This window comes from Vitis vinifera, chromosome 3 (genome assembly GCF_030704535.1).
Source record: "Vitis vinifera cultivar Pinot Noir 40024 chromosome 3, ASM3070453v1".
In the NCBI taxonomy this organism is placed as follows: Eukaryota; Viridiplantae; Streptophyta; class Magnoliopsida; order Vitales; family Vitaceae; genus Vitis; species Vitis vinifera.
Window position 1 is genome coordinate 20,379,599 of NC_081807.1, and position 60,948 is coordinate 20,440,546.

At 32.5% G+C, this 60,948-nt stretch overlaps 4 protein-coding genes across 6 annotated transcripts; all 4 read left to right on the forward strand.

Moving 5' to 3' along the window:
• The first annotated feature begins 2,213 nt into the window (after nucleotides 1–2,213).
• LOC100241515 (probable pectinesterase 8) lies at nucleotides 2,214–4,891 on the forward strand. The gene is made up of 5 exons (XM_002267806.4): nucleotides 2,214–2,644; nucleotides 2,729–2,900; nucleotides 3,132–3,338; nucleotides 3,912–4,171; nucleotides 4,626–4,891. The coding sequence occupies exons 1-5, from the start codon at nucleotides 2,244–2,246 to the stop codon at nucleotides 4,777–4,779; spliced, it is 1,194 nt and encodes a 397-aa protein (XP_002267842.1). The 5' UTR covers nucleotides 2,214–2,243; the 3' UTR covers nucleotides 4,780–4,891.
• Nucleotides 4,892–25,637: 20,746 nt separating this feature from the next.
• LOC100257121 (uncharacterized) lies at nucleotides 25,638–41,460 on the forward strand. 2 transcript variants are annotated; one of them, XM_019217916.2, is made up of 15 exons: nucleotides 25,638–25,796; nucleotides 26,783–26,907; nucleotides 29,665–29,738; nucleotides 29,809–29,935; nucleotides 30,096–30,184; nucleotides 30,272–30,425; nucleotides 30,505–30,707; nucleotides 33,128–33,342; nucleotides 33,450–33,539; nucleotides 36,757–36,878; nucleotides 39,200–39,301; nucleotides 39,641–39,750; nucleotides 39,867–39,954; nucleotides 40,607–40,803; nucleotides 41,047–41,460. In XM_019217916.2, exons 2-15 carry the CDS (start codon nucleotides 26,797–26,799, stop codon nucleotides 41,261–41,263), a joined length of 1,899 nt encoding a protein of 632 aa, XP_019073461.1. In that variant the 5' UTR covers nucleotides 25,638–25,796; nucleotides 26,783–26,796; the 3' UTR covers nucleotides 41,264–41,460. The 2 variants fall into 2 exon arrangements, with proteins under 2 accessions (XP_019073461.1, XP_010648208.1); XM_010649906.3 differs by having other exon boundaries at nucleotides 26,791–26,907.
• Nucleotides 41,461–47,365: 5,905 nt separating this feature from the next.
• On the forward strand, nucleotides 47,366–55,268 carry LOC100267395 (choline-phosphate cytidylyltransferase 2). 2 transcript variants are annotated; one of them, XM_059736070.1, is made up of 9 exons: nucleotides 47,366–47,773; nucleotides 48,777–48,890; nucleotides 49,103–49,198; nucleotides 49,468–49,510; nucleotides 49,646–49,801; nucleotides 49,972–50,052; nucleotides 54,209–54,313; nucleotides 54,453–54,563; nucleotides 54,702–55,268. In XM_059736070.1, the coding sequence occupies exons 1-9, from the start codon at nucleotides 47,598–47,600 to the stop codon at nucleotides 54,912–54,914; spliced, it is 1,095 nt and encodes a 364-aa protein (XP_059592053.1). In that variant the 5' UTR covers nucleotides 47,366–47,597; the 3' UTR covers nucleotides 54,915–55,268. The 2 variants fall into 2 exon arrangements, with proteins under 2 accessions (XP_059592053.1, XP_010648209.1); XM_010649907.3 differs by lacking the exon at nucleotides 54,209–54,313.
• A 3,478-nt stretch (nucleotides 55,269–58,746) lies between these two features.
• Nucleotides 58,747–60,456, forward strand: LOC104878931 (anthocyanidin 3-O-glucosyltransferase 6). Its single transcript, XM_010649908.3, has one exon. It carries the CDS (start codon nucleotides 58,865–58,867, stop codon nucleotides 60,320–60,322), a length of 1,458 nt encoding a protein of 485 aa, XP_010648210.1. The 5' UTR covers nucleotides 58,747–58,864; the 3' UTR covers nucleotides 60,323–60,456.
• Nucleotides 60,457–60,948: the final 492 nt, after the last annotated feature.

The window sequence follows — 60,948 nt, forward strand, 5'->3', positions numbered from 1 at the left end:
TAAGTTATAAATATTTTATTTAGATACACAAATTAATTCTCTTTTTGGATGAATATTTTCTAGAAGACGTATGACAGGAGTTACAATCGACTCAAATTGACACCTAATATCGAGACTCCTTTGAAAAGCACCACGGTTCAAAATTCCTTTCAAGAAATTAATGTGTATAAGAGAGCGGTTATCCAATTTAACACATAGTAAATGTAGAGTTAGGTTAAAAAAATTTGTATTTTTTCAACAAAACAATATATATACTATTAGTTTAAGATAGATAATTTAATTAAAATGAAGATGACTAGGAAGGATGGTGACAGATGAAAAGTAAATATAGTTTGTTGGACAATTCAACTTATTACCATCCTAAATATCATTACTCTAAATGATGGTCTACTTTATTGGTCCTAAGAAACCTCTAGCTAATTATTTTCAACTATATCATCATGTTCATTCTTAATATCGTCATTGTTGACGTCATAGTAGTGAATAGTATCCCCTTTGAAAGTTTATAATAAATCATAAAATCAATATTTTCTATCATGAATTTACAAATAATTTAATCAATGTTTTCTATCATGAATTTACAAACAATTTAAAAGTCTTTTTATGCTATGCCTTTATTGAAAAACTTAAAGATTAGATAGTCGATATTGATTACGATGTAGTTATCATAATAGACTATTGCTCCATATATATATATATATAAAATGATGAATATCTTTCAATCATGAATTTATAGAAATTTCAAAATTCTTATAATTTACATTTTTTTTAAAGTGAAGATTAGGTGTTTGATCATGTTTTCACCAAACTAGTCTTACCAAATTCAATCATTTGAACCAATTTTACAAATCTTTGGGGACCAAAAGCTTCCAATACCACATCAAAATTGCCAAATTATTTTTTGAATTTTTCAATATAATTTTGGGTTTTTTTTTTTTTGATCCAACTACAAACTTTTTATCCATTCTTATCACAATTCAATTGCTGTCTCAATTGGAATCTGAATGATTATGCAAAATGGAATCCAAATGATTATTTCTCATAATTTTGTAGCCAATAATGTTAAAAATGTACAAATTTCATTTCAAAATCCAAATAATTATATACCTCTCAACATCATCAAACACCCATGTGGATTTTCGTTGGTCTGGCGCCAACTCATACATTTACGGCACGCGTGGCACGTGGTACAATGACTCATAATCACAATTATATTTTTGTCAATATTGGATTGGAATGAGAAAAAAAAGAAAAAGAAAAAAGAAAAATCTCACCGTTTATGCATTTGGGCTTGAAACTTAATGGGCCTTTTCCAGACAACTGGGCCTCAACTCTTCCAACAAAGACCACCTCTCCAAGGCCCATTAAATACATGTGAGTTAGGAAGCAACAATAGTACTTCACGCTGAAGTTTGATCTCCTCTCATCAGACTTTGCAGCTAAACCCAATCCTAATTACCCATTAATGGGGGCAACTAATAGCGCAAAATCAAAGACTCTGGTTTGGCAAAGACCGAGTTTAAGCTTTAGTTTGAACACTCAACTTAATATACATTGTTTGTCTATTATCTAAATGGTCAAACTTTTAAGTCATAATTGATAGTTCAATATGATATCAAAGTGTCAGTTTAATATACATTAAATACGCAAATTTGTTGAAGTTTTTTGTTAACACGCATGAACAGTATAGAAAAGGACTAATTCCCAACGGAAGATTCCCTTCTCTCTTGAAGTATCACCCCATTTAAGTTTGGTAGGTTGGGGATTTTTTGGAAGGAAAATAAAGGGCTATGGAGATTTATCTAACGGTTTATGCTTCTAAGTCAATTGGTAGCTTATCACGATATCAAAATTTATGTGCATTTTTTGTATATAATTTGGAGGGACACAATGGTTTTATCATTGCAAGTATCGCCCATATTAAGGGTCGTGTTGATTTATCTAGTAGGTTAAGTTTTTGAGTCAATTGGTAGCTTAATAAGGTATCAAAGTTTTTAAGTAAATTTGAGTAATATTTTTTTTTTAATATAGAAAAGGACTTCCAAATGGTTGCCTTTTCATTGCAAGCATCACCATGATAAGGTTGGTAGGTTAGAGATTTTTCTCAAGAAATATAAAGGGACAGGGTGGTTTGCAAGGCATGCCAACAGACCCTTGCACTTCAAGTGCATTTCTCTCGTGTATCCTCCCAATTCAAATACCCCATCTCCTCTCAACTCTTCCCTCCACGACCATACTCAAAAATGAGTCTCAAAGCCATCTCTCTCCCCCTTCTCTTTGCCATATTTGCATCTTTGGCCATGTACACGCATCTCTCTCTTCCAAACAACCCTAAATTTGTTAAACACCTCATTGATCTTAGCCTCAAAACCTTCTCATCATCACCCTTTGTTTCAACTCCCATGGTGTACTCCGCCCTAGACTGCGGCCTCCACCGCCATAAACATCACCAGGACAGCACCACAGGATCCCTTTGCGACGATTTTCCGCCAGATTTCCCCCCTCCAGACACCAACACTACCTCAATTTTATGCGTCGATCGCAACGGTTGCTGCAACTTCACTATGGTGCAGTCTGCAGTCGATGCAGTCAGTGTTCTTAGCCAGAAAAGAACCATAATATGGATCAACTCTGGAGTTTACTAGTGAGTTTATGCTCTTTTCCACCATTTTTTTTCTCTTCGTTTTCAATAGTATAGCTGTATACATAAGCACCTTCATGACTGCAGTGAAAAGGTCATTATTCCAAAAAACAAGCCAAACATCACATTTCAAGGACAAGGGTTTGCTTCAACTGCAATTGTGTGGAATGACACAGCCAATTCTTCACATGGCACATTTTACAGTGGCTCAGTTCAAGTTTTTGCTGCCAACTTCATTGCTAAGAACATTAGCTTCATGGTGAGATACAGTCAAACAGTACCATGTATTCATCTGGTTATGTTAGAGTTTATTTGACAGTGATTTTAGGAAGCCTTTATAATCTTTCTAGGACTTCATCACAATTTTTTTCTTAAATATTTTTAATACTAGAAAGATTAGAACCACTTCCTAGTATTACTGTCACACGGATTCTTAAAAATGTTGATATCTACTAGGAAATATGTGTTGATTCTTGTGGGGATATGGTAGAATGTAGCTCCAATTCCGAAGCCAGGTGATGTTGGAGCACAGGCAGTGGCCATTAGGGTGGCAGGAGACCAGGCGGCGTTCTGGGGTTGTGGGTTCTTTGGATCCCAAGACACGCTTCATGACGACAGGGGTCGACATTACTTCAGGGACTGCTACATCCAGGGTTCCATTGATTTTATTTTCGGAGATGCAAGGTCATTCTACGAGGTAATTTTATGCTGTGTTTGATTCTAGAAAAGTTTAGAGGAAAGAAAAAAATTATGTTAAAGAAAATAATTTTTTTATATTTTATTTTATTATGAAAAATATAAAAAAATAAACATAATTAAAATTAATTAATAACTTACATATATTTTTAAATTATCTAATTTTTAATGTAATAGTTAAAATAAAATAAATAAGTTTAAATTAGAATAAAATATTAATTTATTGATTTTAAATCTATTTTTTTCTCCAATTTTTTTTTTCTATTTTCTTTTCTTAGTATTTTTCCTTAATTTTTTTGGAAATCAAATAAAGCATTAAGCTCACAAGCCACTTAATTTATACTTGTTAATGATCAAAATATGAAGGAGCATAGATAAAAATGAGTCAATTTTCATTGAAGAATCACTCAGACTCATAACAGCATTTAAAACCAATTAATAGAGTTAGTAATTAAATTATGCTTGTTAATGATCATACGTGATGCATGAAAAACAATTTAAACTTAGGTTTTTTTTAGCTTATTGTTATTGTTACAAGCCTATTGATCCTTTCAAGATTGATCTATTAATGCAGAACTGCCAGTTGATTTCCATGGCTAACCCAGTGCCAGTAGGATCAAAGGTGATAAATGGTGCAATCACAGCACACGGCAGAACTTCCATGGACGAGAACACCGGGTATGCATTTGTGGCCTGCACTGTGGGTGGGACTGGAAGAGTGTGGCTTGGTCGAGCATGGAGGCCCTTTTCTCGTGTTGTTTTTGCTTACACATCCTTGTCTGATATCATCGCCTCTGAGGGTTGGAATGACTTCAATGACCCGACCAGAGACCAGTAAGTTCTGATTTAATTTTCTTGACATTCCGTTTCAATTGCAATCTCCTTTTGGTTGCATACGAGTCTTTAAAACCATGCTAAATTAATAATTCTGTTTAGAAATCTTTCTTGAAAATATTTTTGTAACTTTTGACAACATGTTTGACAAACTTTTGATGGAATAATATTTTAATAATTTATTTTGAAAATGGATTATTTAAATTTTGGAACAAATTTAAGATGGTTTAGAACAAATCTATTCTTACTGATCGTGAGACTTTGATATAATGTTAAACTACTAATTTAATTGGAAAACCTAAACCCGCTATTTAAATACAAATATATATGTGACTTGTGTCGTTATTTTCTACTTTAATTTGCATGAGACAATGATACTAATTCACCAGAAAACTTAAACTCTATTTAGACAAAAAGAAAATGAGAACTGAGTGGTGTTGTTTGTGATGAACAGGAGTATTTTTTATGGGGAGTACATGTGCAAAGGTCCAGGAGCCAATACAAGTACGAGGGTGCCTTATGCTCAGAAACTCAATGACACACAAGCTTCTATCTTTCTTAATGTGTCTTTCATTGATGCAGACCAATGGTTACAACCTTATGCATAATGGCCTCCTTTATTTCTATGTAATATGACAAGTAATTCATTTCTTCATTCTTTGATCTTATGTTAACCATTTAATTTATTCAAATATTAATGCAAATTCAAAGTGGCAAATAGATACTGCATTCTTTTATCTGTATCACTTAATTTATTGTATTGTAATGATATTCTATTGGCTCTATGAAAAAGAAAAAATTAATTGATTGAAATGGTTGAAATGATCCCAAATTTGTAAATTTAATCCCTCTCATGTTTGAATTTAAAAATTAACTCATTTTTTATATATAAAAGTTATTCAACATTTTTGATTAATTACACAAAAGTTTTAAGATTTTTTTACAAGAAAAAAAGTGAAGACACTTTTGTAAAAAATGGACTTTTTTAGGTTGAAAAAATGTGGAGGGTTAGAGCCTATTTGATTATGTGATTAAAAATAATTTTAAAAATTCATAACACTATTTGATCATCATTCTCTGTTTTCAGTTTTTAAAAATAAAGTGAAATGGAGAATAATTTTTAAAAAACAAATAGAAATTGTTTTCATGAGTTTTAAAAAATGAAAGGAAAACATTGAGACCTTAGATTTGGCCGTAATATTCATAACAATTGTTTCAAATTTTGGTCCTAGTCCACTTTGAATATAAATAATTAAATCTTCATCTGGTATGGTTTCTTTGAGGTAGAGAGCATAATTGCTATACTTCTCATTTTTAACACATAGTTATTGATGCTCAGAGCACCTTTCTTTAATGACTGTAGCATGAAACGTAATTGAAGAGTTCTTACCTTTGAATTTGAGAATTTTTATTTTTCAAGAACACCACATACTTCGGTTGATGTTTGGCAAGGAACCACATGACCATACATAGCCTCAGATATTGAAGCAAAAATCCAACTTAGCAAGAATTGATTTGAAATTACTTGTTGATCATAATTTGGATTAGATGTAGGTTGTCGATTGAGATAATCTTGTGCGTTTTGGTGAGAATTTGATCTAGTCAGTGTGCTCTTGCCGCTAGTAATACTTGAGATTGCCATATTGTGTAATTGCTCATTTCTAGTTTCACCGAGATCAGATGAAGCGTAGAAGAAATTTGTCTTGTAAATATTAAGGAAATTGTTGATGAGTTTCTTGTCAGAGATTGGAGTCCTTGTAAGGATGTTTCTGATGCAGAAGGATTGTTGTGATGAGTCACCATTTTGGACATGAGTCAATGGAGCTTTGATACCATGTTTGAGAGATAATCTGTGACAAGTTTGAGAATTCTTTTAGAAACTTTCTCCGCACATATTAAATTGAGTTTGAAAGAGATCTAAGCTAGTTAGGGGTGAGTTTGAGAATTCTTTTTAAACTCAAGTCAAGTTTAGGATAGGTTCATGTATTACCCACCTTGCTCTAATTATATATAAGATTAAATAAAAAATAAAATTATTTATTTTTTTAATTTCATTTTTAAACATATTTAAAATAAAAATTTAACTTTAGTTCCTATAAAAATCAAATATAAAAATTTAGTACTCCATATACTTATGTTTTTTTTTTTAAAAAAAAATGATAAATTCTATATTAAATATAGTAACTTTTATATAACAAGAGTAGAGTTACTTAAAAATTACTTTTAAAATTTTGATATAACAATTTTTTTTTAATTCTTTAATTTTTTTTAATAGGTTTTAAATATCATTACATGAATTTGAAAATGTAAGTATAATTTATCTGAGAGTTACTTTTTGCGCTTTTTGAAAAATGGTAAACAAAAAGTGCATCCAAACGCACTTTATTTATTTATTTATTTATAAATTAAATTTATTCTAATGCAATTCAAATCCAGAAAAATAAAAATGTTTATTTATTTTTGTATATATTTTTTTAAATGATTGAAATGTTATTATCTTTTTGAATATATATATATATATATATATTTAGGCTTATTGGAAGGTCTTATTGGTATGCATCTAATAGGAATTAAACCTACAAATTTGCCAATTATAAGTTAGGTACTTCAACCATTCAACGATGTGGGCATCACAAGTATAAGTGGATCTATCTCACAACAACAATATCTACATTTTTTTTTTCTTTCAAAACATATTACATAAAAATTTTAGGAATAAACCACATGACAAAAAATCGAGAATCTAACTGTTAACTTTGAAATTGAACACCATAATAACATTCTTCACATAAAATAAAATACCCTCCTAGAATTTCACATGAAATAAACTACTTTTGGTTTGTCAATTGGCACTCTGAAGACCTAGATGTGGTGAACTAATGTGAAGTACCTCGGGTCACCGTCTTCCGCCAATGCAAAATTAGCGATCAACCTTTCTTGATGGGTGATTTTAGGAAATTATGTAAGACATTGAGACACAAAGGGGGATTTGAAAATGGCTGCAAGCTTGACAATCCTTTTCGCTATCCGTTTATATCTTTGCTTAGAGGTAGGAATAACAAGTTTGCTTCCATTGCCTTCTTCAGCGTCAATCCCACCTCTTCAAGTGAATCAAAGTCAGCACCATAATTGGAAGGTGTAGCAGAGTGTGGGCCAAGTAGTGGGGAAGCATCTACTACTGTAGTGGTGTCCTTTTCCATTGGAGAATGTGTCATGGGTGAACCGGTAGAGTGTTCCATAAATTGATCAGTAAAAGGATGAACGTCGGTGTTGTCCTCATCATTGTGTGCTTCAACATTTGCTAGTGGTTGTGGTGGAGGGACTGCACAACTAGTTTTCACTCCATTGGATCGAGAAAGCAAGGTGGCAATGTCTTGTGCCAATGACGAAGCGAGGGTCACAAGTTGTTCCGATTTTAGAATTACACGTGTTTCAAAACAACTAACAAGGTCGACACAAATAATCATGGTACTCATGCTTGTGTGTGCACTTAAAAAATTCTAAGGACATGGAGTACCTCAGTTGGTTCATCGGAATGTGAGCATGTTGCTTCGTGTGGAGGTGCAACCATATGCGTAATTGGATGTTTTTGTTCTAGAACTTGCCCATACATCAATGGTTTTCTAAGGACAGTTTAGGGGTTAAACTCAATTCAACCATTTTCTTCATATATGAAAAGTTCACATGTCCTAGTCTACCATGCCAAATATCACAAGAATCAACTATGTAAGCAAAAGAAGAAGATGTATTATTATTGATAATATCAGAAACATTCAACATAAATAAACCCTGATTACAATAGCCATTTCCCACAAATGCATCATTCTTGGTTAAAACTATTATATCAGAGTCAAACAAGATCCTCACTCCTGTTTTTCCAAGCAGAGATACTGACACCAAGTTCCAACGGATATCTGGCACATGAAGAACATCATAGAGGGCAAACACTTTTCCAGAGGTTAGCTTGAGGAGAACTTTCCATTTGCCAATCACCGGAGTAGATCTAGAATCACCCATGAACACTTGTTCCTCTCCTTCCTTTACAGTGGTATAGGAAATAAATGCACAAATTCCCACATATGTGACTAGTAGCCCCAGAGTCTACCACCCAGTCCTTCATATTGGTGACCATGCTCACCTCAGAGGAGATTACTATTGTGATCACCTCTGCCTCTGCCAAATTTGCCTTTGAATTGGTTTTCTCAGTTCTCTTCCTGTGGCGACATGGAGCCGCATGGTGTCCAGACTTGCCACAGACAAAGCAATTACCCCGTTTTTTAATAGTTGAGTTCTGGACCTTGTTTGATGCATTGGGCTTGGTCCTAAAGTTTTGTTTCCTGGACCTATTGTTTTTGGGTTTAGATTTTTCTTCTACTACATTAGCTTTAGAAGATAATTCCTTAGCTTTCTCAATATTGTCCCTATTTCGGTTTTGTTTCTCAATCCTAATATGGATTATGACATCCTCTAGGGACATTTGTTTCCTTTTATGTTTCATGTTGTTTTTATAGTCTTTCCAAGACTCTGGAAGAGTCTCTACTAAATAACCAGCCACAAAAGGTTCGGGTAATTTAATGTCTTTAATAGCTAAGTCATTAATCAACAAGTTGTAGTCATGGATTTGAGATGATACATCTCTATCCTCAATCATTTGGAAATTTCTAAAATTCCCTATGGCATATTTCTGAGTTTCCGCATCTTCTAAAATATATTTTTTATTCATTGCATCCCAAATTTCTTTTGCAATTTTAAATATATAATAAATATAAAAAAGTTCATTAGAAAGGTACTCAGAATAGCATGCCTAATTTGTTTATTTCCAGTTTCCCAGGTTGGTAACATATGAAAACCATCTTCTGGTTTTGGGTCAGTTAAAATATGTCCCAAGTTCACCACATCAATTGCAGATAAAACCCTTTCCTGCCATATCTTAAAGAATGTCCCATTGAAGGGATTAATTTTAGAGGTGTCAAGACGGGTGTGAACTAGGGAAGCTTCCATTTGGATATATTTCAAGATTGTTGGAATTTAAGGGTATGGAAACAAAAAAACTAGCCCAAAAGACACGAACAAATAACAGAATGAATAAAAACAAAAACTTATTGGCTAAGGTGTGACAAACACTGTCCTTGAAATAAATCCACCATCCTCGAAGATGAACTCGGTGCACTAGGGTACCAGTGGTCTACCTCCAAGATTCAACAACCAGATCTCGCCTTGGGTGCACTCTGAAAGCGAGATGTGTACAACTCGAGTTTTTGAATAAATTCCTCCAAATAGATGTATGAAAATATTCCCTGAAAAACTCTATGAAAAATTCTCTGGAAAATTGGTATATAAGTATAGAGAGGGGTGACCTGCTTTTATAGGCCACTAACATAGTCCCAATGGGAATCTACTTGTAATTAGAAGATGACACAAAGTGGAAGGTGATTCTACTTATAAAAGAAATGAGACTCCACTAGCACAATCCCAATAGGACTTTTCCCAAAAATATAACACTAATAGAATAAAATAAAATATAATAAAATAAAAAATAATTCTCAATAGGACACTTCCCAAAAAATATAACTCATAGAATAAAATAAAATAAAATAAAATTAATTTCCAAAAATAAAAATAGAAATTATTTACACTCTTCCTACACTACTATCTTAGCATTTGATGTCAAAGTGATCCCTGAGGCTCGAGAACTTGCAAATGATATGGGCATAAAGATATTTATTGCTGATAATCTATCACTTGTTTGATCAGTTTAAGGCTCATATCGATAATCTCAAGGAGGAAAAGAAGAGGGAAACAACTGATGAAGTAGTCTTTCCTTGTGTTCTTAAGATTCAACCCAAGGGCTCTTTCAACAATAAGGATCCAATTATCTTGGGAGTTGATGTTCTTGAAGGGATTGTGAAGGTAGATTTTTCCCTTTTATTTTTTGTTTTTGTTTTTGGGTTCTGGATTAAGTTTACTTCATCCTTTTTCACATGTCCAATTTATGAGAATTTATGTTCGAGCAATCTTTAGGTTCTAGATTTTGAATATAACCCAAATTTCAAGTTTTTTTTTGTTTGAATATGCATAAGGCACATTCATATATGTGCCTTATGCCAAAAAGGCCTCTGATGCCATCTGAACTGCATTTTACACAGGTGGGAACTCCAATTTGTATTCCTCATAGGGATTTTATTGATATTGGCCACATTGCGTCCATTCAGAAAAACCGGAGTCCAGTTGATATTGCCAGGAAAGGCCAAGAGGTGGCCATTATGGTACGAGATTTTTATCTAATGGAAGATAAAACGGTTTGTTGAATCCAGTTTTATTCTTAGAAGAGGCCTTACTGAATGAGATTTTGCAGATAGTTGGCACGAATCCGGAAGAGAAGCAAAAGATGCATGGCAGACATTTTGGGGATGAAGATGAGCTTGTCAACCGTATTAGCAGAAAGTCGATTGATGTGCATAAAGCTAATTACCAAGTAACTACGACTTATTGAATTTTGTAATCCTCATTTTTATGTTTGTTTACCAAAATATTAAAGAAAGAAAACATAAAAAGTTAAAATTAGTTAAAATATATATATATATATATATATATATATATATATATATATATATATATATATATATATATATATTTAAAATTATTTAATTTTTACACAGAAGAGTAAAAATAAGTTAAATAAGTATGAAGAAAAACATTAAAATAATTTATTGATTTTTAATTTATTTTTTATTTTTTTCTTAGTTTTCATTTTCTTTCATTTTTCTTTATTTTTTTTCTTAGATTTTTGTTCAAATTTTCTAAGAATCAAACACAACCCGATATGTTTGTGACGATTTCTTTTATGTTAAAGTGAAATAAGCATGGTGTATATAAGTGTTGTAGGCGTTTGAAGTTATTTCTAATTTAAGAATTAATATGGATAAAAGCAAGATCATTCTAGTGGAGATGATGGAGAATCTGGAGGTGCTAGCACTTGAGCTTGGGTGTAAGGTGGGAAAGCTCCAATCCTTATATTTAGGGTTGCCTTTGGGTGCACCTCACAAATCAGTGGCGGTGTGGGATGGGATGGAGGAGATTAGCATTATGGAAGAGACAATATATATCTAAAGGAGGGAGACTCATTCTCATTCGAAACACTTTGTTTAACATATCTATTTACCATATGTCAATTTTGTGTATGCCTAGATCAGTTAGATTGAGACTTAAGCAAATCCAAAGGGATTTCCTTTGGGGTGGGAGGGCTTTGGAGAGGAAGATTCATCTTGTTAAATGATCAGTTGTTTGCTTGGATAAAAGTAAAGGAGGTTTGGGTGTAAAATGCCTCTTTACTCTTAATAGAGCTCTTTTGGGTAAATGGGGTTAGCGCTTTATGGTAGAAAATGAGGCTCTTTGGAATCAAGTTATTAGTAGGAAGTATGGAGTGGAAGAAGGGGAGTGGTATACCCGGGAATGTAGAGAGGGTTTTGGTGTGGGGTTGTGGAAGGAGATTAGAAAGGAAGGTTCTTGGTTGAGCAACTACATTGTGTTTTCCGTGGATAATGGAAGAAGAAACAGATTTTGATTGGACTCTTGGTGTGGTGATGAGGCTTTGTGTAACTCTTTCCCCTCTTTGTTTGCTTTGGCGGTTTCTAAAGAGGGGGTGAGTGGCAGAGGTGTGGGACCTTTCGATTGAGGGGGGAGTTGGAGTCCTCGTTTTTTGAGGGCTTTCAATGATTGGGAGATAGTCTTGGTGGAGCAGTTGGTCATGACAATTCAAGGAAAGAGAGTTAGTGCAAAAATGGAGGATAGGATGATTTGGAAAAAGACAAAAAAATGGTTTTTCATTAAGTCTCTTTATAATGCTAAGGAGTCGGGAAATATAGTCTAGTTGTCAAGAAAAATAATTCGGAGCCCTTATGTTCCTCTAAGAGTGGTGTTTTTCTTGTTTTTTGGGAAGCCTCATGGGAGGAAATTTCAACTTTGGATCAACTCAAAAGGAAAGGATGGTCCCTTGCAAATAGATGTTTATTTTGTCTAGCCGAAGAGGAGTCTACTAATCACATTTTAATTCACTGCACAAAGACTAGAGTTTTGTGGGAGTTATTATTTCGCTCTCCTCGTGTTAACTTGGGTTCTCCCTTGTTTGTTAAATGAGACTTTTCTTGGTTGGGTTTGGTCATTTGTGGGCAAGAAGCATAAAAAAGCTTGGAAGCTAACTCCTTTATCCTTTTTTTGGGTGGTGTGGAAAGAAAGAAATAAGATAGTATTTGACAATGAAGAGTTTTCAGTACAAAGGTTGAAGTATTCTTTTGTGTGTAGTTTATGATCTTAGACAAAGTTGTATATAGATGTTGACCCTTTATCTTTAATCGACTTTTTTGATTGGTTGGGCTCTTAGTGAGGGCAAGTGAGGTTTTTGTTTTCCTTATTATTTTGCTCTTTTTTGTCTTTTAGCATCTACCGTATACTTCTTATATATCTTGGGTTGCCTGCCAGGCTTCTTTTGTCTAATTAATATATCTCTTATGTGTTTACCCATAAAAAAATAATAATATTAAGTGTTGTTGGTGTAAAATAGGATGATCTATCTCTTGAAGAGTGGAAGTTGGTTGTGAAACTAAAGAGCCTCTTCAAGATACAATGAGTGTCGAGTCGACGAAGTGGATGAAGGAATTGTTCGAGGATCTGAGCTGGTGGGGGTGCAGGTCCCAGTCTTTCTTACATGAGAGGGCATTTGTCTAGGGAAAATAGTTGTAGATTGTTTTGCTTTATGCTTCTTAAACGATGCCACAGAGTAATATTCGAAGGTGTACTAAATCATATCGTAAATTTTGGGATCTGAATTGCATGCATGACATCGACATCATGTATTTGATAGTATTCTTTTTCAAGGGAGAATTGGTTTAAGATGTAGCAGAATAAAAGCATTTGAAAAAATATGACTAATTTTTTAGTTAAGATGAATATTTTTTCACACAAAAAGATCGAGTAACCAATATTTTCAAGTTGATCACCATAGTATTGACTCCGACCATGAATTTGAAGTTGATAAAATATTTTGTTCAAATTTATCTCCTTTGTTTTTGTGTTCCCATATCAAAAGTTATTGTCCCTTGTACTATTTTAGAAGAATAATTGCTATCAACTAATTTCTTAATACTATCATCAATATAAATAAAAAGATAAAAAATCACTATCTAAAAAGCCAATTCAAAACAATTTTTTTTAAAGAATATATTGATTAAAGTAAAATAAAATAGCAAATTGAAGTGATTTTAGTATAAAATAGTAAATGAAAACAAAAAAAAAAAATTATAACAAAAATAAAATGTAGTTTAGAGGTGAATGCTACATTAATTCTCATTATTGATATTGAAGATTGATAACAACCGTTGATTAATTACTTAGGACTTGGGAAGCTATTCGACAAATTCAGGCATAAAACATGAATATAACGTTGAGTTCCACATTCATTTATTATAAAAAAAAAAACACTTTCATTAAAAATATTTTAAGTAAAAACACTGTCAAATGCAATGTTAGAGTGTAGTTGATAGTAATTAAATGCTTCTAGTCTTTCTAATTCTTAAAAGAATGTTTTTTTTTAAAGCCTTACAAAAGTTATAAATACTTTCTAAAATTACTGTTAAATGCATTTTTATAATATGTGATTTTGCTAAAAATATGTTTAGAGGAAATACTTTTACTAAAAATAATTTGAAGTTTGGTAGTGTTATTTGAAAGTTTTTCACTACAAGGAAAAAGATATATGGTGACATTTATAACTAGTCACCATAAACATAGGGTGTCACTACAACATAGCGTCACCTTCTCCACTGAAACCATAGAGGGTACCAATTGGTGATGTATTTGGAAGTGATACCAAAGTAGATAAATGGTGACCCATTTGGAAGTGACACCATATATTTCTAGTGATGATAGGGTGTCGCATTAAATGCATCATCTTTGAGTTATGATGTCATATTAAATGCATCACCTTTGAGTAATGGTGTCACATCATTGTAAATTATTGTGGAAGATATGATTGCTTTTAGTTATAGATTTTTGTAATGCTTATGAATTAATAAGTAAGATTAACTTGTTTATATTTTGTCCATAAATATAACAATCATATTATATTTAACTCATTTTTCTGTAATGTTTTTGGAATAACTCATAATACATTGATCATTTAATAATATTTGTATATCAAATGTTCACAAAAAGATAGTACATCCAACATATCAAACCCATCAAAACTAAAAAAAGAAGAGTGAATACATACCAAAACATGATTTAGAAATGTTAAAGATCCCAAGATTCATGTATACCTCCATTTCATAAGCATAAAACCGGCTAACTATAAAATGACATAAAAGTCCCATCTAAAAATCTAAATTTCTCAATACTAATTAAAGTAACATTTATGTCCTACAACGTATGACATAAGAGTTGCATTTAAAAACCCAAAATGTTGTTGCCTTCTTCTTTCTTTTTATTCTCCATTCCACCATCCCAAAAGTGTATACCTGCATTTCATAGTTTAATGAGTTTTATAGATTTTTATTGAAGAAAATAAACATGGATCGATGTTATCATAAATGAAAAAATCTAAGAACTATTTTTTTTTCATTTTTTTTTCAAATAGAAACATTATTCAAAGAACCTATGGAAAAATTCATGTAGTAGCTAAAGGACTCACCATGCATGGTGATCATGATGCATCAACATGATTCATGATTAGTTGTAGCACAAAAATAGCCCATTCTCCTCTAATTTCATCGAATTCTACTTGAGAATATGTTTTTTTATCACCAAATTGAAATCAAATAAGAAAATAACATTAAAATGCATAACATTTGGAAGCCTAAAACTATGTACAATTCATTAAATTTGTAATACCTTTGAAGCAATAATTGTAGGATAAAAAATTATATTTTTTATGAATCTCATAACAAAGTAGCCACATTCGAACCTTCCTTCTTGTCTTGGACACTAATCGATCAATTATAAAATAACATAAGTACTCATATATATAAATGGTGCAAATGCATAAGCTAATGTGTAAAGAAAATTTTTTGGATGTCACATGCACTAGTTGCCAAGATGGCTCCCTTTTAGATGTTTTCTTTGTAGATATTCGAAGAGCCCTATGTAAATAAGTTCAATGGGTACATTTTTAAAATAGGTAAATGTTATATGTTTTAACATATATATAAATAATAATAAAAATGTGTTTGAGATGAATGTATTTTTTTTTAAAAAAAATAATACTATGAAAAATAATAGGAAGAACTTACATGTTTACGATATCCTTTAAGTCCTCACATGGTTTGTGATGCATAGGGTCAAGATAGTGGACTATCATTTTCCTTGGCTCAATCACTACTAAGACCCAATGAAAGCTAAAACATTAAAAACAAAAGTAGCATCTAATTAGAAATATAAATCAATCATAAAACCTCAAATTAAAGTATAATATTTGTCACTTACTCGGGGTTGTAAGGTATGAAAACATATTTAGCATCTTGGCACTCCATTAAGCGTTTTGACAACAATGGTGCTTTTTTCTCTGTTTGAGGAGTACTAAGGCCTGCTCGTGATATTGTAAAAGGATTAACAAATATAAATTGTGATTCCTTTTTGGCAAGATTTAGTTTCTTATCCCCATTAGGAGTCTTTTCATGTCAAGAGTCCCTTTTTCTTCCTGCATCAGGTCTCAATCTCCCACTTTGACTAGAAGTCTCATGTGATAGGAGTATGTCTCATGCAATAGGAGTCTTGCTCATATGATGCATCAGTTCACCATGCTTCCTATTGTAAGAGACTACACCTTGCTCAAGCCATCCTAATGCCAAGATGTGTCTACTCAAATCTACCTGCACATGACTCATACTGTTGCATCTGTTCATGTTGGGCTCACACATCAAGGCACAAGAACAACAATGAATTCCATTAACTCTGATGGATGACCTTTGGACCCATTCCTTAGGGTCTGATTGGAACCCACCCAGACAAACAATTGACTCCGATATTAATAGTAACAGCTTTCCGTCACTAACAGTAACAAATTTCCGTCACTAACAGTAACAGATTTCTGTCACTAACAGTAACAGATTTCCTCAAAATCCTCATGCAGATTAATCCAAAGAATGGATTTGAAGATTTTGTGACAACCCCAAACGGCCTCTTAAATCTAATGGAACAAAAGTAGCCCCCCCAAAACAGTGTGGCTGTCGTTAAGGGCTGATTTGGTCTAGCATGGCAGTATGAGATAAAATTAATGCGTCTGCATAAGAAGGTGTCGTCTTTGTTTCGCTACTGCGCAAGTGATGACACCTTGGATATTGTCTTCCCAGATTGGTCCTTTTGGGGTTGGATACTCTCAACGAAATTCTATATCTCATTCTCACTTAGATATAAACAGAAAAATCATTTTTTTTTTCTCTTTCTCATTTTTGAGAAGGGATGAAGATTATGTGGCAGTATATCTAAAAAAAAATCTATACCTATCGTTCTCACACAAATACATATTAAAAATCATTCCTTTTTTCTTGTTTTCCACTTGTTTTTATGGAGTCGATTGTGTGTTTGGTTCAGATTAAAAAATCAATTAATCTATAGGTTTTTTCTTCTATGCTAGAACTTTAAACCTAAGTTTTTCTTCCTTACAACTCAAAAGAACGCAGTTCATAAAAACCATAATACAAAAATGTTGAAACAATCAATATAATGACATTAATAAAAGAAAAAAGATGATAGATCTAAGAGATTTTGGCTTACATGGGAGTCCACAAAGAGAAGAATGTCGGTTGTGAGCGTGTTGACTATGGGTGAGAGAAAAAGTAGAAGAAGATTATGATTTTTATTATATATAGGGTTTGTATACTGAGATTTTTTGGATTGTGGGTGTCATGTGGAAACAATGGGCTTTTTATATATTGGCCCTCATTATTAATTTTAAAAGTGGGCTCAAGTAGGCTCATTAAGTTATAATACTTAAAAAAATTATTTTATATGATGTCACTTCCCGAAAAATGACACTATTAATATAAAACTAACAGCATCTAACTACCTCAATTGAAGATTTTTAATATGATGTGTCACCTTTATTAATTATAAACCTTATGGTGTCATTATTTTAAAAGTGACACCATAAATTATTTTTGTAGTAGTGTTTGTGCTTTTGGAAGTGTTTTTCTACAAAACATTATAAATGATTTTTTCAAAATTTTAAAAGTACTAGGCTAGTTGCATGTACTAGCTACTGATGTATTTTTAAAATTTAAATTTAATTATTTAATTAATTTTTAAAAAAAATTAATGTTAATCTATTTTATGGTTGTATTTGAATATATTTTATTTTAAAATATTTATATTTATTAAATGATTATATTAATAGGTTAGATTATATCTATGAGAGAAGATAAGATTGAATTTTACCTATGATTTAAAAAAAAAATAATATTTCAAAATGTAATTCAACTATATACCATCTATATTAAAATTGGAAATAAATTTTATAATATATAAAATCTTTATTTATTTTCTATATTTTATATTGTTTTTTAATAGAAAATTTCAATATTAAATAAAAAATAATTAATTATTTTTTAATTAAATTGATTAATTAGAATGAATAAATTATAATTAATTTAATTTATTTAATAAACAAACATATTTTATTATTTATTGAATTTTAAAAACTAAAATAATAATTGAATAACATTTATAACTCTTATAAAACTAAAAAAATATATATATGCTTTTCTCTTGTGCATTTCTTTGTTAATAGTTTGATATTGGTATGAAAATGGGGACATTTACAAATATTGAAAAAAAAATGTATTAATGTCATGACACCTATTATAATTAGAAAATAAATATGTTTTAAATTAAAAAGTTAAATTTTAAATTTGATAAATCTCAATTTTACCATCATTATTATTTGTCTATGATCAATATTTTTTTTATTTTAATTAAAAATAAAAATGAAAAAAAAAGTATGTTATTGATATTTTTTTTTAAAATATATGTATTATTTTATTCGAATAAGTGTTATTATTTTATATTATAATTCTTTATTTTCCATTTTTCCAATGTGAGAAAATTCTAATTTTGGGAAAAAAATTGAATTTTTATAAGCATTCACTTAAAAATTAATTCAAAAACGATCATCTAGGAGTGGTGTTTGGACAGAATGGATACAAATAAAGTTGTAAATCTCTACTCTACTCCATGCAGTGGGGAAGATAGACGGAGATACAGAAGGCGACAGTTCTCCCTCCTAGGTTTCCAGTTTCGCCATTCTTCTGCTTGTTCGTGCTCTCATTCATGTCCAGTTTGTGACGCATTCAACGGATCGACTCTAGATTGGTTCAAATTCCCTAGTTCCGTCATTTTCTCATTGTTGTTGTCGATCAAGTTTTTTTATAGGAATAAAATTGGTTCGACGAATTGTCTATGTCCATTGGAATAGGGAAGAAGACTTTCAGGGGATGTTTGGTACGTCGGAATAGGGAATGGAAATTAATATTTTGTTTCCATTCCTATTTCTTAGTGGATAGAAATGAATTTGATAATTCCATTTTTAGCATTTGGATGAACTTAGGAATGCAAGATTGGAATGATTATTTGTTTCCATTCCAATGTTTGATAATAATAGGAATGGAAATGAAAAATAAATAAATTTACAATAATATCCTTCCATATAATTTAAACTAATTTTTTATTTTTTATTTTTTATTTTTATTTAAAATAAATAAATTTTGAGAGTTTTTTTTGTTATTAAATAATAAGACTAAAAAAATACATATACTCAATGAATAAAAAATTAACCATAAAAAATCATATAACCCTAATGTACAAATATTCAATTATTATTTTTATTAAAAATTTGAATAATTTGTCATGCTTAAGTAGTTATAAAATTATATTTTACCAAAAAAAAAAAGAAAAAAAATATATTTATTATAATATTTAAATTCTCAAAGTTAGCAAATGTTTTTCCTATTTTCAAAAGAGGAAATAAAAGAATTCAAATTTCAGTCTAATTTTCAACAAGTATCATATCCGATAAAATCCATAACCTTGAAAAATTTTAAATATTCGGTTTTTCTTTTATCAAAATTTTAAATAATTTGTCATGCAAAAAAGCTATAGAATTATATTTTACAAAGAAAAAAAAAGAGAAAAAAAAATATAAGAACATATAAATTGTCAAAGCTACCAAATACTTATTTCTTATTTGCAAAAAAAGGAAATAAAAAAAAACACAAACTTCATTCTAGTTCTCAATATAAGTACCATATCTACTAAAATCCACAACTAGTGTATCCTCCAAAATTAAGCCAACAAATCAATAAAAAGTTCATAGGAAATTGATGAAACAAAATCCAATCTAAAATTTCTATCAATCCAACCTAAAGACAATAAATCAACAAGGATGCAACATGGAGATTCATGTGGTTTGAAGAAGTTGTTTCACCCATTCAACCTTGAGATCTTCATCTAAATTGAACAAAAGTTTGACTTTCATCAAGTCATTCATAATAATTTGACTTAACTTCAATATGTCTAACCTATTAAGATTAGGAAGTTTCTCCAATTCACCAACCACTCTATTTTCCCTTTCTGTCTGTTGGTTGAAGTTACCAACAAGGCTCTTTAATGCATTGCATGTTCTTGTCATCACATTAATTAAAGTTGTGTCATCATTCTTTGCTTTTTTCCTATGAGATTGTGATGAACATTCCATTCTACTTGGAGTGGATGCAACTATATTAGTACGAGAGGCATCGACTTTGGCTTCTAAGTCATCAACTCCAATGTCATTGCTTGCTTCACCTTGGTCTAACTCCTCCAAAATATCAACAACTGACATTGCTCCTTTTCCATTAGCACGATTTTTACCAAAAACAAGACTTAGATCATCAAAATGTGGAAGTGGTTTGAGTCTCAAACCATTAGCATCTTTATGCCCCTGTAAAATATACAAAAAATAATTAGCATCTTTAAAATAAAAGTTACTAACTTAAAGAAATATTAATATCATGCCGCATTGGTTTGAAGATAAGATAAATGATTAAGAATATATATCATTTCTTTCCTTTGATGAAATGAATTATAGAATAGGGTCTATTTGAATTTTTATAATCACTTCCAACTATAACTCCTGATTATTTTCCTAAAAGCATCAATGGTAGATACTAAAAAAGAAAGAATATATCATGCATTAAAATGTAATTCATATAAAATACATAATATATTGAAAGCAAAAGAATATACCAATGTATCAAATAAATTAACAAGATGTTGTGGAATAAAAATACAAAATAGGAAGTATTGTAAATATATTTACCTTGACCCAACCTTCAAATACATCTTGATCACATAAAACCATTTTCTTTGCATTGTCCCAAGACAACCCGCTACCATGGGTTAACATATCCATTATGGCATTGAATTGTTTTTTTAAAGTCTTCACACGCGATTCAATATGTGGACTTGCTTTAAGTTCGCTGTTTGGAAGCTTTTTCTCTAACATCTTCTCCACTTGTAAAAATGTTCCTGGTTTAAACCCATTATCACATTTTACCTTCCCTAAAACACACAACTCAACAAGACACTCAACCAATTTTACATCCTCACTGGGAGTCCACACTCGTTTGTTTCTTCCACGCCCCCTTGTTTGACCACTTGATGTAGAATCCATCCTATGTTTCAAAAATATCAAATTATATAACTATATTTTAAGAACAAATGTAATATGAAGACAATTATAATAAACACATGTCTAACTATATCTCAAATTTAACAACAGAAAAACATTATCAAATTCAATTCAAACTAGTTCATCATATAATAATTCGTACAAACCATTCAAAATTTGCAAATGATAAGTCTAAAACATCAAACATAATTTTTCTCCTAAAATAAACAACATACTATAATGTCCTCCATTCATTAAACATTTGAATTGCTAAATTTCTTCGCCAAGCGCTCCATTGATCCGATGGTTCAATTATAGTTATTGGTTCACCTACAACTTGGTGGTCTTGCACATCCAACTCTTGTTCCAATGGATCCACAGGCATCTTTTTTTTTTATGAGATTATGAAGAAGACAACAAGCAAGAATGATCTTGCATTGTGTCTTTATTGGATAGAAACAAGGGCTCCTAAGTATAGCCCAACGTAGTTTAAACAAACCAAAACATCTCTCGATAACATTTCTTGCTGTAGAATGCTTCATGTTGAAAAAATCTTCATGGGTTGTTGGCATGTGTCCCTCTCTCCAATCATTGAGATGATATCTTTGCCCTCTATATGGGGCAAGAAACCCTTTTCCATTTGTATAGCCAACATCAACAAGATAGTAATAACCTAAAATGAATATTCCAAAACATATTTTAAAAAATATATCATATATTAAAAATATATCAATTGTTTCTAAAAACCACATATTTACCATGTGGAACTATCAGTCCATTTCTCCTACTAACTGCATCTTGAAACACTCGAGAATCAGAGGTTGATCCCTCCCAACCTGGCAATACATAAATAAACTGCATGTCTTAAGAACAAACTCTTAAGACATTTGTTGCAATTTCATTTCTTCTTGTTCGATATCTAAACTTGTCTCCCTTAGGTACATTCACTCTAATGTAAGTTCCATATAAAGTTCCTAGACAATTCTATTTAAATAAAAGCATTAATATTGCTATAATATGAATTAATTAAACCTATAAAAACTTAATTTATAATTTATATACCTTAAACCATTTCTATCTCTCATCTGTGGAGTTCTCAAAGATTGGTTCTGGTTTTTTGAGTAATACTCCTTGTAGGCGAATGATTGTATTCAATACTGCATTAAAATGTCTACTAACAGTTTCTCCAAACCTTAAGAATCGAAATTTTATAACTTGATTCTTTACATGATGTGCAAGAATATGCAAGAATAATGCAACCATTTCTTCTACATCAACATATTTTGAATCCTTTAGTTTACCAATAGTACGAAGCATAGACCATAACATGGTGAAAGCATGTCTATCCATCCTAAGTTGCTCCATACATGCTATATCACTCCCATAAATAAATCGATTAAGATTTTCAACTCGTAAAAATTCTCTATTTGCAGGTCTTTCCATCAATGTTGGCCTCTAATAATGTTTCCTTGTAGTCATACAAAGTGTAGTAAGCATATTAAGTATGTTTACTATAATATATAGAATTAGGATAAGTTGTTCTCTTCTGTCCATCTCAATGAGGTCCATGGCTGTGCAAGAGTCCTAATCATAAAGGACGAAAAAAAAAAAAGCAAAGAAAGTTTTGGAATATTCTATGTTTTTAATAGGAACAACAAAAGATTAAATATTCTATGTTTGACCTCATTATTAATTTTCTATAAGCAAAGAAAAATTAATATATGCAAATTCATTTGTGCCAAACTAATACTAATTTTCATACCTTTTAGAAAGTTAGTAGCTTAATAGAATAAAAAAACTAATTTAAATATAAAAAGACACTAGGTTCAAGGTAAGGATGTGATGTTATAACAATATCCTTCTAGTGCAAGTGGGGCACATACAAATAAGCAAAATTTATCATTACAATACTCTTGCATGGGAAATCTAGCAAAAATTAAATTAATCTGCTGAACATAACCATCTGTTCTGTTGACATTTTTGTACATGGTCAGAATATGTTAAATAACTCTAAACACCCCTACACTCTAAATGGATCAAAACATCAAATACAAGATCCACACTACCACAAATTTTAACTGCCCTGAGTTGACAATTTTTAGGGTTATTCCAAATGGAATAATTCCATCAAGGATTAGAGCAGTGGAAATTAGTTTTGAATCGAATGATAAAAATTATATGTTCTGTTGTAATTTTTAAGAGATGTTTCTCAGGTGCAATCTGAAGGGCCAAACTAAATCTTAAGTTGAAAGGTTGAGATGTTGAGAATTCAAGCTAGATGTAATATAGTATGTTGAATTATAAGTACAAATATAACATTTTGATGTTCCTCTTTTTACAGAAAGCAAAGAAAATGTATTAATAAAAATAAATATGGGAATAGGTTGAGGAATGATAAGTTATCATTCAACCAATTAAAAAAGGAAAATGAGAGAAAAGGACAACCGTCTGTGTAGTAGAAATATATCCACAATACACCTAACATATAGCCCAAATGATGTTGCCAAACCTCAGGGAGGAAGGGAATTCCCAACAGAAGTGTGCAAAGAAAAGGCTTTTGCTAGGCCAACATGTCAGCTACTTGGTTTATGGAAGTAACCTTCCAATGGAAGGAGCATTACAAGTCTCTAGAAAAGTCAATACTCTTGTGAATCCAAAAATCCAGTTTCCAATCCAAACTGAGAGGAACACCTAAAGACTCTCCTAGCCATTGACTCACAATGAGAGAAAAGGCATTGAAAAAAATCCTATAACAGGTATAATAGGGATGAAGCCTAAAAAGTTTCACATGACAGACCCACAAAACTCCTGCATACCCAAATTCCCAAATCAAACACTTGTGATCCATTGGATCAAAGATGCTCTATGCTTTAAAGAACCTAAGAAAAGAATGAAACAAGAAAAATCAAAGAAAAGAAAAAACAAATATGATAGTTCAAGCAAACACGATTGAACCAAACACCCCTTAAGTCTGTAAAAAAAAAAAAAACCTCAAGATTCCAAACACAAATCAATAAAAAAAACAATCGATTTATAGAGAAGAAGAAAGAGAGAAGAAGGTAAACTTGATCGGAGATGTAGAAGGAGTTTTTATAACCTAGTTGTAGCAAACAATGACGAATCCTGAATCCAACAATCAAAATGAATATCTAAAACCCTAGAAATTAGAAATTGAATTTTTTTTTTCTAAATGTCGTGGAAGGTTTGATTGATTCAGTTTGGGAGAATCACTTGTTGCAGAGAAGTGGATGATGAATGGGTCTCTAGCTTTACAAAGAAGATAGAAGCATTGGGCTTGAAGAATGAGATAAGAGGATGAAATAGTAAATTTAAGTTATTTTATATTATCAAATAGGTTTAATGAATCAGAATACCACATACTTTTGATGAATTAAAATCCGACTTATAAGTTGAATTTGATTTTTGCTTGAATAATTTTTTATTTAATTTCTGCCTTCTTAACATTTATCCAAACATATGAATAAGGGAGAAAAGAAATGAGATGTATATTTTCACTCCCTATTCCCGTGTACCAAACACCCCCTCACTATATCTCAATTAAGGTTACATAAAATGGTATTTATACTAATCTTCAGGTATTGAAATTTCAAAAATACCCTTGCATTGTATTGCGGGGCCCCTACACCCACCTATCATTCGTCCTTAACGATAAAAATACAAGCTTGAATGACAAATGTCATCGTTCCACTCTACTTTACTCCAGCATTTGTCCATTTTTCTCCATATGTCTTTCACTCAATATAAGCCACATATAACAACATTTTCATTTGGGAGACCTAAAAAGTGCTTTAGAAATGGTGATGAAGGAGTCGGAATGTTGTCTATTTTTCTCCGATTCTATTGATGCTTGGAAGTAGTGGTGCTTTTGGTTTTCGATGCCAGTAAATATTGAACATCCCTTGTGTTTTGTAAGAGTATTTCCATCATTTTTCTTGTTTCTTTTCCTAATTCGGAATGGTTACACTACTTGATCGCCATTTTGTTTTGTTTTCTGAACATATTGTTATTTTCTGAGAAAATATCCGTGACAGGCCCATTTGTGGGAAAGAAGGAGAAAATTTTGATTAAAGAATTCTTGTGGTGTGGACGAATGGAATGGTAGTTCGGTAAATATTTGAACAAAATATGGCCGAAAAACAGTCACAACAAAACTTCTCCAATACACCTCTTCTCGCCTTTTATTACTTAGTATAGATTTTCTAAATTTTATACAACACATGATTTTTCTTAAAAAAAACATCTTTTAGTTACAAGCCATTTTTAATAACACTGGCAAAGAGAATGTAAATTATGGGGAATAGGCTTAGGGTGTATAAGAAATCAGCTGACATCCAGCCCAATAATCCAAAAATTAGGCCGGATTAGGCCCAGCCCACTATCACAACTAAGGCTATAGACGCTTTAGGTTTCATGGCAGCAGAAGGAACCCCATCTCTGTCCACGAAAGCATTCGATGATTCCTTCAAGGTACTCTTCCAAACGATATTCCCGATTAGTCCAACCGACTTCCAGTTCCAGATTATTTATCGTCGTTTGGGTGCTGAGAAATTAACGAGAAAATGAAAGAAAAGTTTGAATCCTAAAATAGTAAGCAGATAGCATCCCAAAATGACGTGGGTCCTAAAGGCGAGTCCTTGACAACCTAATTTCAGGCCCACAACTTTTTTCTCCTCAATTTTAGGCCTGAGCCCATCATGCTCCAAGCCCAGATGATGTTTTATAATGTTATGACGGGCGTTGACATTGGGCCTAACGCCGTTAGGGACCGGAGGGAAACCAATTGTTCAAATGAAACTCGTTTTTACCGCATTTTCTCGCCCTCTTTCCACAAAGCCAAACAGAGGCTAGGGCATTGTGACAAGTTCTAGCCTTTTTTCCTTTACATTTTTTCAGGAATTCAACTCCATCGAGGTAATATGTTTTCCTGTAAACCTCATTGGTTCTGAAACTATTAAGTTTTTGAAGTTTCCGATTTGAAGTCTGTTCTAGCGATCGAATCTTTACAGTCTATTGCATAGATTGGAGATATTGTGAATGTGGTCGCCTGGGCTCTGTTTGATTAGTCATAAACTAGATTGTGGGAGAATTGTCTTGCGAGAATGATTTTATTATGTCCTTGTATGCTAAGGAAGTGTAGGGAGATGGAAAAAACTAAGATTTAAGTTTAGGGTTTTAGACGCAAAACAAGATATAGATGGGATAGGGAATGTTAAGGGCCTTTTGCTTTGCTGAAATGAAAACAGTGTTTGGAGAGAGAATTTCATTTCCATGTGTCGAGGCTTGTTGTTTTTTTTGATAGTTTTCGGTTGTTAACTATGCTAATTTTTGGATTTTTTTAAAAATGATTTTGGAAATACCTTGCTTACTATGTCTCCATGCGACTTTCATTTTTTCTCTTTTTGGAAAAAAAAAAAAAAGTTAAAATTTCCATTGCTTTCCTCCCTTTTCTCTGGTTTTGGTGGTAATCAAAGGGAGATGGTTGTGGATGTACTTGTTCTGATGAATTTTTGTATCATTAAGTTTGGCTGGGAATTATGAGCTATTTATGGCTGAAATTCATTTTTTTTTTGTTCTGGGAAGAATTTTCCTGGAAACATTTTCCATTGGTGAATTGAATGGTGGCTTTTCCAATTGAAACCTGTAGTGATTTAAAAGAATGGATTTCAAGAATGCACAATTTCGTCTGTAAAAAATAAGTAGAGTTTGTACAAAATATCTGACTGTTTTTATATCATATAAAATTTTAGTTTAGGATCTTGAAGAATTTGATTGTTTTTTAGTAAATATTTTCTTTTAATGATAATTTTTTTCGTACTTTCCTTTTGAAATGTTAATAGCACAGTTTATAGATATGCTTGTAGGAATAGAATTGATTGTATGAGGACTTATTGTCTTAGTATTTCAGACTAGTATGGCGAAGGTTGCTACAGCTGGTCCTTTATCTTCCAACTCTATTCGTTTTGGTGGGGTTTCTGGGAAGGTGGAGGCAGGAGTTAAAAGGAAGACACCATCGGAATTGAGAGTAAGTTTCTGAATTCATGGTCTTGCTCTGTTCTCTCTATTCTCTGCATTATTAGATGATAAATTGGGCATAAAATGAGTTTCTTTAGCCTTCTACATGGAAGATCTTGGCAGGTAGTGTCTTCTTTTTTAATTGTTAATTTGTTAATTTGCAAGTTTTATGAGATGAAGGAACATAGCTGTTGCTCTGCATGTTTGCTTCACATACAAGGAAAGGAAGATTACTCTGATTATCTACTTCTACACTCTCCTGGTGCAACAAAGAAAGGAAAAAAATTGAATGGCTCTGAGCATTTTTTATTTGACATATTGTAGCCTTTTCATGAATCTATGTCTGTTCTCTTGCAAGGAAAGAGCCCTCATGGGGATGCCGGGCAGTTTTCTAAGAGAAGTAGCACTTATTTGCACTTGACTATATTGAGAAGTAGGACTCCTTGTTCCAACACAATTGGGACTACCAACATTTAAGACAAGTGCTGTATTTGCAATTCACAGACAACACTGTCTCTTTTTCTAAGGCCAATGCAGAAGAGTTGCAAAATCTTGAGATCATTTTGTTGATTTTTGGCCACATTTCCAGACTTCATATCAATCTAGACAAGAGCACGTTGTCAAGAATCAATATGAGTCGAGATCAAATTGCTAGATTGGTTTCGTTCTTAGAATTTAAAGTTTCCAATTAACCTTTAACTTATTTGGGTCTTCCAATGGGGGGAATCCCAAGGCTAGAGTCTTTTGAGATCCGACCATAGAATTTCAAGACTGGATGGGTGGAAAAAAGCCTTTTTGTCTATAGGTGGAAAAATAGTTCTAATTTAGTCTTGTTTTTCTCACATCCCTAGCAACTTCCTTTTGTTCTATAATATTCCATTCTTAGTGACAACAAAAATTAAGAACATGTAAAAGGATTTTCTTTGGTTAGGGTTTGGGGAGGGAAAGAGATAGTATCTTATAAGCTGGATCTAAGTGTGCAAGCCTAAGGAGGAAGGTAGCTTTGGGTTTAGGAGCATATCTTCAAGAAATAAGGCCTTCTTAGGGAAGTGGTTGTGGAGGTATCCTAGGGAGAGTATTGCTTTATGGCACAAGGTCATCTTGGGCATGTATGAGACACATCCAAACGATTGAGATGCCAACATTTTAGTGGAAAATGGGTTAAAAATCCGTTTGGGGAAGATTTGTGTTAGGGGAATTAACCTTTGGTTGCACAATTTCTAAGTCTTTACAAGCTTTTATTAGTTCAAAATTCTTCTATTTCATTTGTCCATGGTCTATCTTCTCCTCTTACTTGAAACTTTGACTTTCAGCGAAACCTTATGGATTCAAAGACAGAGGATCTTGAAAGACTCATGTCCATTCCCAATGGTGTTAATCTAACACTGTCATCCCTAGATATGAAACCTTGGCCATTATCACCTTTCAACTTATTTTTGGTCAAATCTTTTTTCTTGACCTCATTTAATCATTTAACTTTAGTTTTCTTTTCTCTTGCTAATTTCATATGGGAATCAAAAGCTTGGCCAAAGGTCAAGGCATTTGCTTCTATAGCGGCTAACAAGAAGGTTAATACCAATGACTTGCTTTAGGTGAGAAGACTGTTCAAAGCCTTAAGATCGGATTATTGAACTTTGTGTATGGATAGTTGAGAATCAATGGATCACCTTTTTTACACTGTTCGACAACTTTGGAGTTATGACATGAGCTATTCAAACTAGTCGGTAGGTTGGATTAGGTTCCTTCTAGAATTGCTAGAGACATGTTCACCATTTCTTTTAGGGGTTTGGGTAGCACTAGCTGGGGTAAAGTCAAATAGCTTGTTTTACATTGATTGGATAGTATGATGGGAAAGAAATGTAAGGATCTTTGAAGACAAGTGGAGGACTTTCGAAATGATATGAGACCTAGTCTACCTCTATTCATCATTTTGGGCCTCTACTACTATAGTTTTCAAGGGAATTCCTCTCAACATTATTTAACTTGATTGACTTTCAATATGTAGATCGAAAGGGTTAAAATAGCAGTGTTGAAACATTTCAATGTCTTTTGGATTTCTTTTTTCCTTTCTTTTGATCAAGTTTTATAATTAGGGAAAGATTTCTTATCCTTCTCTTGTTTACTTTTTCAATGAAAATGTTTTTTGTTTCTAATAAAGAAAGTTGCAAGTTTTATTTATTTTTATCAACCATGAAAGTCATGCTGAATATGGAAAAATGCACATTTCCTGGGAAATACTGCAATGCTTTTGTCTTTTGGTTTTGTTTTATGGAAGTTATTAATGATTTTTTGGTGGGTAATTTATTTGGTTTCACATTAATAGAAGTCTCTTGGGAATTACAGCAGTGTTTTCATCTTTTGGTTTCATCTTCCTAAGTTACTAATGATTTTTTTTGGTGGGTATTATATTTGTTGCCACACTAGAATGCATTTTAAAAAAAAAAAATCTGTGGTTGGATTTCTTACTGTCATGGCCTGCAATTTAATGGGTTGACTCATGGAACAAACATAAAAACAGGCTGGACCCTGATCAAAGTCGGATGCTGTGATATCCAGTTGCTGTGGTGTACAGCATCTTCCAACTTTTCATGTGATGTAAAATGGAACTGTTGCATTTTACTTTAGCTTTATAGACTTCAAATATTATCCTTAATTGGCAACAAATCTTACCACATTTCTTTGCAATTTGGTTTCTGAGGAGCTTTCTGCATGATCTTTGCAAATGTTTCTGGAGGAAAATTCTTAAGATTTTCTGTGTCTATTATAGGGAGAGCAGTTAAAGCGAAGGAATGTTATAGAGCTTGTAGATGAATCTCCAGCTCCTTTGCTTGGTTCTACAAGGTAAGCTTTGTTGTATTTCTTTAAATTACCTTGATTTATATTTCACTAAGTTCTTGCTTGCTTCTCTCAGGAACACCAATGAGCTCAAGAAACAAGATGTTTTCAAAGTTCCAAGATACATTGACACCCGTATGGATGAAGTTTTTCCTGCCAGAAAGTCTAGGTTTAGGATGCTTCCTGGAAAAGAAAATGCTAAGGTACTATACATTTTCATTTAAAATTGATTTAGTATCAAGTATGTTTACTGTAACATGTTAGAACTGTCAAATCATTAATCTGTCAAGATATTGAATATGCCATGCAATTTACCATGCATTATTACTGTCTTAATTTATTCAAATTTTTTAATATGTGCAGGAAGATATTTCAACTGAGCCGGCTGGCTGCGTGAAGAATATGCGTGTTTCTTCAAATTCAGTTGTCAAGAGTCATCCACAACTTTCATGGTATGCATTTCCAGGACAGTGTACTTTTTTTATAATTAATAAGTCGTTTGCTTTTTTCATATTTATTCTATTTCTTATTTCTATCAGTCCAGAGAATACTGTGGCTTCAGCTGCAGTTTCCAAAGATGGTACAAGGCAAGATTGTGAATATGCTGAAAAGTGCAGTCAAAGCACATTTCGTAGTGTGGCTGAATTATCACTTGGTAGTGAGAGGATATCTGAAATAGTTTCTGTTGATATGGTATTTTTGTTAGCATTTTCCCCTTTTATTTACCTGAAGAAAGTTCTGTGTCAAAAAATAAATCTATTTATTTTCACAGGATAGAGCATTAAAAGGACTGGTTGCCCGTGAACCCCCTGCTTTTTCTGGTTTAGCTGCTGATTCTTCTGAAAAGTTTGGCAATCTTACTTCAATCTCTTCTGGCAATTTCTGCTCTGAATTTCATATTCCTGGGCAAAAGGCCCCACTGGATTTTACGTTAAAAACTAATATGCAGATAGTGTCTTCTTCCTCTGTGAACTGGTGAGTCTGCTGATATGTTCTGTGTGGTTGGTTCTCATTATAGTTACATATCTCACCTATTTCTAGAGATTATTTTGTTTACTTTAAGGGTGAAAAATAATGCTTCCTCATCTTTACTCTAGTTTCATCTGGAATTTGTTTTTTTGGATGTGATCTGATGCATGAAACTGGTGTTGAACTTAAGCTATTAACTTGAGAAGCCTAGATAAGGGTTTTTGGTGGTTTAGGATGACTACCATAAAATATGTTCTATGAAAAACAATGTAGCATCAACAAGTCTGTTGTATTTTTGGGAGGATTCCTCATCCTTCTTTTGTGTTTCTTTATCCTTAATTTAACACATTTGTTGTTTTTGATAAAATATATATATATATATATCCTCAAAAGGTAGGATACAAACGCAAGGACCTAATAACATATTAATATATATTTTTATATAAATTATATAATATCTGAAAATTATGAGTGTGGTTTGTTCATCTATTTTTTATACTAAATTGCATAGCTTAGAAGAAGCAGCTCGTTCGCTTGTATCCATGCTTAGAGCATCTCTAATGCAATACCAAAGTAGTTTGCTATTGCCAAAAAACAACATAGTTTTTAAATATTGGCACTCCAATGGCAGCTGCCATTATTTGGCTTTCCTTTTAGCATTGCCAAATGCAATGCGATCTTTGGCATTTGGTTGGAGAATGGTGGTTGATTGCATTGTGGTCCAGCACTAAAATTTGGCATTGTTAGTTTAATATTTAAGTTGGAGAGTAATTACCAATGCCAAAAAATAAGTTTGGCATTTGTTGTTTTAGCAATTTGCATTGAAGATGCTCTCACTGTGTAATATTTTTTTTCAAAAAAATGCTCTCACTGTGCGCATTCTTATCATGTTGAATTTTTTATTTTTTTTATTTATTTTATTTTTTATTTATTTTCTTTTGTAAGATTTAAGGTTTTATCAAAATTATACCAGGCTTAACTGCAGGTAAATAATATGTTGTTACTGTGACTTATTTAAATCAGGTTCCTTCATTGGATAAGGTTTTCAGAAACATGTAACACAATAAGTGGTGCATATAAATTTTTTTAACAATGCAGTCACAAATACAAAAACAAAATTACTAATTGGACTACTACATAAATTGATTGAGGATATAGCCTTCAAATATGTAATTGTACTTGAGTGGTTTGGAGAATGATGACTGGCTATCTGTCCATTTGTTTGTATAAGATTTGACCAACTTGTGTGCCTAAACTTGATTACTTATTTATATTGGTTATTCCCTTGAAGTTAAATGGCATGCCCAGTTAGTCTCATGCTTACTCTGTTCTTGAAAATTATCTATACCATACCAATTTACTGAAAAACTGGACTGATGCATTATTGAGAGAAATACAATTCAACATAACTTTTGGTTTTTCTGATTTTCAGGGATATGAAGATAAGATAATGGGTTCATTTTATTGTTTAGGTGGTTGGTAGTGCACTTTGTTTAATGCTATATGATGGAAACTTTAACCATAATGAATTTGTCAGTGCAATTCTTTGAGAATCTGTAGTATTCAAAGGAATTGGTTATCTGTGTATAGAAGATGCTGTGGAAGAAAGAAGTAATCTAAAATTTTTATTTATGAACAAAATTTTATGAGGGAAAAATTTACGCAATAAAAGAGAATTGTTACTTCAATGGCACAACCTTAGTTATTCTTCAATTGCAACTTCCTTTTTTCATAACTGTCTGGGGCATAGGCATGTTATTGTTTGCCCATTGGGAATGATTCAGGCATGAGAGTGATTTACATTCAAATTACTGTTGATCTTTTCTAAATATCCTGTTTCACTTGTCCAGATGTCTTTCCCATGAAACTATAATTTTGTTGCTTGAAATTTTGAGAGAATATCATAATTGCCAGTTAAGTGGTGATGGTGTGAGATTTAGATGCTTTACTAATTTTCTTTTGTATTATTTTGATGCTCTTTTGCTGTAGTATTTGGATCTTATTTTTTCTGTTAAATCAAATTTTAAAAATTCATACTTTGGTGCTAACATTTAATTAACCCACATATATTTCTGCTTTGGGATACATTTGCTATTTTTCCTTGAAGAATAAATTTTTGTACTCATATTTGACTAGAAGAAATATCATTGAATTATGTCTAGCCTATGCTGATTCATTTGATATCATATATTCTTTTTATATTTATTCCTAGATCATTGGTTCTATATTGTGTTGGTATTCGTAAGCATTACTAGTTTATGCATTAATAAAATATTCATCTTGCCATATATATGGGTTACGTGTATGCAGATTGTTGCATAATCTATGTATGCACTACTAATGTATATTCCACGACACTCACCATTAGATTGCTAGTAGGAGGTGATTTTAGGTAATTAACCTTATCTCGAATTGCCATTTCCTAGGTTTCATAGATTGAACATGTCTGCTACTTACAATGGTACGACCCTATTCACACCTCAATTTGGTTGTTCCAAAGATCAAAATATTAGCTGCTCCTCTGGGCTCACTTCCACTGCCCAAATATTCAATTATAGAGCTTTGCACTCCTGGGTACACCCTCAATCTTCTCTACCACCATCTGTCATATCAGCATTGACCTTATCTGCTGCAGAGGGAGGTTTGTGAGCCAAATATTTTATTAGTATGAAATTTAAGTTTTTCTTTTCCTTTCTTCTCCTCAATTTTTCTTATAACAAATTTTCTTGGTCAATTCTGTGGAAGCAGATTTCTTAATCAAACGACAACTAGCATGGGAGGACTCATTTCGAAGTCTCTATTACATGCTTAGAAAGAATATCTGTAATATCTTCTATGGTAATTACCTTCTTCCATGCTTCATAGTAGTTTTCAATTGTACGTAAGTTCTTGTAAGATTTCATATCTTGTTCATATGGAACTACTTTCAGATTAATAGAATACCTTTTTAATCCCTTATGGTGAATGATCTTTTCCTGTGTTACCTTCTTCCATGCTTCATATTAGTTTTCAATTGTGCCTAAAGTAATACTTATTAAAAAAAAAGTATTAGTTTATGTTTTGGGCTCACTTAATTGCTTTAGCCAGTTTCTGTTTCGTTTTTGGAATCCCATGGTCTTTGTCATTGTGATGAAATTTCTGAGTATTTATGTTCTCTTTGTTCTTCCTGGGCATTGCAATTATTTGGTGTACTAATTCTTATAAAAAAGGAAAAGATAGTATTATATGGAGAAAAATAAGCTGTTTGTTACTTTGTGCATTAATGCTTTTTTTTTTCTTCCTCTTGTTGGAGTCACAATAAAAGATAATATTACACGGAAAAAAATAAGCTGTTTGTTACTTTGTGTATTTGTTCCCTTTTTTCCCTCTATTGTGGGAGGAATCACAACAATATTGATTATTTTATGAATTTGAAGCAAAATGCTTATAGTTTTGAAATTTAATAATTTGTTAGTGTTGAACTCAAGGCTACAAATGTTGGTTTTAGTGGACATTTCATGGTGTTTTAGTTGACATTTCATTGGTCCTAGGTATAATAATGTTAATATATCTATGTTTATGCCAATGTCATCATTGAGAAAAATTTTTGGTGATTTGCATTAAAAAAAGTATACTTTCAGTTAAACCTCAAAATTTATAATAATTTAGAAGTTAATCCAAATTCTATATTCTTAGAAAATTTGAAGAATTAATTGCATTGATTAAACAAAATCGGGTTTCAATAGATTACCAAATAACTGTGACGATTATTTCATAAAGTGTGAGAATTTGTATGGAAAGGAAAATCTGTGTGTTGTTAAATAATAGTGACCTAAAAGCCTTAAAGAGTCACAATCCATATTCTTAGCTCAGAAAATTTGGAAATTAAATTGCATTCATGTTGACCAAAACTGGGTTTAGATAGATGACAAGATAACACACTGAAGACTATATCATAAAAAAATCAGAGTCTATTCTAGTCTGTAATTCTAACACAGAATCTTGTGGAATATTATGATAGTCATTCACATGAAATAACATAGTCTGGCACAATAGACCACATTACATGTGATAGTCCTGATGTTATGTCTTCCCAAATTTACTTCTCTTAGTCTTAGTGTCTCCAACATTGATAATACATAAACAATACCTTATTATAAAAGATTGACATATTACAAGTTCAACATGCTTATGGAGTAAAGTATCTTTTTGAGAGCTTTTACTAACATTGGTATTTTCCCTTTTGTTGATCAAAATACCATGCTGGAAACAAATGAACAACAAAATTAAATGAAGGACAATGCATTCTTGCTTAATGCAACACAAAATCTGTGTCATGATTGAGTTGGTGTAGTACCACTCCATGTATTCTTTTATGCCCATTGCTCAGTATAAAGACAGCTAGTTGTCATTTATCATTCTTTTTTTTTTTTTTTATATTAGAAACAACAGATGTATTAATTAAAAGTTTATAAAAACATGAGAAGGATGAGAATCCTCCTCATAATATACAAACTTGATCAAAAGACTTGAAGAAATCTTCACATACAAGGAAGGCTATACTAAAAGAACAAAAAGGCCTATACAAGTATACCATCTCCTGAAGCTCATTTAGGAACCTCACCCTGTAGGCCCAACCTTAGGGTGTACATATTGAAAGCCAACTCAAGTGAATTACACTCAAGGGAAAGGGTTTAAAAATGTTAGTACAATAGACCCAAAAAGAAACATAGAAGTGAAGCAAGTCTCACATCATCTCGTGTCTTCCAAGTATCCTAAAAAATCCTAGCATTCCTTTTTCTCCACTTAGTCCACAACAAAGCGAGACAAATGATCTGCTATAGAGTCTTTGCCTTTGGTAGAGTTCCCAAAACACTTGAAAGAAATAGTCATCATATTGCGAATACTGCTTGGTTAAACCCACACCATCCCAACTTGTGAGAATATCCTATGCTATAACCCCAAAGTAATTGGACAATGTAGGAAAAGATGATCAGTTGTCTCTCCACTCCTACATAGGATACACCAATCAGGGTTAAGGGCTTTGAACGACCTTCTCACATATAGCATGTCATTGGTATTTACCTTCTTATGTACCACTAACTAGGCAAAGGCCATGACCTTAGAAGGGACTCTTGATTTCCACATAAATTTAGCTGGTTGGAAAGGAACTGAATTTGAAAAATTGGACAAGGCTAAGAAAAAAGATTTTATTGAAAATACACCTAAAGAAGAAGGTGCTCAAGCTTTCGCATTTGGAACAAAAGGAGACAAATGTACATGGGAAAGTAAAATCATTAGTTTTTCAAGATCCTCAATCTCCACACTAGTTAGATTCCAACAGAAAATAAGATCCCAAGACAAAGAGGTGTCATTACCCAAGATGGCTGAAATGGATGGATGACAAAGAGGTGTCATCTATCATTCTCACATCTTTCATACATGATCGTTTTCACATGTTCCCTTACTTCTAGCATGAAGGTCTATCTTCGATTCTTGATGGTTTTGAATATCCATAATGATCTTGTCCATATAATCATATGGTAGGGGCTGACAATTCATCACTGGTTTGCATACTGTAGTGTTATGACACTGTAACTAAATTTGCTGCTTCATAACCACAACAATTTCTTTGGCAAATTGGCTTGCCTAGGCCATACTTTTGCAATGGCTGGTTTCTTTCCTATCGAAAATGGAGTTTTTTCTTTAGGAATTTTCAATACATAATTGCATATAAAGCAATTTGAATTATGTGATGCTTTCATCATATTGTTTTTGGTTGTGTCTACTATAGAGTTTATTTATTATTCTCTGGAAGCTCTAATTATAACATTGAAATTGAAAGAAACTTCTTTCTTTCTCCTTATAATCCCTACACCATGACTTATGTGGACCATAATGTTTGAGCCTTTTTGGTTGTTCAGGTTGTAATAGGAGCAAAATGTGCATGATCTGTTCATTTTGGATTTTTATGCCTGGATTTTTTTTTTTTTTTTTTTGGGTTTTTTTATTAGTTAAATTTATTTTGTATGTCACACTGTACACTGATTTTTCTGTTTTATCGGAAACTTTCTAGTTTGTACTTCACAGTTTGTGGTGGTGTTTGCTGGTGGTGACGGCTCAGGAGGAAAGAAACAGTCCTGTAATGCTTATATCTCCCAGTCAACAAGAGGCTTAAGGTCATTGCTGAGAGAGCATGTAAGATGTATCTCTTTTATCTTTTAAAATTTGAATGGATAGGAAGTTTATTTTGCTCTTTATGGAACATGTTCATAAGCAATTTTCATGTGGAAAATATGTTATATCTCACTCAAAAATACTGATTCGAGTTTTTTCTGCTTGAATATAAAAATTAGTTCCTGAAATAAGATATTACTTTTTTTTTTGGCACTTGGTATTAACTGAGATAGTGGCATTGAAATAGAAATCATGGGGCTGCTTATTTTGACTTAAAAACCTGGAAATAGTGGCTGCTTCTTTATTAGAGGTTTAAATACGAGGTTTATAAAATTGTGACAGAAATGAGTGCAGTGACAATATTTTTGTGTTCTTTCTGCAAACTTCTAAGCTAATCTTGGAGTAACAATTTTAAACCATTCTTGTGAAATTAAGAGGATTACCAAATTTATTGATTTTGAGAATAGTTGATATTTATTAAGGAACTTGATCTGCCGACCAAGTGGCTAACTGTTAGATCATGAGAGATAATAATTTATCAGGGACCTTGATTGGCTGGCCGAGGGTTTACTGTGTTTGACTTTTACCTACTAAAAAAACTGTCATCCTTGATTTTATTGAGGCATTGGCTGCTCTATATTTTTGGTTTTTTTCTCATTGCTGAGCAATCATTTTGCTTTTTCAGAAAATTCTTGTAATTTTGTCTTATATAGTAGGCCAACAATGTATATCGAGTTAAGTTGACTTAGGCTAAAGCCTTAACGTTCCACCTGACATGCAACCTTCTCTTGCTTGTATTTGGCTCAATAATGGGGATTAAGCAAGCAATGAGGTTCGAACTTATGGCCTGTTAGAAACCAAAGCTCTTGTACCATGTTAAGCCCCAAAACTTAACTGTTGGATAATCGACTGATGATGTATATTATGCTGACTTGGAGGAAAACCCTAATTGTCTTCTCATTTTTTTATTTTTTAAGTTCTCAATTCATATAAGAAAATGAAAGAAAATTTGAATCAATGAAGAAGTGGCCATATTTAGGTAAGGATGCATGAGACTATGTGTGACAGACGTGATACCTGGATTGTCAATTTTGCTGAAAGTAACCATGTTGACAAAAATTGCATGGATATTGTTGTGGGATCCTCATGGGATATATTATTTGTTTTTTTACTTGGGACTGGCTAATTGGTCAATAATTTTTAAAGTGAAATTTTTGGAACTTGGTCTTTATGAGATGAATTAAGACTAAAAAAAGGAATTGGGTTTTGTTGAGGATATTCAAGGATAGGAGGAAAGAAAAAGGGCTTTTATGAGGATATTTAAAGATAAAAAAAATTGGGTTTTTCTGGGCAGGTGGGGTGATAGAAAACAGGTCCCTTGGTACTTCATTAGCATAAATTTTTTACTTTTAGGATAATAACATTTAAAGAGATGATAAATCAAAACAAAGGTAATAAAATAAAGGTAAAGGGATAGATATGGATAAATGATAAAAAATATATAGATATAAAATAAAATTAGTGAAAGAAATATGTATCCAAATTGTATATTAACAAAATTTGCAATTTCCAAAGACAACATGACAGACAATATAAATTAAATTTTTTAGCTCATTTCCTTCATGCCTTGGAGTAATATGACTTGGATTACTAAAGGGTGATTTTATGGATTCCATGATGAATAAAGTAGACATAGATCTAAGTAAGCACTCATAAATATTTGACTTTTAACCATGTCCAAGTATCTGTACCCATTGTAAGTTCCTTTCAGCAAAGTCCTTGTATCTTAGAGTTTGTGAATTTGAATGATTAGATGTGTAACACATACCTGTATCTAATACTTGCAACTAAATCCCTGTAACATATGTGGCAAACAGACATAATTTGTGATTGTTTCCATCTGTTGCATGTGCGATCAGGGGTTGCTTGGATTGTTTTAGGGCAGCGTATCTGATTTCAATTTGATATAATTGGGTTCAAAGAACTCAGAAAAAAATATGGAAGCTCAGAACTATAAATGATTTTGTCATTTTGATTCAGCATAACGATGGGTTCAAATGTGGATCAAAGTTGAAAATCTTGGTAACCTAGTGGGCAAACCCCAACTCTGCAACCATGTAATGAGTTATATGCTTATGAATTTGTGCCTGTCATATAAGCTGTCTTCTTTTCAGGATGCTGGACCTCTGAGATTATGATATTAAGGGCTTGCAGTGCTAACCATTTTAACTAATTAATCTCTGTTTTGGATTATATATATATATTTTTTCCATGTTTGTGATTTTTTTTTTTAATCCAATGAGCTCTAACTTTTTCTTTTGTCTGTATATTATGAAAACTAGGATGTTTGTTTCTCTATGCCTCTTTGCCATTCTAAAGTAGAACAAGCCACCACTGAAGACCTGGTTGAGCTCTCAGAGATTGAGAAATGCAATCTGGGCCAGGTTTTTGTCTATGCTTTTAATTTTGATTGTCTTTTATCTTTCACGTTGCTTAACTTACACCTGGAATAGAACATGGGATGCCTTTCTCTGCCATTTTTGGAACTTACATGCTTGCTTAGACTACTTGCTTGTTACAGTTGCCTCAATGGGATTTTCTTAGGCATTTAGTTTATGACAAATTTATGAGCAGCAAGGGCAAAATATAAAGAGTGATGTCTGTTGCTGTTTTTTTTTTTCCAAAATTTGATTATGAAAACCTCCTTAGTTACAGAAGCATGCCTACTTCTCCTGATGTTCTTTGTGATTTATTACTCATTGGTGATTCTCATTTCAATTCAGACTCGACGTCTTGGTTCCATATCTGATGTGGATAACAGCCCACAGTCTTTGCTGTCTTTCAGTGGAAACAAGAATGTGCATGCTTTATATGACTTTATGCTAAATTATAGGTAAATACCTAGCTAATGTCTGAAGAATTACATCTCTCTAGTAAGTTAGGTACTTTGTCTATATCTCTGTTCTCTTTTATTGCCAGTGGTTCTTCATTTCTTATGGCTGTTTCCAGATCTTTCTTGACGTCCTTGACAAGTGTGGATGTTCCTCTTCTGTATTCACCTGTTCCATTTCAGAATGCTGCTCTTTCTGCTCCAGAGGTAAGTGTAATTTAATTCAAATTTAATGGTTATAGACCGGTGTTAGTGACCTTTGTATCCCTTGGCCAAGAATGCATTTCCAAGAGCAAATATACGTCTCAGCCAGATTCTCACATAAACGGTGGCCAACAGTTGGATGTTTAGACCACCATATTGAAAATATATCCGAACCATTTCTGTGCATATGGGTGGGGTGGTCCAAAATTTTGAACCTTCTAATGGCAAGTGCTTCCCTGCTACTGCTTTGTGTTCTCAAAGTGTCATCAAATAGGATCACTGAACTTTGTTCTAACATGATTGAAGTAACTTTGACCAATCCTTATTCCACCTTTTCTTATTGTTATAATCATTTATCAACCTTTCCTTGTATCTGCATCTGACACAAAGAGGTCCGATGCATGTATTACCACCCTTGTCATGTAATATAACCTACTCAGATTCTCAGAATACATTGCTTTTCTTTTATAGGATTACCGATTACCTTGGAAGGACAGTAGTCATCCTTTGAAATTAGAGCAAAATGGTTCTTTATAAATTTTATTACTTGTACAAAGATAAATATTTATTATGATTAATTTTAGTTGCTTGGTTTTCCTTGCTAATTCCTGCGGGGTAGATGCTTGGAATTTTTCAGTAGTGACTTCTTTTGCAGGTCAGTTGCAGGGAGTTGAAGAGAGCTGATCATGTTGCTTTTCCTCTTAAAGGATCCAAAATGAAAGACGAAGCAATTGAAAGTGTTTCAGCTGGTCTCTCCTATAGCATTGAAATCAAGGATGCGTACATTCCACCGTGGATAATATCCAGTATATGTGCAACCATGGGTTCTGAAGGGAGGAGCTTTGAGGCAAGGTATGACAATTGTGCCTGATTATTTTCTATGACTAACCCTAATCTCACCACAAAAAGCTGCAGTAGTGGTAGAAGAATAAATATATGTAGCTACGAGCTTTGGCTTTCAGTTATTCATCTTACTGGAAACCATGTCAGTAGATATTATTTTACACACATTTGTTGGCATGTTGTATGGCCATATATAGATAGCATTACCAGCTGGCTAACAAGAATAAGCTAACTTTGTGTGTGTGTGTGCAGTTTTACAACAGAGCCTACTTCAATTGGCCTAAATGCTGCTGTTGAAACTGTTGGCCAGAAATCTGATACCCAAGCAGCAACAGGTGAAGCCATACAAGAAAGCACATATGCATTTGGGGTTCCGGAGGCTGTTGTAACTTCTTACATGCATTCGGCCTTTTTAAAAGGCTTGAAATATGCCAATGGTTCTTATACGGCTCGTCTTTCTCCTGTATAACAGTTCTGTTTTCATTTGTCGAGTGTTTCAACTATATGTTGCTGGTCAATTGCCTGTTCCCCCTCATTAATTATTTTCTCTGTGCTTCTGGGTTGTATTATCTTATCTGATTAACTTTACTTGACCAACAATTTTTTTTTAAATTGTTGGAACAAATTTAGTGGTGAGTCTAGTTAAAATAAACAGATACTTGAGTAGCTCCTTTTCAGTTCTTCTGGTATGAAGTGTGAGAAAGATTAGTGACATGGATTGCAAGAGCACAAACCTTGTTTGAAACGATGGAATAAAAAACTTTTGAAATCAGCTTGGTAGCTATGTAGCAAGTTGTTCACTATCCGAATTGGTGTTCCAGCTTCCCGCCTGATTATCCCAAGTGGAATGGCTAGCTTCTCACTATGCCTGTAAACAATGCATCTGTATTCCCCGTGTACTCTGCTGCTCTTATCTTCATAAGGATCTCTTCCCACATTTTCTCAATCTTCTCTATTTCAGGATGTGAGCTTTCTCCAACTGTGAACTTGTGGATATTCTCTTCCGACTTTTGCTTTCATCGTTTGCCTCATCTTGGTGACTCCCCCCTGCTTTGCATTTGCATAAATGTTTGACAGGAAAATTTTGATTGATTCCATCATGATCGACAAAAGAATCAATCTTGGATTTATTATTTTCCAGCACTTGTGAGAGCCAGTCCAAGATACTCTCGTAGATATCTGTTTACTCAGATTTTAAAGGCGTATAACGTGGAGTTGAGGGCTGAGAACGATGTCCAGTGCCCCACAGCTTATGGCATATAATTGGAAATCCATGGATCAGATGTAGTTTGAGCGCCTTCCAAATGGCTCTAGGATTCGCAAGTAGGGTGGTAAGGAGTTTGCTGATGAGCTTGTTGAAGAGCAAGCCGAGATACTTGGCATGGAGAGAGGAGAGTTTTAGCCAGACCCTGATACTGAGGAGATGCATACTGAGAAGCCTCTCCATTCCGATTAGCTCGAGATGCCATTTCTGACTCATCCAGTGCTAACTATGTCTACTGAGGAGTCTCGTCTCTCACTAAGATTCCTTAGCCCCCACCACCTCATTGTTTGAGTTCACTGTGCCATACACCAATCCATCCTCTGCTCAGCAGTACTGGGCAGATATCTCTGCTCAGATTGGGTCCCTTGGCACTCGCATTGAGGAGTTTGCTCTGTTTAGTGATCCTCGCTTCTAGTCTATTGAGGAGTGCATGGACTCGTATCAAACACAGATGACTCTGTAGTTCCAGACTAAATTTGATATTCTGTCGACTCAGGTTCACTCTCAGCACAACCAGATGATGGATTACCTTCGCTCCATCTTTCCACCTCCACCTCCCCAGCCTTGACTCCGAGCTAGTTTTGTTTTTCCCCTTGTTTTTTATGCTGCCAAAAGGGGAGATATTTTCATATGGGCATATCTAAGCTAGAAGATTTTCTGTTTTTTGGACATGTTTTAATATATACATTTCATACTCTGGATTATCTTTTAGACATGCTTAGCTTTGTTATGGTTATTTTGTCTTGTTGGTAATATGAATGACTATTTTTATCACCACTTGGATATTTTATATTCATAGTTTCAGTAGATATTCTATTACTTATTTATTTATTAATTTTGTTGAGTACTGCTTGGATCTCTACATATGTTTGACCCCTGTATATTCCATGGCTCACACATGATATTTATTGGTTCTTTAATCTTCTTAGCTAGCTTTGGATCTTTACTTAATTGTCATTATATGGATGACCTCTCATTTATACAAATTGTTCATCATTCAGCTGTTTTTAGAATCCTTGGTTAGTTGCTTATACAAATCATTATCTTGATGTAGACCTTCCATTTTGTCCTAGCATATGTTATTCTATGTATTTTCTTTCACTTTTCTTTGCCTTATAACCGTCCCATGGTGGTCCATTGTCATTCATTTGGTACTATTTTTTAGTCACCTTTGGAGATTCATTGTTAAAGGATTTTTTTATGGATCCCAAATGTGACCTTAGTTGCACTTTAATTTAGCTCCCTTAGTTACATTTTATATTTAACTCACTTAGTTGCATTTTGGTTTAACTCACTTAATTAATTGCATTTTAGGTTTAATTCACTTAATTGCATTTTAGTTTAGTTCACTCGGTTACGTTTTAGGTTTAGTTCATTTAGTTCACTTAGTTGCACTTTAACTTAGCTCACTTAGTAATATCTTGACTTAGTTTACTTAATTGCATTTTAGGTATAACTCACTTAGTTGCACTTTAACTCAGCTCGCTTAACTTAATTATGTTTTAGGTTTCGTTCACTTAACCTAGCTTACTTAGTTGTATTTTAGGAAATTTCTTAGTTGCATCTTAGTTTAGGTGCACTTTATGATGGTTCATCTAAATGCATATTTTAGTTCATTACATTTAGGGGGGTGTTTGGTACATGGGAACGAGGAGTGAGAATAAACATCTCATTCATTCCCTTCCTCGTTCCCATGTTTGGATAAATTTTATGAAGATAAGAATGAAATAAAAAATGATTCCGGTAGAAATCAAATCCCACTTATAAGTAGGATTTCAATTCATTACAAATAAGTGGTATTTTAATTCATTCATTCCATAAGAAAATATAAAATTATTATTTTACTCTTAAATTTCATTCATCAAGCCCCTGTCTTTCATCATAATAAAACTATTTTTTTAGTCTTATTATTTAGTTACAAAAAAAACTCTCAAATTTTATTTTTTTAAAATAAATAAAAAATTATTTTAAACTGTGTACGAGTATTATTGTTAATTTATTTCTCTATCATTCTTATTCTTATTACTACCAAACATTAGAATGGAAAAAAATAATCATTCCAATATCAAATTCTTAGTTTATCAAAACACTAGAAATGAAATCACCAAATTCATTTTCATTCACCAAAAAATAGAAATGAAAATAAAATATTTATTTTCATTCTCTATTACTTTGTACTTAATACTCTCTTAAGTGCACTTTAAGATAGTTCATGTAAATGTATTTTAGGATGACATTTTATATCACATTGCATGACATGTGCATGAGGTTGTTTGGGAAATCAAAATTGGAGATTGAAGAGGATTTTTTAAGGTGTACACGGTTTGGAGAGTTGGAGTTTAGGATTAAGATTTTAAATGGGAAAGGAAGACTCATTCGAAGATGGCTCAGGGAATCCTAGGAAGGGTAGGACTCTTGGAGATTCACGCGTGGGCATTGGGATCGGAAGACACCAAATTGATTTTGATTTTGGTAGGACCCCCTTAGCCCACGACTGCCCATTAGGACTCTTGAGGGTTTCACACGACTACATGGAGATTTTCAAGAATAAGGACAGACTAGGATTCGCTTGGGATACACACGACATTGAGGAGATTTGAGACTAAAGGACGAGGTTTTGATTTTTGCAGGAGTAGGATTCCCTATGAGAAGATTATCATTCACGCATAGGAGATTTGGGAGATGACTTTTTTTTGGAGATGTAGAAGGATAGGAGATTTGGAATATAAAATGTAAAAATAAAGATGGTATAACTTCGAACATAACTTTTTGTTATATGAATTTTATGTTGTTGTACAAATTGTTAATTAACAATTTTATTCTTTGTAACTTCTTTTCGTAACAAAATGCATATTAGTAACTTTGACATAACCTCTAGATAGTGCAAAGAATGTTGATTTTTTTGTTTTCATAATTTTTGATTTAAAAAATAAAATTACATAGCTTTTCGTTAAACATAATTTTTTTATAATGGAACATTTTTCATATAACTTCTCATTGTATGAAATTTATTTTTTATTAATTTACTAGCATTTTCTATGTAAGATGGATAAATAAAATTGAGTACCCTTGTAAAAAGTAAAACAATTAACAAATTATAATAATTATATAAAAATAAAAATTATATTATTATATGCCTTCCCATGAAATTTAAATTAGGCAAAGTCTTCTCTATTACACTTCAATGGGGGAGTCACCGATAGAAAATCTTTTTCTATTATATAGAATAGCAAAGAATTGAAAAACAAACTCCAGTGACCTCATAATGATGCTAGAAATAAAATAAAAGAATTAAAAAAAGAAATGATGTCTTGTAAAATAAAAAATTATAAAAAGAAACGAGAAGAGAATAAATTGGAATATTTAAACAAAAAATAGAATGTTATTTCATTAGCAAGTCTCCCTTTATAGAAAGTTAGGAAGAGGTTATATCAATAAGGATGATTATTCATAAGTTTCTCTATTTTCATAAAAATTCTTATATTTTATAATAAATATTAATGTTATAATAAATATTTAATGGGTATAATGTACATATATTAACATTTTAAAGGAATAATTGATTTTTATTAAAAATAAATAACGATAATTTTAGACAATAAGGTTAACAATATTTTATTTAAAAACAAACAAAAAGGTTTTTAATACTAAATGAGTCAAGTTTTCATTACTTATACATATTTAGTACTTGATTACAAACTAAGTATAAGTTTGTAATCTATATATGTATTGGTATACATATATAGTGCAATTGATTGCATTATATACATGGATATTAATATTCATATTATTTATATTAATTTTAGTAACAAATAATTATTTGAAAATTTTATTAAATAGTAATAATAATTAATCAGATGATAATCTCAAAGAAAAAATAATGATTAAAAAAAAAGATAATTGAGGAGGAGAAAATCTAAAAATGAGGAAAGGATAAAAGTTGGGCATTTTTGTCTTGTCATATTTTGTATCCTTTTAACCCTCCTCAAACCTAATTCACCATTTTAAAAACCATGTCATGAAATTAAAGTCCCTAAGTGATAATTGAATATCATGCATTAAGGTCATATTTGGTTAGTCGAATATAACATAAAATAGGATAAAAGAAGAGATATTATATCCAATCACATATTTAATTGTTAATGAAAAATTAAAAGTTATTCTGCTTCTTATCTTATTATATGTTCAGCCATGAGATGAGATAAATGATAATATATATTATCCAATTTTTTTATTTATAATATATCTTACATATGTTAATAATAATTTAAGATGTAGAATATGAATATCTCATCTATCATAATTTTTTAATATTAATTATTTTGCGAAATAAAAAATTTTGATTAAAAAAATTAAATTTGTGGTTAAAAAAGAACTAAAAACATATTTATAAAATATACTATAAAATAATACTAATATATGTATTATTTGTATATATATATATAAATATATAGATATTTTATTTATTTATAAATATTTTAATCATAAATATTATTAAATGTAAGAGAAATTTCATATTTTTTAATAACAAATATGAGAATAAAATATAATTTTTAACAAATATCAAATATTAAAAAAATAATATATATTCCATTTTTAAAAAAATTTATTTTACAAACATACATAAACATAACATATCTTATAACATATATTACATTAAATTATCACGTTTATTGGATTATATCCATGAATATGATTTCCCAAAATTATATTCTAAAATAAGTTTGTCTTATAAATGAGATGTGACATTTTAGGATATACCTATCATTTCATATTCTATTATACTAGTCAAACATAACTTTTATTTTTATATCTAAGCGATAATTTCATTTTTAACCAACATACCTAATGTCTAATGTGATAAAAATATGAAAATTAGGATTAAATACATTTTATTCCTTAATCTCGATATATTTTATGTTTTGTCCTCTTATATTTAAAATTTAATACTTTGTCCCTCAAACTTGTTAAAAAACAATACTTTTTCTATAATAAAAACAATACTTATAAAAAAGATCGTTTCTTTTATACTATGGTTTAAACATTGGTTTGAATTTAGGTAAAATTGATTTGAAAGTAAAATTTTTCAAACGCTTTCGAAATATAATTATCATTTGTATTGATTTTAAAAATATATTCATATGATTATTTGTGATTTTCGTATGTAATAGTGTAGTGTGATAATTTAAAATTTGAATAACAAGTCTTTTCCTTTGCATTTCACTTTTATTTTTTCATTTAACAAGTTGTTAATTGATTTTTTAGTATTTAGTTTTGAATGTGAGGGGTGGTGTGTAAAATAAGCTGAGGGAATAGAGATTAGAGAGTATTTAGCCCTAAAAGTTGAGATTTCACTCAAAATATCGTGATATAAAGAATTGGACATGCAAAATATCGTGAGGACGAGAAGGGACTTGGATGTGAAGATTTTAGACGGTTGATACAGGGGAGACTAAAAGGGCGGAAAAGGGCGAGTAGCGTGAGCATCGGGGGTGAGGATGGCCACTGGTTTAAAAGAGGAAGGACGAAGCCATTCACCATGAGAGCTCCAATGGAGACGATGAATAACACCGACTCCAGCACTCGTAATTCCAATTCCAATTACGATACGACGTCGTTGTCTGGAGACGACGGCCCCGTTCGTGTCTACGCTGATGGGATCTACGATCTCTTTCACTTCGGCCACGCTCGCTCTCTCGAGCAAGCCAAAAAATCGTCAGTTTTCTTCTCCTTGTCTCGCCTTTTGTTTTCTGGGTTTTGCTCAGAAGGTCAAATTTATTATCAATTTTCCCCGTTTTCCAAAATATTTCTCAAATTCGTTATTTAAGCATTAACTTAGAACAATTGTTGTGTATCGTCTTTCTCTTCTGTTTCCTCCATTTTCTTGCATTTTTTTCATCTGGGTTTTACTCAAATGTGAAATTTACGATAGATTTTCCCTATTTTGCCAAGTATTTCACTGGGAAATTGGGTGTCGTTTCTCTTGTTCTCACATTTTTTTTCCTTTTAAATTCCATTAGTTTCGCCTTAGGCTTTGTGGGTTTTAGTCAAACTGTAAAGCTTATGATCAATTTTCCCAAAGAATTCACTCGGGAATTCGTTTTCTACGTGAATTGTTAAGTATTATTTTTGTCGTCCTCCTTCTCAAATTTAGCCTTTCGATTGGTTGCCTAGAAAACTGAAGGAAAAAAATGAAAGAAATTGGAATCCTGAATCTAATATTTACAACCTCAAATGAGCCAATTAGTGTTATTGGGGATCTTTATGTTTTGTCCCTTTCTCTCCTTCATTTCTCGTTTTTTTCCTTTCTGGGTTTTTCGGAATGTGAAATTTTGACGAAAATGTTAAGGTTTAGCAACTAAGTCATGTGAAATTTCTTGTGCGTGTTTGAGAAATTTATGCGTAGTTGTTATCTCTCTTTTTTTTTTTCTCAATTTAGCTCTTCATTTGGTTTCTGAGAAAACTAAAGGGAAAAGGAAAGACATTAGAGTTTGAACACGATGTTTACAACTTCAACTAATCCAATTAGTATTATTAGAGATCCTGATCTTTTCTCACCATGTCTAAGTTTCCAGCATATACTTTTCTTTTGTAATCCTATGTTTTTTCAGAGATGAGTGGTGGATTTTTGTGGTTTTTCTTGGTGGTTTTTGTCTCTTTTATGTTGTTTTCAGTATTTATTTCATGCAAAGGTTGATTCTACGAATTGTAAATTCAGGTTTCCAAACACGTATCTACTTGTTGGATGTTGCAATGATGAAACCACTCACAAGTTTAAAGGCAAAACTGTTATGAATGAAGTGGAGCGTTATGAATCTCTTCGCCACTGCAAGTATGTTTTTCTTAACTGTTTGATCATATTTGTTATTTTATTCTTATGACAATTTTTTTCCCTTTTTTGATTGGGTGATGACATGGAATGTGTATCCAGTTGGCTTTGCCTTTAAAACCTTAAATTGGATCTGTCTTGTTGATAATGTTTTAATTAATACCATTTACTCGAGGGAGTCATTAAACAATGATTTTTATGCTTATTTTGTACAGGTGGGTTGATGAAGTTATTCCTGATGCACCATGGGTACTCACTCAGGAATTTCTTGACAAGCATAAAATTGACTATGTGGCCCACGACTCTCTTCCGTAAGTAACCAATCCAAGCACACACATTTGTAGTCAAGAGTTGGGTTTTTTTATGGGTGGATTATGTAATGTAAAATCACATAGAAACTTCTATTTATGGCTTCCTTTTTTTCTAGCCTGTAAATTCATTTATTTGGGAAAAAGGAAAAAAACTCAGTCTTTCTTGGAAAGCATCATAACCTTTTTCTTTTGTTGTATGTATGCTTTTCTCTCTCTTTTTTATGCATTCACATATATATAATCATTATTCTTTGTGATGAATGCTTCAGTTATGCCGATGCCAGTGGAGCTGGAAACGATGTTTATGAATTTGTAAGTTTGAGGGGAGCTTTGTGATTTTTGGGAATCATATATTTGCATTTATTTCAACTGGTCCCCCCTCTTTTTTCCATCGATGTTCTTAATTGTTAGAATGTTGTTATACGCTAACCAAGCTTCTTATTGTAGGTTAAATCCATTGGAAAGTTTAAGGAAACAAAACGAACTGATGGGATTTCTACTTCAGACATTATAATGAGGATTGTTAAAGACTATAACCAGTATGTGATGCGTAACTTGGATCGTGGATATACGAGAAAAGATCTTGGTGTTAGCTACGTTAAGGCATGGTCTTTGTTCATATTTGATTTTTATATGTGGTTCTTTTTTTATTGGATAATCCTATTTTATGGATATTTTATTTATTTAATTTTAAAATTGACCTCTTCACTAAAATCTTCCAGAGGTGGGACTGATTGATCTTTGTTTTTTGTTTTTGTTTTTCATGTAAAAAGGAAAAGCGACTAAGGGTGAACATGAGACTTAAGAAACTACAAGAAAAAGTGAAGGAACAACAAGAAAAAGTAGAACAAAAGGTAAGTAAGTCTTTCTATATATGATATATTATTGCTAGCTTAAAAGAAAGTTCACATCCATTAGTTTTTGCTCTATATTTCCAAGTAAAATAGCAAGGAAGTTGAAATTAGAAATATAAGGTGGATTTACTTGATCATTACCTTGGGTTAACTCCAGGGTTGGTGCTCACCACAGAGCTGTGCCATGGTCAAGTTTCCTGTCAAATGAACTTTGATCATTTCATTACTCCTATTTCTGGTTTCACATTCTTGTTGGCCTTCCTCTTGGTCTTCTAGCTTCTGAAAATTGAATCGAGTCACTGCCCTTTACTAGCCTTCTGTCTGGTTCCTTGTTTTCATTTCACAAGATTATCCATTTTAGCCAATATTTCTTATGTTTCCCTTACTTTGTGCTCCTACAAACTTCTGAGGAGCATTCAGTCTTATTCTTTCTTTCCTTTCCTGTTTCTTTGACTATGAAAATTAAACATATTCACAAAATACTGACTGTAACAATGTTTATTTTAGTTCTAGTTTTGTATCTAATTTGTCTTTACTTTACTGGAGATGCATAATGGCATTTTTTTTAATCAATATCATGGTTGAGACTAAGGTATTCAAGGTATCTTTTTCTTACTTGAGATGAATTGGTTCTACATCTAGCCAACACAATTACTTGTAAAATAGCTAATGACTTGTGTGTAAATTATGCACTCCATCTAGGTTGATGTTCATATAAATTGGTCAGGTTTCTTTTTAAGTTTGTTTCATGTTTACCATACTTGTATAAAGGTTGAGATCTGATTCATGTCTGTGAATCATCAGTTGATGAAACCTCACTATATAAGGTGGCATTTTAGGAGTCAGAGGTTGTCAAAACAGATGTGTAGCAAAAAGTTTCTCGAGAACAGTTTTTGTTTCCAAGCAGACAAATAGATGTTTGTTCCGTAATATATCGTCTTCTTATGATGAGACTGATAGTTTGCACTACCAAAATACAGTATCTAACTTAGGGGTTTAGCATAAATTGAGAAAGCGGTGGAGATTGGATATGTGAAAATCATCTGGTTTATTTACTGTCAAGGAGGTTTGCAAAGGTGTCACTGATTCTTAGAAAATGGAAGAGGCCATAAGAGTTATATCTTTTTATGTACCCTGGTAAATCTATTTTTATAATGCAAAGTTGTTGGCTACAAAGAAATAAGAGTAATTGCATGTATCTTCAGGATAGTGGGCAGTCAGGAGGTTTGGCCAAGCCTAGTTACCTATCAAAAAAAAGAAAAAAAAAAGACTAATGTTAAGCCTAGTTTCTAGGTGGATGTGGATATTTTGGAGGCTCTGCCGCTTGCCTAAGGCGCAAAATCATCTTCTACACTGGATTTTTGATGTATTCTATGTGAATGGAGAAATTAGATGAAAATGCTCACATTGATGATTTTTTATTTTGTTTTTCTTAAGATAGATTTCCTTATGACCTCCTGTGGCTCTTCCTTTACTTTGGTAGGCAAACAAGTGAATATATTAAAAGCGGTAAAAGAACTAGTACACAAAAATACATGGGATGTATACAATAGGTGCCAAGAGGCAAAACAAAAAAGAGGGAAAACAAAAAACTACTCCTTCCCTCAACAAAAACCCATGGAATCTAGAAAATCAATTAAAGGCATAAAGTGTTCACCTATGTACCCCTTAAGCCACAGCTAGAGATTATTGAGGAAAGTGCTTTTAAGTCTTTGGTTTGACTTCTTATTTTCAAATGATCTTCAGTTTGTTTCCCTTCCAAATAGTCCAGAAAATGCATAAGGAAGTGGCTCTCCATGCCTTCTTTCGTCTTGTTCCCACAAATGAGTAATGCCACCTTAGGGAGTCTCCTTAACTAAGGCAGAAATAACTCATGAAATATGGAATAATGAGAACAACAACTGCCATAAAATCCTAGCCTTGCCACAATGAAGAAGAATGTGATCAATGAATTTTGCCTTCTCCTTGCAAAAAGCACACCTGTTGACTAACGACTAACCGCTTCCTTGAATCTACTCCAAAGTCAACACCTTACCCTAGCTGGCCTCCTAAGCAAAAAAAAGAACTCACCTTAGACTGAATCTAGGGGTTCCAAAATATCTTTGATGAAAAAGAAATGGCACAATATGGCTTGAGAACAGAATAAATGGATTTCACAGAAAATCTGCTGTTGTGATTGCGCTCCTTTGGTTCTCCTGTGGCATTAATGATGCTGATTGAACAAGGAACCTCTTTTTCCTTTCACCCTTGTGGTCAAGGCTCTAAAGACAGTAAGGATGTTGAAAAAAGAGTGCATAGATTTGCCCCAATCTGTTTACAGGTGGCCTTGACTTCTAGAAATTACTTTTTCAATCCATAAAATCTGGGTTTGTACTATATTAAAGATTGCCCTTCTTCTAGGAACTTGTTATCTAGATTCTAGTCTAGTGTAAATCAGATGTAAATATAAAAAGCCTTAAAAAAGAAGTGGCACTGGAGATAAGGCATTGGAAGATTTTAGCATGAAATAATTTAAATCAAAATTTATTAATATTGTCCACACAGTTTCTCTGCCCTTCTGCCATTCCTGGACACAAACTCAGAGTGTAGTTAAGTGTTACAACAGGAAAGATTTTAAGCTTAATAAAATAAGTTAGACCAAAATTCGTTAATGATGTCTACTGAATTTTTTCTGTCCCCTTGTGTTGTTCTTGGACATGAACTTGAAGCATAGTTAAGTGTTGCCACCGGAAAAGAAAATAAGGAAGAAATTTGAAGTGTTAAAATGTGTCTTAGAGGCATTGACTCCCTCTTCTTCTCATTCTGGTAAAAAAAGGTTCAATGCATGTCAATCATGCCTCAATGAGTCTTCAACTTTGAATACCAAACAAAGTTTCATAAACAAAATCTCGAAGTACATGGTAGTGGGAGGGCAGGTTCTACTGTCAAGGTGCATAAATTCTATAATTAGTAACCACTAACTTTCTTGTGTTAAGGATGGCACCTTTGATGGGGTGTAGAAAATACAGACTTTTTAAGAATTTTGAATGACTAAGAAACTTTGATGACTTTAATGAGCCGATGCATTGTTTCTCACTGGTAAACTATATTCCCGACAAATTAATAGCATGCTAGTGCTTAACTATCTTCTAGATTCCTCAAATATCAACTATAATTAAAATAACCACTATTTGATTCTTTTTTACTGAAAACCTCTAATTTAGTTTTAGATGAGAATATTTGCAGATTATGACATTTACTTTTGAATCAACCTATTTTCCTTTCTCTTGGAGTATTTTCCAAATCTCCAATGTATATTGCTTGCAGCAAAGTCTTCTTCGATCTTGCCTCTTCTGGGCTCTTATCGACAAACCCTCACTGATGGTGATTTCTTGAGGGGGATCTCTCTCATTTTGGAGAGATTCAAGTCATGACCACTTCATGTAGGGTGGTTTCTTACAATAGTCCTGATCCACTATCATTTTGGCTTTCTGTTGCCTTTGTAGAACAGACAGACTACAGGCCTCTTGAATCTTCTCTTTTCCTATCTCTATTTATTTGATTTGATTTTGAATCTTTAACAAGATCCATATATTTGGAAAAGATTCAGAATTTAATTGAATAGAATAGATGTACTCCAGCATTTAGAAATTGGTTAATCGGTGAAGATACATGTACTAGATCTTTTGTATGATGCCTCTAGGTTAACATTGCAGGCCACCAAATCATTTCAGCTATATATATTTTAAAAGAGGCCTCTCTCATGGATAGTTTCAAGTCCATGCCCACTCTATCTAGGGTCATGCTCATGGGAACCATTGGCCATCAAGTTTTGTCATCCCCTCTTTCAACTCAAAATTTACTGAAAGTATTTTCCACAAGTTATTGATTCTTACTTGGTCTTTTATGGCCGGTTTGTTCTCTAAATCTATATAGTTGACTTGCAATTTATACCACGTATTCATAATTTAGTTGCACATCCCAATAGTTCTGATACTGAATGTTTATCTACAGACCCTTTGCTACTGTATTTATTTGCTAGTATAAATTAAGCAGAATGGCCTATAGCTTTATTGACCAACCAAGTAGTTAATCATCACTCTTTAATTATCTTGATGACTCTAGATGAGAAACAGCTATGAGGGTCATGATATCATCAATTAATTTTTTTTAATAGGGAAATATGAATATATTAGTAAGCACTGAACAGGGAGCAAAACATAATACATGGGATGGATACAAGGAAACCGTCAAGAAGCAAAGAAACGGAGATGCAAAGATTGTGAGCAGAAAAAAGATTAGTTTTGGCAATTGTTGTCTGCCATCTTCTATGCTGCCAAAATATAAAGATCATTCTTAATAAAATTGTTGTGTGCCTGTACATAATTCAATGAATATTTATTACTTCCCTGTTATTGCAGATTCAAATTGTTGCAAAAACCGCTGGTATGCATCGCAATGAATGGGTGGAAAATGCTGATCGCTGGGTTGCAGGATTTCTTGAGATGTTTGAAGAAGGTTGCCATAAAATGGTGAGCAGCATCCCGACATAAAACATGCATGTGGATATGAATAGATTGAACAATTTTTAAACTCCATTGCTTACTTTTCCCCTTCCTTTTTTTATTTTTTATTTTGGCATTCCTATCAACCATTTGGGTGTTCATCAGGGAACAGCCATCAGAGATCGTATACAAGAGCGGCTAATGGGGCAGCAGTCAGGAGGGTCCAAATATCTGCTGCCTAATGGCAAGGATGACATTGATAATGAGGATGAAGAATACTATGATGAAGATGATGAGGATGAAGAGTACTATGATGAGGAAGAATACTATGAGTCCTCAGACGAAGAGGAGAAAGAGAAGAAGGCAGAAAAGAAATAAGTGATCTTCTCCATGCTTTCCAGCCCCTCAGTTTCGGTAGATTACTATACAGTAGCTATGGAAGGTGAAATATGATTTTCATAGTGGCAGGAGAGAGTTTGAACATCGGAATGGAAATATGTTGTTTGTTTTGACATTTCCTGTGGTCGAAATTTCGACAACTCTGGGCAAAAGCATACATGAAAAATGATTTATGTTGGTTATGGGTATGGAAGAGGACCTAGCAGAAGCTGTTTGTGTTTGTGTATGGGCTGTGAGTGAAGTTATAATGGGAAGGTTGTGAACCAGATTGAGAGCTTTTCATCATAAGTATGGTTTAGATTCTTTATAACAGTTGTTTCTTTGAAGCTTTCATTCTTTACTGTTTTGGTCAGCTTGTACTTTTTTTTTTTTTTTCTCTCTCATATGTTACAATCAATCTACCCCATTCTGATCAACCCTTAATCCTAAATTACCCAAAGACTAAGAAAATGGGAATGGTAGGGACCAAATTTTTAAGAATCATTAGGTTTGTGCATGTGGACACAGGTAACTTTGTGGACACATAGGTAATAAAGTTAATATTATACATATATTTTAATTATTTAATAAAAATTAAAAGAAGTTATTTGGTAAAAAATTAAACAAAAATTTAAAACTTTTAAGTATTTTAGGTATTTTTGTTTAAAAAAAAAATACTTGGATGTCATGACAATATTTATCCTGTAATAAAAAAATCTAGATATTAAGTTAAAAGTAATTAATTATTTATTTTATTGAGTTTCTATTTTATGATTTTTTTTTTCATATGAGCATATTTTATTATTTCTTGAGTTGGTGAGTATGGCTTGAAATTTCCTTAACATCATTAATAAACAGACATAAGTTATTATTTGTTTAATAATATTTTTTCTTAAAATTTGAAAAATAAAATTATTAATCTTGTTTTAATAAAATTTTTGGATATAATGTTTCCTAAACTTTTTTTAAAATTAAAATAATAATCCTATTCAAATGAAATTCCTAACTCTTATCAAATTAAAATAAAATAAAAATTATATTTTCATCACAATCGCCTAAAAGAAACTATTAAAGTTAGATATGAAAGTACGAAAACTTATTTAATTTCATAAATCAAAATTTATGTGTATTACATATATTTTTCTTAAATAAAAATAACAATTTAGATTTGAAAAAAAAAATTATATCTCAATCTTATATATCTATTAAATATTAATTTTATCATTATTAATATTTGTGTTTAATAAATATTAATTTTTGTCTTTATTTTAATAAAATGAAAAATGAAAAAGAGGATATGAATATGATTTTCTATTTTTTAAAAATATATTATTTTTATCTAAATAATTGCAAGTATCTTATATCCAAAAATTCTTTATATAGAAAACTGAGAATAAAATACCCATTTATTTATTTATTTTTATATTGCAAATAGAATTAATGAGTATTTTTGTGCTTTGGAAGTAATGGATTCTTTCCTTTAGATCATCAAGTGAAAGAGATAGCACATGGAACATCGCTTCTAATGGAGCCTTCGTCAACCTCCACCAAAGGGTGAGATCGAAATGCCTAATGATTATTTGAATTTTGAAGAACTATTAGCTCAAGATTCTTGAATCGAACTGTTAGAATTGGAAAGGTGATTGAAAGGGCCCACAATTAGATGTCTTAACTCAACCATCAATCGGAGGGTTTGCATTTCATTGCGAATGAAATTCCATATTTGAAAGTCTTTGGTATGGAGTATCAATAGCCACAGATCATCAACTCAATGCATTTCAAATGGTAAAAGGGTTATGATTCACGGTTGAGATTACATTAAATTATAAGAATGACAATGGTCATCTCGTGAGAGGTAAGGAGATTGAGAATGAAATAAGAAGTTTGATGAATAATGATCATGAAATCAAAGGAAGAGTGAAGGAGATGAAAGAAAATATCACAAGTATCCTTATTGATGGTGGATTTTCACACACTTGCTTAGGGCGTCTAATTGAAGAAATGATTACCAACATAGCATAAAAACAATGTTCATGTGATTCAAACATCCAAGGAATATATCATCTTTAAAGATGTTAAAGTTGTATGTTTATGCATTATATCTTATTAGAGAGTTCATTTGTTAAAAATCTTATTATTTTTCAATGTGAAAATTAGTGTGGAGAAAAAAGTACATTACTGTTATTTACAATGAAAATTCAATAAATATGTCTAAATTAATTATTATAAATTAATTGAATATTTTAATCTAAAAAGTGAACACCAAAAGCTTATTAGTATTTGTTTAAAAGAATAGGGAACAATCTACTCATGAGAGTTTTGAAAATTCATCATGGAATATCTTCCCTTGATAAGAGATTGAAGGCATTTGGCTCCTGCTTGTTATTGCAAGATTGTTGAGGAATATGATGTAGTTGGGGGCTAAGTTAGAGAAAGATTAGGGTATGATTATTGGTTTAACACATTATTTTATTGTTATTGCTTTATTCTCTTACACTAATTCCTTACGGGTATGTTTTGTTACTCGAAAATTTTCTTAGCATTAACATAGAACAATAGTTGTATATCGTTTTTCTCTTCTGTTTCCTTCATTTTCTTGCATTTCTTTTTTCATCTGGGTTGCACTCAAATGTGAAATTTACGATTGCTTTCACTGGGAAATTGGTTTTCTGTATTATTGTCGTTTGTGTTTATCTCACATTTTTTTCCCTTTTTTTCCATTAGTTTCTGGCCTTAAGCGTTGTGTGTTCTAGTCAAAATGTGAAGTTCATGATCAATTTTCCCAAATAATTCATTTGGGAATTCGTTTGCTACGTGAACTGTTATGTATTATTTTTGTCATTCTCCTTCTCAAATTTTGCCTATCAGTTGGTTGCTGGAAAACTGAGGGAAAAATGAAAGAAATTAGAATCCTGAATCTAATATTTATAACCTCAAGTGAGCCAATTAATGGTATTGGGGATCTGTATGTTTTGCCTCTTTCTCTCCTTCATTTCTCGCTTTTCCCTTCCGGGTTTGCCGTCAGAATGTGAAGTTTTGAAGAAAATGTTAAGGTTTAGCAATCAAGTCATGGGAAATTTCTTGTGCGTGTTAGAGAAATTCAAGAGGCTTCAAATATCTGCTGCCTAATGGCAAGGATGACATCGATAATGAGGTGAGGGATTCTATGATGAAGAGGATGAAGAGTATTATGATGAGGAAGAATACTATTGAGTCCTCAGACGAGTAGCAGAATGAGAAGGCAGAAAAGAAATAGGTGATCTTCTCCATGCTTACCGGTCCCTGAGTTTTTGGTAGATCACTATAGAATAGCTATGGAAGGTGAAGTTTGATTTTCATCATGGCAGAAGAGAGTTTGAACATCAGAATGGAAATATCTTGTTTGTTTTGACATTTTTGTGTGGTCGAAATTTTGACAACTCTGGGCAAAAGTATACATGAAAAATGATTTATGTTGGTTATGGGTATGGAAGAGGACCTAGCAGAAGCTGTTTCTGTTTGTGTATGGCCTGCGAGTGAGTGAAGTTATAATGGGAAAGCTGTGAACCAGATTGAAAGCTTTTCATCATCAAGTATGGTTTAGATTCTTTGTGACAGTTGTTACTTTGAAGCTTTATTCTTTACTGTTTTGGTCAGCTTATACTTCCTTTTTCTACCAAACTAATCATGTAACAATCAATCTACCCCTTTCTGATCAACCCTTATCCTAAATCACCCAAGGACTCAGAATATCCAAATGGTAGGGACCAATTTTTAAGAATCAAATACGTGACGACAAAGTAGTCAACACACAGCCCTCCAAAGGAGACTTTCAAAAAAAAGAAACAATGATTTTGTTGCATTGAATCTATAGCCATTCTTGTTCTCCAAGGTATAGTTAACTATAAGAAACATGTCAGGGCCCCCACTGAAATTACACAAACATTTGTTCCAAGTGTTTCTCTGTAGTGATGAAGAAAGCTGAGCTGGTGTTTGTCCCTCTCCCGTTCGTAGGCCACATGGTCTCCATTGTGGAGTTCGCAAAGCTTCTTGTTGATCGAGATGATCGCATCTCCGTCACTGTGCTCATCATGAAGCTGCCAGTACTTGAGCATTCCGTGGTGAACAACTACATCCATTTGCTTTCTGCTTCAGTTTCTGGGCGGATTCGGTTTGTCCACCTTCCTCAACTTAATCCCCAGTTGGCCTCCACCTCCCCCTCCAACTCCAAAGCTTTATCTCCAACCCATGTAATCTGCAGTTTCATTGATGACCAGAAACCTCTCGTGAGAGATGCAGTTAAGCAGCTGACTCAGTCTGTGTCCATCCGACTTGCCGGGTTTGTGTTTGATATGCTTTGCACATCCATGGTGGATGTAGCAGATGAATTGGGTGTTCCTTCTTATGTTTTCTTCACGGCCAGCTCGGCATTTCTTGGTCTCATGCTGCATCTTCAAGCCCTCCATGACAACCAGGGAGTGGATGTTACTGAGTTGGTTGACTCAGATGCTGAGTTGGTTGTCCCGAGTTTTGTCAACTCCGGTCCTGGTCGAGTCCTGCCTTCTGTGGTGGGGGACAAGCAGGGTGGTGGATCCACCGCTTTTCTCCGTTGTGTAAGGGGGTTTAAAGGAATGAAGGGTATTCTGGTGAATACATTTATGGAGTTAGAATCTCATGCGATTAACTCCTTTGTTGATGGTACATCTCCTCCGATCTATCCCGTGGGACCGATGTTAAACCTAAAGCATAGGGAACATCTGAACCATGATAATACTAACAAGGATATCATGAATTGGCTTGATGATCAACCTCCATCGTCTGTGGTATTCTTATGCTTTGGAAGTAATGGGTTCTTTCCTTTGGATCCGGTCAAAGAGATAGCACAAGGACTAGAGTGTAGCCGACATCGCTTCTTGTGGAGCCTTCGTCAACCTCCACCAAAGGGTGAGATTGCAATGCCAAGTGACTACGTGGATTTTGAAGAAGCGCTACCTCAAGGATTCTTGGATCGAACCATTGGAATTGGAAAGGTGATTGGATGGGCCCCACAATTAGATGTTTTAGCTCACCCATCAATTGGGGGGTTCGTATCTCATTGTGGATGGAACTCTATATTAGAAAGTCTATGGTATGGAGTGCCAGTAGCCACATGGCCGCTATACTCAGAGCAACAACTCAATGCATTTCAGATGGTAAAAGAGTTGGGACTGGCGATTGAGATTAAATTAGATTATAAGACAGGTGATAGTCATCTTGTGAGTGCTAAGGAGATTGAGAATGCAATAAGAAGTTTGATGATGAACGATAGTGAAGTTAGGAGAAGAGCAAATGAGATGAAAGAAGAAAGCACAAATGCTTTGATTGATGGTGGATCTTCACACACTTGCTTAGGACATCTAATTGAGGATATGATCACCAACATCGCATGAAAACAATACTAATGTGATTCAAATAATATCCAAGGAATGTATTATCTTTGATGTTAAAGTTGTATGTTTATGTAATATATTTTATTGGAGAGTTAATTTTAAAAACCATCATGGAATATATTCCCTTGATTGAAGTCGATTCAGAACTTTTTGGGGCATCTTGATAAGAGATTAAAGGCATTTGACTCTACTTGTTATTTCAAGATTGTTGAGGAATATGATCTAGTCAGGGCTAAGTTGAATCCTAGAGAAAGATCAGGTTATGATTATTGGTTTAATGCATTATTTTTTTATTATCAGGTTATGATAATAGAATATGATAATTGGTTTGATGCATTATTTTATTATTATCTCTTTTTTCTCTTAAACTAATTCCTCAAGAGTATGTTTGAATTCTAAAAAATTTGAGGCAAAATACATATGAGGGAAAAAAATAGTGGAAAGAAAAAACGAAGAAAAATTTAAAAAAATTTAAGGTCAATTAATTATTTTTCTATGTTATTTTAAATTAATTTTATTTATTTGAATTATTCTAGTATTTTTTTTAAAAAAGAATTTTATACAATTTTAATTATATTTGATTTTTTTAATATAATTTTTATAATAAAACCAAATATAAGAAAATT

Excerpts from the sequence above, each read along its gene's own strand:
- LOC100257121 (XM_019217916.2), top strand. The coding sequence starts at position 26,797 with ATGGCGAAGGTTGCTACAGCTGGTCCTTTATCTTCCAACTCTATTCGT. Across the intron at positions 29,936-30,095 it reads CTGGAAAAGAAAATGCTAAG|GAAGATATTTCAACTGAGCC; the intron begins GTACTATACATT and ends TAATATGTGCAG. Across the intron at positions 36,879-39,199 it reads GGTCATTGCTGAGAGAGCAT|GATGTTTGTTTCTCTATGCC; the intron begins GTAAGATGTATC and ends TATGAAAACTAG.
- LOC100241515 (XM_002267806.4), top strand. The coding sequence starts at position 2,244 with ATGAGTCTCAAAGCCATCTCTCTCCCCCTTCTCTTTGCCATATTTGCA. Across the intron at positions 2,901-3,131 it reads CTAAGAACATTAGCTTCATG|AATGTAGCTCCAATTCCGAA; the intron begins GTGAGATACAGT and ends GGGATATGGTAG. Across the intron at positions 3,339-3,911 it reads ATGCAAGGTCATTCTACGAG|AACTGCCAGTTGATTTCCAT; the intron begins GTAATTTTATGC and ends CTATTAATGCAG.
- LOC100267395 (XM_059736070.1), top strand. The coding sequence starts at position 47,598 with ATGAGAGCTCCAATGGAGACGATGAATAACACCGACTCCAGCACTCGT. Across the intron at positions 47,774-48,776 it reads CTCGAGCAAGCCAAAAAATC|GTTTCCAAACACGTATCTAC; the intron begins GTCAGTTTTCTT and ends TTGTAAATTCAG. Across the intron at positions 49,511-49,645 it reads GAAACGATGTTTATGAATTT|GTTAAATCCATTGGAAAGTT; the intron begins GTAAGTTTGAGG and ends TTCTTATTGTAG.
- LOC104878931 (XM_010649908.3), top strand. The coding sequence starts at position 58,865 with ATGAAGAAAGCTGAGCTGGTGTTTGTCCCTCTCCCGTTCGTAGGCCAC.